The 72,089-nt window shown below is 49.3% G+C and overlaps 2 protein-coding genes across 2 annotated transcripts; both read right to left on the minus strand.

The window, feature by feature from the left end:
* Positions 1-14,381: 14,381 nt before the first annotated feature.
* On the minus strand, positions 14,382-15,402 carry LOC141022821 (uncharacterized). The gene is made up of 3 exons (XM_073499092.1): positions 15,103-15,402; positions 14,789-14,991; positions 14,382-14,721 (listed from the first exon to the last, which is right to left on the minus strand). The coding sequence occupies exons 1-3, from the start codon at positions 15,400-15,402 to the stop codon at positions 14,382-14,384; spliced, it is 843 nt and encodes a 280-aa protein (XP_073355193.1).
* Positions 15,403-16,419: 1,017 nt separating this feature from the next.
* LOC109747114 (uncharacterized) lies at positions 16,420-16,740 on the minus strand. Its single transcript, XM_020306199.1, has one exon. The coding sequence runs from the start codon at positions 16,738-16,740 to the stop codon at positions 16,420-16,422; it is 321 nt and encodes a 106-aa protein (XP_020161788.1).
* Positions 16,741-72,089: the final 55,349 nt, after the last annotated feature.

A 72,089-nucleotide genomic window follows, 5' to 3' on the forward strand; every position in this document is an offset into this window, starting at 1 on the left:
GCCCCCACCCTCGTGCCCAGGGTGTGGGTCCCCTCTGGTATTTTCTTCGCTCAGTATTTTTTATTATTTCCAAAAATAACTTCCGTGGAGTTTCAGGACTTTTGGAGTTGTGCAGAATAGGTCTCTAATATTTTCTCCTTTTCTAGCCCAGAATTCCAGCTGCCGGCATTCTCCCTCTTGATGTAAACCTTGTAAAATAAGAGAGAATAGGCATAAGTATTGTGACATAATGTGTAATAACAGCCCATAATGCAATAAATATCAATATAAAAGCATGATGCAAAATGGACATATCCGCCGGGTCCGGCAACACCCACTGCATGCCAGATTCCGGAAGCCGGATCGTGGCATCCCGGTATGGGCGGGAAACCGAAGAGTCCGTCGAATCTTGAGGCAATCTTTTGGGCTTCACGCGGGCGCCAAGTGGTGCCTGCGAGCCGGAGGGGCCTGACAAGCCACGCGCGTGACAGGACGGAATGACGTGCTGGGGCCCGCCGCCGTGCACCCTCGGCCCACGCGCGTGGATTTATTGCGGCGCCCGCGAGTTGGTTGCCATTCTCTAGGCAGTTATTGCAGGGAAGTGGGATGGGCGAGCGCAAACGATCCCACTTCCCCATGTTCGAACCACGGGTTATAAATTGGGGGGAGGGAAGCGGTAGAAATCATTCTCGCTCGCACTCCCCTGCCTCTTCTTCCTTCCTCTGCTTCGTGCGACCGCCAAGCGCTGCGACGCCCACCGCCTCGAGCAGAGCTTCATCGCCGTTCATCTTCCTTTCTTTTCTTCATCTTCGTCGATGGCGCTGCCGTCGGGCTCGTGGATGGGCTCGACCGTCACCATGGACGACATTGCCTACCTCCGCACCACCAGGCGCTTCCGGGGGAGACGGAGGTCGCCGTGCACCTGCCGTAGGGCGAGCGGGAGCCGCGGCCCGAGGGCACGAAGCGCGTGGTTTTCTACCCACACTTCAAGCGCGGGTTCGACCTTCCCGCGAGCACCTTCTTCCGCAGCTTCCTGGAGTTCTTCGGGCTCCAGCCCCATCATCTTGGCGCAGGCGCGATTGTGCAGCTTTCGGGCTTCGCCACCCTCTGCGAGGGGTACCTGGGGGTCGAGCCCTCGATCGATATCTGGGTGCGCTTCTTCTCCTTGAAGAAGCAAGGTCCGAGGGAGGGGAGATGTCCGACTACGGGGCCGCCATCATTTCCAAGCGGTCGGGCGCTGACTGCCCCAAAATGCCACTGGAGGATTCTGCCAAGAAGTGGCAGAATTCTTTCTTCTACATCCGCAACCTCGGCGCGGACCGCATCAACCTGCCGCCCTTCGTCAATGCGCCTCTGCAGGGGAAACAGAATTGGGGTTATTACCCCAAGCGTCCGTCGCAGGAGGTGCTGAACCTGTGCGAGCGGGTGTCGGTGATCGATTCCCCCTCCGGCGGAGCGCCGGAAAAGGCCCCAAGATGGGATCTCACAGGTACAGAAGGTTGCGGCGGTGGAAAAGTGGTTTCATGGATCTCCTAGATGTTTTTAGGGTACAAGGGTATATATAGGCAAAAGAAGTACGTCGGTGGAGCTGCGAGGGGCCCACGAGGGTGGGGGCGCGCCTACCCCCGGGGTGCGCCCTCCTGCCTCATGGCTGCCTTGTTGCGTCTCTGACTTCCACTCCAAGTCTCCTGGATTGTGTTTGTTCCAAGAAAGATCCTCGCGAAGGTTTCGTTCCGTTTGGATTCCGTTTGATATTCCTTTTCTGCGAAACACTGAAATAGGCAAAAAACAGAAACTGGCACTAGGCCTCCGGTTAATAGGTTAGTCCCAAAAATAATATTAAAGAGCATATTAAAGCCCATTAAACATCCAAAACAGATAGTATAATAGCATGGAACAATAAAAAATTATAGATATGTTGGAGACGTATCAGGCGGCCGCGGGGACGCGATGGACCTCGACCAGGAGGTCGTGGTAGTTGGGGATGACACCCCGCCGTGGACCGACGTGGTCGAGCGAGCGGGGACCGGCGGAGGCGGCGATGACGCCATTTTGGAGGAGGTGCCACAGACGGCGCCGGAGGGGACGCCCCAGGCGTCGACGAGCATGGCGCCGCCGGTGGTGACGCCATAGGTCACTTCGGCCACCGTGCCGGTGACGGCGCAGGAAGGAACGCCGGAGAAGGCGCCGGAGAGGTCGCCGGCCGCAGAAGAAGTGGTCAGCAGAGAGCACGCCCTTGTGCTTAGGCCAGTGGGGCGCGGGTCCACCGGGTCGCAGCCGGCCCGGGGCAGGTCCAGCAAGGTCTTCTTTGGGCCCCTGACCCAGGAGGAGGCGGCGATGCCCGCCGTGAGCCGTCGCTAGCGGGGGCGGATGGACCGGATCCAGGCCTTCGCCCAGGCCGAGGTGGAGCAGACGTGGGAGCTGGAGCATGCCGTGTTCGTAAGTTTTCCCTTGCCTTCTGTTTTTCTCTTTCATTGCTTCTTCTGTGTGGGGGCGCGCCAGCGCACGCACTGGGTGTAGCCCCCGAGATTCGGGCCAACTGCATAGCAGTTGGGTCGAATCTTAAACTGTTGTCTTGTGTTGATCGTTGCTCCTTGCAGCAACTGGACTCCTACCGGGTCAGCGTCTTCAACCGGCTTCTGGAGAAGCACCAGCAGCTCAAGGAGCAGCTCCGTGTCGCTGCAGGTATTTTTCTTGCGTGCTCTTTTTCAGTGGGGGCGCGCTAGTGCACCCACTGGGAGTAGCCCCCGAGATTCGGGCCAACTGCGTAGCAGTTGGGTCGAATCTTAAAGTGGTGCCTGGTTTCTGAATCTTTTTTCTGTAGCCGAGGTGCTGTCTTGGAGGACACAGCTGATTCGAACCGGCTTCCACTACAACCGGATCGTTGCCGACGCCGGCCGGCTCGAGGCCGAGGTGGCGAAGGCGAGGGCGGAGGCGACGGGAGCCTGACGGGCGCTTGATGACGCCGGCCGGCTGCAGGAGCAGCTCTCGGACGACAAGCGCCGTCTTAAGGCCGAGGTAGAGCGCCTCAAGGCGGAAGCCGCCAAAGTCGTGGAGGCACAGCGGGCCCTTGCCGAGTCAGACCAGCAACGCGGCAAGCTGGCCGACGACAAGGGCCAGCTCCAGGCCGAGGTGGAGCGCCTGAAGGGGCTGGTGGCCGCGGCGGAGGAGACCCGTCAGGGGGAAACCTGTCGCCGTGAGAAGGCCGAGAAGACGGCCGAGGCCAAGGACGTCGAGCTGAAGGCGGCCCTCGCCATGGTCGCCGACTTGGAGAAAACGCTCCAGGAGCGTGACCGCACCATCGCCCGGGAGCGGCGCGGTACGTTGCTCGAAGCGCAGCACCTGGAAGAATCCTTCTCCAGTAAGTGCTTTCCTTGGGTTCTGCCGGGCTGGGATCCCTTCTTTTTGCCCTTGGTGATTTTTTCTAACTTGCCCTGCTTCTTGACAGGGGCCTTCCCGGAGACGCGCCCGCTGGCGGAGGAAACCGTCCGCTTTCAGCGTGACCCGCAGGGAGTCGTCGGCTCTGGGACAGACCCGCAGGTGGCTTGGACCTTCCCGGAGATCGTGACCGCCGCCGAGGCTCGTCTGCGAGTCTTGAGCGAGCAGATGGGGCGGCTCTCCGAGGCCGGCGCGGCGATGACGGCGACCCTATGGCCGGGCTCCGTTGCCCCGAGCAGCTTCTCGCGTCCGGTGCGGTGGTTGGAGGCGGGACCGGACCGGCTCCACGAGTGGTACGTTTCTGCCGCTCGTGCCGGTGCCGAGATGGCGCTCCTGTTTGCGATGTCTTGGCATCCGGACCTATCGCTGGAGGCGTTGATGGGCCAGCGAGCTGGCTCGAAGAACCAGCTGCGGGGGGAGGCTGGACGGATCGCTGCCCGGGCCAGCTACATTACCGGGTTCGCCTTTCACGACGAGTTCCAACCGGAGCGGGTGGAAGATGGCGGAGTCGTGCCCGCTAACGACTACGGCCTACTTCTGCACGACCCGAAGGGCAGCTCCGAGGAGATGGGAATCTACGATGATGACGATGCCGAGGAGGAAGGCACTGATAACCCACAAGTATAGGGATCAATTGTAGCCTCTTTCGATAAGTAAGAGTGTCGAACCCAACGAGGAGCTAAAGGTAGAACAAATATTCCCTCAAGTTCTATCGACCACCGATACAACTCTACGCACGCTTGACGTTCGCTTTACCTAAAACAAGTATGAAACTAGAAGTACTTTGTAGGTTTTTGTTGGATAGGTTTGCAAGAAAGTAAAGAGCACGTAAAGAAAAACTAGGGGCTGCTTTAAGTAAAGAAGCAATAAAGTAGATATAGCGAGTGTGGAAAAGTGGTGGTAGGAGTTGCGAAATTGTCCCTAAGCAATTGACTACTTTACTAGACCGATAGCAAGTATTATGTGGGAGAGGCCACTGCTAGCATGTCATCCCTTACTTGGAATTCTATGCACTTATGATTGGAACTATTAGCAAGCATCCGCAACTACTAACATTCATTAAGGTAAAACCCAACCATAGCATTAAGATATATTGGTCCCCCTTCAATCCCGTATGCATCAATTTCTATGCTAGGCTGAAGCTTCTGTCACCCTTGCCCTCCGATACATAGTCCTATCAACATACAACTAACCCTATGGTGTGATCCACGCGCGCGCTCATATGATGGGCACCAAAGTAACATAACCACAAGCAAATTAAATCAATCATAGCAATTCATCAACCACCGATAGGACAACGAAAATCTACTCAGACATCATAGGATGGCAACACATCATTGGATAATAATATGAAGCATAAAGCACCATGTTCAAGTACAGGGTACAGCGGGTTGCGGGAGAGTGGACCGCTTTAGATAGAGGGGGGAAGGTGATGGAGATGTTGGTGAAGATGGCAGAGGTGTTGGTGAAGATGGCGGTGATGATGATGGCCCCCGGCGGCGTTCCGGCGCCACCGGAAGCGAGGGGGAAAGAGCCCCCCTCCTTCTTCTTCTTCTTCTTCTTCTTCCTTGACCTTCTCCCTAGATGAGAAGGGTTTCCCCTCTGGTCCATGGTCTCCATGGCGTGGGAGGGGCGAGAGCCCCTCCGAGATTGGATCTGTCTCTCTCTGTTTCTGCGTTCCCCTATTCTGCCCTGGCGCCGTTTCTTTTATATCTGGAGATCCGTAACTCCGATTGGATTGAAACCTTCGCCCAGATCTTTTTCCAAAAATTAGCTTTCTTGCGGCCAAAGTAGAGCATCAAGCGCCTTTATGAGGGGCCCATGAGGGTGGGGGCGCGCCCACCTTGAGTGGGCGTGGGCCCCACCCTTGTGGCCACCTCGGGCACCGTATCGCGTTGATTTTACTTACCAAAAATCACAAATATTCCAAAATAATTCTCCGTCCGTTTTTACCCCGTTTGGACTCCGTTTGATATGGGGTTTCTGCGAAACATAAAACATGCAACAAACAGGAACTGACACTGGGCACTGGATCAATATGTTAGTCCCAAAAATAGTATAAAAAGTTGCCAAAAGTATATGAAAGTTGAATAATATTGGCATGGAACAATAAAAAATTATAGATACGACGGAGACGTATCTGGCACCGGCACCTCGGCGGACCTGGAGGCCACCGAGGGGGGCCGACAGTTGCGCGTCCCGGCGCTGGAGACGCCTGAGCTGCCCTGCTTGACTTAGTAAAAATCTCTATTAGGTAGCAGGTCCACCCACCCACTGGGGGTGCTTGGGTGTAATGAATTCTGGCCTTGGGCCTATTTAAATTTGAACTCCTGATGTATATATTTCGTGGATGTTTGCGCTTTTTTGCCTTTTGTTTCTTGAGCCGCGTTCTCGCGACCTTCCCCTCTTGGGCCTCCCCCCCGCGAGTCTGACGGCCGAGGCTCCAGTCCATGACAAGCAGTTCGGCTTTTGAGAGGAGCACGTAGTACTTAGGCCTTCCAAACGTTGAGCGCGAGCGAAACACCCACTTGGTATCTCGAAAAACCGGTCCTGACAGACTTGGTATCAGAGCCAGGCTGACCATTGGCTAATCCTATCTTAGCCAGGTCAATAAACCTAGGTTAACCAACCCACCAGACCTTAACCCAACCCCGACCAAACTCCTCGCGTAAGTTAGCCACACAGTGACCCCGACGCTTTTGGCAGTCGGTGCCCAACCTATCAGCCTAGCCTGTCGATCACGCGCCAGTGACCGACACCTAACATGTCTCATTCGCAAGCGTGCGAAGGAAGACTCCGTCCCCTCTTTCTATAAAAAGGGCACGCTAGCCTCAACACAGCACGACACAACCTCTACCCCAAACCAAGCCACGATGCCTGGCCCCATTGTTCACAATGAGACCACAGCCACCAACCTTGGAGGTTTTGTGACCGTGCTCGCAAACCTCACCCGCCGTGCGTATGCATTAGAAGAGCCCCCAGAATATGTTGTGTACCAAGGACTCATGAGCGGTGAGAGCCGTCAGTTCTGGGCCACTGTACACATCTATGATAGGGGTCTATCACCAGAACGCCCCTACAGGTTCACAGGAAGGACAACTTCCTTTGAGCCACAAGCCATCCAGCTGGCAGCTCGAGAAGCTATAGTTCAACTCCGGCACTTGTCGGCCAGAGTTAACTGTCGCTCGTTCTACTACTACCCTAGCCGTGACAGGTATGGTAGACCACCCCGAGTTGCCAACGGAGATCACGAGACAGATCCTGCATTGTTGCATCTGGTACGCTATGTAAGTGCACTAGAGGAACTGTTCGATCAAATCACCCTTGATCTGATCGCAGCTCGTGGAGAATTGGTTCGCCGAGCCCCGGCGAGAGGAGAAGTGGAGCCCGACGCCGACAACCCAGTCGTGCTGTTCGGACACCCGATCGAGCCCTTGAGGTCTGCCCCAGCCATCGACCAAAATACCTTGGTCTCCCCAGAAGTGCTTCGACGCCTTTTGGGAACACACTCCAACGGGGTTGTGGCCAACTACCCCCGCGACGGTCATCATCGCTACCCCGACCCTGCAGCCCCTCAACCTCGTCCGGCTGATCCCGACGGTGAAACCCGTGGAGAAGCTTCGACGTCCACTAGACAAGCCCGCTTAGATATTAACGTAGTAGACTAAGTCGCTCGAGTAGTAACGAGCCTTAATATTTCTACGCCTTGTAATTGTGTGATCCTGTATCACCATTATTAAATGATGTCTGCTTGTGCGCCCCTATTTTGGAATAGTAGCCATGCATATGTACGTTAGCGTACAGTTGCATTTTAAATTCCGGGCGCAGCCACCAAAACCAACCCCGACGTCACCCACAGTATACGTCACATTTGTGAGATATGAGTATCTGTGACTTTAACCCCGACCCATAGAACAGAACCAGTTACCCTTCGCCTCGGTATATAACCCAGCCCCAGTGCTATATAAAAGGGCCACCTCGTGACCTTGCCGAGTACCCCTCACCTTGTGAACAACACTCACAGCCATTTCCTTGCCATGCCAACCCCCAGTATTTATCTGAGAACTCCAGACGCAACCCCGGGTAGTTTTGTTAAATTATTGTGGGACTTTACCTGCAGTACCATGAGTACCATCCATCCACCCTAGTACGAATTGCTCAAATCGAGGATCACCCCTTCCACCTCGAAATATTGGGCAGTGGTGCACATCCCTCCCGCAAGCCCAAACCAAGACCCAACGGAAGTTTCCTTCGTGGGGAAATCCATGCCGACTCCGCATATGGCCATAGAAGCTGCTGCGTACGAAGCGCTTGCTCGTCTTCGATTCGCGGTACCCTATGCCAGCGAACGAGGATATTATTATTTTCCGAGTCGTGCAACACCCGGAGAAGTAGCATCTTTTCCCGGTGGACGAATTGAGAGAGATCCAGTACTGGCCAACCTTGTCCAGTATGTTATCGCTCAGGAGCGTTTGACTCAGCGGGTAATGGGTTATCTCCAGAGCCTCGCTGATTTAAATCCTCAGATCGCCATCGGCAGACCACTGAGGCCCGACCAGGAGAGACGCATTCATCGGCTAGTCAATCCGCTTCCCCCGATAGAAGAGGAGTGTGCCCCTGTACCAGAGACGTTTTCTCAGGACCCTGTCCTTTTGCCGTTTTCATTGTAAACGTCATAGCTATGTTTATTTGTGTGTTGCAGTTTATGATCGTACCCTAAGTTTGTGCTATGAGCAAGCTCTTGGTTTCAACTAATGGGAGTATTATTTTTTTAAAACAACCCTTAGCAAATCTCGAGGACGAGATTTTTCTTAAGGGGGGTAGTGTTGTAACACCCCAAATATTTGACCTTGTTTTATTAATTAAAATTTTGCCAGGAAATCAAAATTTTATTTTTCTGGATTTCTCTTTTGATTTCAGAACCCCTCTTCTCTTTAATATTGTGGAGTTTTACCTCAAGTGGAACTTTCCAAAATATTGTGGGACTTGTATACTCTCCCAATAAAACAATTCTTCATCAGTGGATTAAATTGCATAATTGTTTTTCCTGAGTTTTATTCTTTTAAAATGATCTTTCAAAAATTTGGAGCCTCTTTTGCACTGCAACCATTTGATTAATGCATCTAAAATTTTCACCAAAATTTGGGGATGTCATGTGATGTTTCCACATCACTTTTATGCAAAAACATCCTTTGGTCATTGGAGATTTTGAGCTCTACATCAATTTTTCAAATCTGGTCCAGTAGGTATTTTTGCACTACAACCTATTTAAATCTTTCCCTAAAGATTCTTCCAAGTGTTTGGAGATGTCAGTAGATGCTTATAATTCAGCTTCATGCAATAACCCAGTGATGTTCTTTGAATAATTTGAGTGAATCAACCTCTTTTTCATTCTGGCCCAGTTTGGTGATTTGTATTGCAACCCTAATTTATTTTGCTCTGGTGCCCATGAGCTTTTTCCTACTTATAGACCTCCCTGCAAAACCCTTAAGTCCAGGAGAGTGGACCCATTGGAGGATTTTTAGTACATGCATTGATAGCCTTTAGTTTCTGCCCAAAACTGGTTTTCTTAAAAACTTGCACTAACAAATTTCTGTTTTTGCCAAACTAACATTACCACCTTCTTTAGCTCCTAAAGAGACTAGGATCTGGAGATTTTGGCCACCCCAAGAGTTGCCTAGATGCCCATGGCATTCTGTCGAACACCCTGTGTGCAGGAACAGTTTTGGCATGTTTTCTAGTTTGCATTACGGACTTGAGCCCCTGACCCATCCAGCATGTCCACTAACCTCCTAGCTATCCCTAACCCTGGCCTGTTAACTACCAGCATCACCCTAGCCCTCTAGCACGCGCTGGCTTTTCGTCGAGCACCTGGCGTGCGTGCTCTGGGCGCGGCCAGAGCACGCGTTTTGCACGTGCGTGCGCACGGGTCGCCGCGTCCCGCCCCTGGCCCTTGCTCGCCTGCAGAGCCACGCCCTGCCCTCGCCCACTCACCAGAACCCTCCAAGTCTCCCTGGCGCCCTACAGCGCCACCGTCAGGGCTCCCTTGGCGGCACGCCGGCGTCGGCAGCGGGCTCTGCCGTGGACGTTGCCGCCCAAGCCACCCGCGTGCGCCAGCTGCCCCCTGGAACAGCCCGAGCCTATCCTCAAGCCCATCGACTAGTGCTCGTCGCCGCCACGTCGCCCTGGCCACTACAGAACGGCGACTCGCCGTCGTTCTTATCCACCACCGCGGGAGCCAGCCTCGTTGCGCTATAAAAGGAGGCCCCGAGCCCCTCCGAGCACTCAGGCGACCTCAGGCCTTCCCCCTAGTGCTCCCCTAGCCTCGGATTGACCGGAAGAGGCCATCTTCCCCACCTCCGGCAGGTTCGGCCGCCGCCGAGCTCCGGTGCCATGCGTCGCAACCAGACCCTCCCCCGTCCATCCAACACCACCACCCGTCTCCCCATGGTCTTGCGGAGCTGCCCAGCACCTCAGCCTCGACCAAGGACCACCATAGCCCGAAGCCACCATTTGCTCCCGAACCACCGTCCGCCGCGGAGCTCGCCGCCGGTGACTTCCTTCGTCCCCACCTACCTAGCGCCCACCGGGAGGACCGCCCCAGACTGGCGGATCCATCCCTGCCCTCGGGGCCCCGTGGGGAGCTGCCGTTCGTCGACGGCGATCGCCGGAGTCCCGCCACCGTTCGGGCAGAGAGAGAGGAGTGAGAGGGGGACTAGTCAAACCTGACCAGTGGGCCCCCTAGACCCACTGTCAGTGACCCACGCTGGCTTTAGTGGAAGCGCAAAGTCCCCAGTACGTCTCCTCTGCTTCGAAACCGTATTTTTTCCCCGAAACGTTTTCTTTTCTGGTTTTATTAAAAACAGAACTTTGACTAATCTTTGACTGGCTATATCTTTTAAAATAAAACTCCAAATGAGTTGATTCTTTTTCCTACCTCTTTCAAATTTCATCTAGCTTATTTTGAGATTTATTTCAAAAATATTTGGGACAAATTTTTGTACTGTTTTTGAAATATGTGTTATTTGAATATTTCTCAAAATAGGATTTTGGAGAAAAAGGCAACCTTCAAAAAGTGCACCCCCACATGCATACACTTGAAGGCAAGCATTCTGAACCCTGGCATAATATTTTTGGTTGTTGTTGATACGGTTACAACATCACCTTGACTTGGAGCATACGCTATTTTATGTGACGATAAAATCATACGCATGAGTGCACAATGGAGATTTCTTAGCTGTTATAAATGGATATGCTGGTGATAGTGATCATCCTCGTAAGCTTCTCATGCATACCGGAAGGAAGCCGGGAAAGTCGCGGTCTTGGGTAGACACGAGCTTGTCCCTAGTTCCTCGTTGAGACGAGTATGTCCGGTATGGCATGGTGAGGCTTGATGAGTGTTAAGCTTATCTGTCATTGGAAATATATTTGTTATGACAATCACACAGGGAATACTCTAACCTCCTGAGTCGGCCGTAGATCGAGTCTTGTTCCAGTAACCCCCATACTTGCTTCGTACTACCACTTGTCCTTGCCATAGGTAGGGTACGGTTCAGTAAGTTGTCAACCCCTTTCTAGCACACACCGTACAGAGAGGCCGTGATGAGGGTCCCACGGCCATGGATTAAAGCCAGTCATCCGGTCCGGGGGCATGGGTGTTTCGGTTGTAGCCGAAGGGGTAGCTCCCCTAGTTTGCGCGCGGTATAAATTTTGTGATCCCATGCTACGTCGAGGTTGTAGCCTCCCCACTTAGAGTTTCGCTTGACAGGTGTCGTGGGTGATCCCAGACACCGGTAAGTTAAGCTGGTGTGTGCAGGTCAGGCGTGTTTTCAATTAAAAGACCGTAGACGGAATTAGTCCCGATGGACTAAAGAAATCCGTTACCCGTGGGTAAAGAGTACACCCTCTGCAGAGATTATACATCTATTCGAATAGCCGTGTCCATGGTTAAGGACTACAGTCTGGGAAGGGTCAAGTGTCGGTCTTAGTGTCGGTCTTCGGAGGAAAAACTGCTAAACCCGAACATTGATTATGACCTGTGACTTGTGATGATTATGATTATTGTTATTATGGACTAACCATTTACATTATCTGAAGTATTGAGTATCCCTGGGACGGTCCTACCTCCTGGATATTCACTGTGATTATTCTATTATATAAGCCCTTTATGTGGTGTCGCTCAGACGCCCGACTGCGGCATGCTTGTTATTTATTTTATCCTTTATAAGCCCTTTATGTGGTGTTGCTCAGACGCCCGACTGCGGCATGCTTGTTATTTATTTTATCCTTTATAAGCCCTTTATGTGGTGTCGCTCAGATGCCCGACTGCAGCATGCTTGTTATTTATTTTATCCTTTATAAGCCCTTTATGTGGTGTCGCTCAGACGCCCGACTGCGGCATGCTTGTTATTTATTTTATCCTTTATAAGCCCTTTATGTGGTGTCGCTCAGACGCCCGACTGCGGCATGCTTGTTATTTATTTAATTCTTTATAAGCCCTTTTGTGGTGTCGCTCAGACGCCCGACTGAGGCATGTTTTATTTTTCCTTTCGAGGCGTCACTTCAGACACTCGATCGGAGCATTCTATTCCTACTCCCGTAATGCATTTTACAGGAATAACCTGCATGCGTGCATCATGAATTTTGTTCATTTTGTGACTGACGTTATGATCATAGAATACTTCGAAGCATGATTACCCCTTGTTATATTATACCCGTGTTCGTAATGTTTGCGAGTACATTCAAACGTACTCACTGGCTTGTCCCTGGCTATTGTCTTGGCCAGATTTCTTGCGTGGAGAAGAGCGTTACGACGACAGCCCCGGAACCCATGTAAAGGTGATAGCAGCCTCGCGAAGATAGGAGTTATCATGGTCAGCTGTTCTTGTGGGAAATGGAGTCCCATAGACGCAGATGAACCACAACCGCTTCTGCCATCAACCACTAGAAACCAAGTGTTGTACTCATAGGCCACAATGGTCTTGTACTACATATTTTGTACTATGCTTGGAATTTCTGTATCGAGTTGGTGCCTCATCAGCTAACAGTAATCCTGGGGCTGGTGAGCACAAGGGCCATTTTCTGGAAAATTAATATCCCGAAAATCCGGTCCTGACAGTAGGGGGGCGCAGCAACCTTAACGTGTCAGGAACCGCTAAGGAAGGCGGCGGGTAGTGACCACGCCGGCCAGCCCCCGAGCCCCCGGGTCGAGCAAGTCGAACCGGTGGCTGGGTTGGTCCAAGAGGACGGTAATGCACAAATGCAGGGGACACAATAGCTTGGTCGAAAAGGGGCAGCCCCCGAGCGTCGTTCGGGGACTCCATAATTTTCATACAATTACAAAAGGCAGTGATACATACGTGCGCACAGCTAACTGTAAAACGGGCGGAGGAGTTCCGCGTTCCATGGCCGGGTTTTTCTTCGCCAGCAGTGTCCCTCTCGCGCTTGTTTGACTTGCGGGCGTCGATGAGGTAGTAGGAATTGCGGTCACACAAGGCCTTGCTGATGATGAAGGGGCCTTCCCACGGGGAGGACATCTTGTGCTGGCCGGCTTGCTGCTGGACGAGTCGGAGGATGAGGTCTCGCTCTCGGAACGCGAGGGGTTTGATCTTCTTGCTGTGGTAGTGCCTCAGGCCTTGCTGATAAATGGCTGACCGGCTGAGCGCCAAGAGGCGTGCTTCTTCGAGTAGGTCAATGCCGTCTTCGCGGGCTTCTTTGGCTTCAGCTTCAGTGTACATCGCAACGCGCGGCAAGTCGAACTCGACGTCGGTCGGGATGACGGCTTCAGCTCCGTAGACGAGGAAGAATGGGGTGAACCCGATCGACCGGTTTGGCGTGGTGTGGAGGCTCTAGAGGACGGCTGGCAACTCGTCGAGCCAGCTGCCGGGTGAGCAGACAAGTGGCTCGATGAGTCATGGCTTGATGCCGGATAGGATGAGGCCGTTGGCCCTCTCGACCTGGCTGTTGGACCGCGGGTGTGCAACGGACGCCAGGTCGAGGCGGATGCCGGAGACGGAGCAGTATTGCGCGAGCGCGCCCTTGGCGAAATTGGTGCCGTTGTCCGTGATGATGCTGTTTGGCATGCCGTAGCGTACCGCGATGTCTTTGACGAACTGGACCGCCGTCGATCCGTCCAGATTCTTGATTGGCCTTGCTTCGATCCATTTGGTGAACTTGTCCACCGCCACCAGAAAATGCGTCATGCCGCCTCGAGCGGTCTTGAAGGGCCCCACCATGGCGAGTCCCCAAACTGCGAAGGGCCAGGCGATCAGGATGGTTCGAAGTGCTAAGGCCGGCTGGTGGCTACGCTTGCTGAAGCGCTGGCATCCCTCGCACTTGAGGACGAGCGACTCGGTGTCTTGGAGGGTCGTGGGCTAGTAGAAACCATGGCGGAAAGCCTTGGCCACCAGGGACCGTGAGGCGGCGTGGTGCCCGCACTCGCCCTGGTGTATATCGAGGAGGATCTCAATGCCCTGGTCCTGCTCGATGCAGCGCTGGAATACGCCGGTGGAGCTGCGCTTGACGTGCTCGTTGTTGATAATGCTGTAGGCGGACGCCCGACGTTGCACTTGCTGGGCCTCGGTCTCGTCCATGGGGAGAACCCCGTTCTCCAGGAACTCTGATATGGGGAGGGCCCATGAGGAAGCCGTCCCTACAGCGAAGACGGCCACCATGGCGGGTTCCGGGGCGGCAGCCCCTGAGCCGGGGATGGCGGCGTCCGGGTTAGGGACGACGGCGGTCGGGTTGGCGGCTGGAGCCCCCGGGCCGGGTTCAACAGTCCCCGGGCCGGGTTTGGAAGCCCCCGGGCCGGGACCGGCAGTCCCCAGACCGGGATCGGCAGTCCCTAGGCCGGGTTGAGGTGCGGCTGGGTCGTCTGGGACGTAGATGGACTCGGAGTCCGGAGACGACTTGACGTATGGCTTGTGCAGGTGCTCGAGGGAGACGCCGGACGGGATGGACTGCCGTCATGAGGCGATCTTGGCGAGTGTGTTGGCGGCCTCATTTTCCGCGCGTGGGACGTGGAGGAACTCGCAGCCCGCGAAGAACCCGGATAGCTTCTGGACGAGGAAGCGGTAGCTCGCCATGTTGGGGTCTCGGGCGTCCCACTCGCCGGAACACTGCTGCACCACCAAATCCGAGTCGCCGTAGCACACGATGCATCGGATGCTGAGTTCCTTGGCGAGCCGGAGGCCGTGCACAAGGGCTTCGTACTCGGCGACGTTGTTGGAGGCGGTGAAGTGGATCTCGAGCGCGTACTGAAGCCAGTCGCCCTTCGGGGAGGATAGTACAATGCCGGCCCGCAGGCTGAGTCACATCTTGGAGCCGTCTAAGTGCATGCTAGTGCGTCGAGTCCGGCAGCGGCGACGGGTACTGGGTCTCGGTCCAGTCGACGAGGAAGTCGGCCAAAGCCTGGGACTTGATCGTAGTGCGGGGCTCGTAGAGGATGGTGTGGCCGGCTAGCTCGAGCGCCCACTTGGCGACCCGGCCAGAGGCGTCCCGGCACCCGATGATCTCGCCAAGGTGGGCCGTGCTGACCACGGTAACAACGTGCTCTTGGAAGTATTGCTTCAATTTCTTGATGGTGAAGTACACGCCGTAACACATCTTCTGGTAGTGCGGGTAATTCTGCTTGGAGGCGGAGAGCACCTCGCTCAGGTAGTAGACAAGGCGTTGGACGGCTTGGACCTTGCCCTCCTCTGGTCGCTCGACCACCATCACCATGCTGACCGGCCGCAAGGTGGCGGCAACGTAGAGCAGCAGCGGCTCCTCCTCGGCTGGTGCGGCCAGGACTGTTGTGGTGGAGAGCATGCGCTTGAGGTCCCGGAAAGCCTTGTCTGCCTGATTGTTCCATTCGAACGGCGTCGTCTTCTTCATCAGCTGATACAGGGGCAAGGCCCTCTCGCCCAGCCAGCTGAGAAGCTGGCTAACCGAGGCCAAGTAGCCGGTGAACTTTTGGACATCGCGCAGCCGAGACGGCTTGCGCATGCGCTCGATGGCCTTGATCTTCTCCGGGTTTGCCTCAATGCCATGCTCCGAGACGAGGAAGCCGAGTAGCTTTTCAGCCGGGACGCTGAAAACGCACTTCTCCGGGTTGAGCTTGACTTTGTACTCGCGCAGGTTGGCGAAGGTTTCCTTCAGGTCGTCGAGGAGCGTGAGGTGCTGCTTGGTCTTCACCACGATGTCGTCCACATAGACGTGGATGTTGTGGCCGAGTTGCGGCAGCAAGCATTTCTACATGCAGCGTTGGAAGGTGGCACCGGCGTTCTTCAGGCCGAATGACATGGTGATGTAGCAATATGCCCTGATGGGCATGATGAAGGATGTCTTCAGGGCGCCGGCCGGGTCCAACTTTATCTGATGATAGCCGGAGTAAGCATCCAGGAAGGACAGGAGCTCACAGTTGGCGGTGGAGTCGATGACTTGATCGATCCGCGGGAGAGCGAATGGATCCTTGGGACAGGCCTTGTTCAGGCTGGTGTAGTCTATACACATGTGCCAGGTCTTGTTCTTCTTCAGGACGAGGACTGGGTTGGCCAGCCACTCGGGGTGAAACACTTCCATGATGAAGCCGGCCGCCAAAAGCTTGGCGACCTCTTCACCAATGGTTCTTCTCTTCTCTTCGGAGAAACATCACAGGGGTTGATGGACAGGCTTGGCGTCCTTGCGGACGTGGAGTTTGTGCTCGGCGTACTTCCTCGGGATACCCGGCTTGTCCTTTGGGGTCCATGCAAAAATATCCCGATTCTCACGGAGGAAGCCAACGAGCTCGCCTTCCTATTTGCTGTCGAGGCGGGTGCCCACGACAACGTACTTGCTGCAGCTGGGGTCTTCCGGGTTCAGATTCACTTTCTTGGTCTCCTTGTAGGGCCTGAATGAGGCCTTGTCGGCTGGCTCCTTGGCTGGAACCGGTGCGGCCGACGTCTCGTTGGCCAGGGCGACGATCCGGTCGAGCTGGCGCCGCTCCTCGGCTATGACCAGCGACTCAGCCAGCTTGGCGCCATCTCAGGCGCACTCCAGGGACTTGCGGTAGTCACCGGTGATGGTGATGAGGCCCTTCGGACCCGACAGCTTCATTTTCAGGTAAGCGTAGTGGGGGACCGCCATGAACTTGGCGAGCGCGGGCCGGCCCAGCAGCGCGTGGTACGCGCTGGTCAGGTCCACCACCTCAAACCAGAGCAGCTCACGCCGGAAGTGGTCGCTGTCGCCGAATAGGACGCTGAGTGGGACCCGGCCTATCGGAGAGCAGGAGAGGCCGGGAACGATGCCGTGGAAGATCGTCCGGGTCGGCTCCAGGTTTTTGGCCTCGAGGCCGAGCTTGGTCATGGTGTCGCGGTAGAGGATGTTGATGTTGCTGCCACCGTCGATGAGGACTCGGGAGAACTTGCACGTGCGCTGGGGTGCGATGATGGTGGGGTTGAGGACGAGGGCGTAGCCACCCAGGTTCGGCATGACAGCCGGGTGGTCTTCCCGGGTCCACGTGACCAGGCGCTCCGACCAGTGCATGTACTCCGGCTTGGCCGGGATGACGGTGTTCACCTCCTGCTGAAGCAGGCGCTCGTTACGCTTGTTGTCGCCGAGGCTGGTGAAGACAACATAGGTCTCGTTCTGGGCCAGGTAGACGTCATCGCGCATTACGCCGCCCGCGGGGGGCGGTGGAGGAGGCGGAGGCGGCTGCCCCGCTCCCGGAGCCGGGGCCGGAGGAGGCGGGATGTCGCCCCTCATGATGCGCTTGGTGATGGCGCACTGTCGAAGCATGTGCGTGGACAACCTCGCGTCGCTGTGATGCTTGTAGGGAGTGTCGAGCATCTCCTCGAAACTCATGGCGGGCTGCCATGCCGTCTTGCCGGTCTGCCGGCGTTTGGTGGCCGGGTCGGACGCGAAGGCTCTGCATCGTGGCGCACAGCGGGTTGGGTGAGCCGGCCCGCTCCATTGCGGCCCTGGCTTCGGCGGCCTTCCGCACCGCGCTGGATGAGGAAGAGGCGCCGGTGTCGGTGACGAAGACCTCCATGCAGAGGTCCGTTCCTCCGGCAGGAGTGCTGTCGCCGAGGGAGAGGGGAGAGTCGGAGATGTCAAGTACCTCCCTGGGGTACTCGTCGGCCGCGGGCGCGTCGGAGATGCGTAGCGCGGCGAAGGAGGCGGCGAGCGTGTCGATGATGTCGTCCTCCAGCGTGACGGGCTCGTCGGAGTCGGAGGAGAGCCCCGTCTGGAACATGCTTCCGGCCAAGACCTCGAGTTGCCCCACGGTGGGCCCCAACTGTCGTGGTGGGTGCACGACAGATGCCAAGGGATGGCTAAAGAGAGGAGGAGGCTCGAGGGCACTGGTGGGCTCCAGAGGCGAGGTCGGCATGAGCGAGCGCGGGATGCAAGACATACCCAGTTTCGGGGCTCTCCGGAGAGATAACACCCCTAGTCCTGCTGAGTGTGGTTTATATGTAACAGTACAGAGTTGCTCCTAGTGCTGTATCGAGGAAGAAGGAAGGCAGACCAAGGCTCAGGCTGTTCCCTTTCCCGGTGTTGCTTGCTTGAGTGTGGCTAGCTAGTTCCTGTGATCGCGAGTTGCTTGCCTGCTTGACTGCTTGCCCGTATGCATGAGGGCTCCTGGGGGTTTTATAGGCCAACCCCCCAGGGGTACAATGGTAATGTTACAAGGCCGCGGGGCCGGGTTGTCATTGTCCGAGAAGCCGGTGCTGGGACCCGCCGAGTGTCAGGGCTCGCCGGGTTCTCCGGGCATGGGACCCGCCGGGCGTAGGGGCACTGTTTGCCGTCTTGTCGATCGTCAGGGAGTGGCCGAGTTGAGTCCGCTATAGTGTTGCTCCGTCAGGTCGCCGTTTGCTGGCATCAGCAGTGATGATGGGTGCACTGTAGCCACGCTAGCCCTGGTCAACGGGTAGGTGGGGCACTGTTGCCATGCCCCGGATTTTGTGAGCAAACAACTTATGGGAGCAATAATCAACTAGCATAGGAAGGCAAAACAAGCATAACTTCAGAACTTTTAACACATAGAGAGGAAACTTGATATTATTGCAATTCCTACAAGCATATGTTCCTCCCTCATAATAATTTTCAGTAGCATCATGAATGAATTCAACCATATAACCAGCACATAAAGCATTCTTTTCATGATCTACTTGCATAGAAATTTTATTACTCTCCACATAAGCAAATTTGTTCTTATGTATAGTAGTGGGAGCAAACTCAACAAAATAACTATCATGTGAAGCATAATCCAATTGAAAATTAAAATCATGATGACATTTTTCATGGTTATCTTTATTCTTTATAGCATACGTGTCATCACAATAATCGTCATAAATAGGAGGCATGCTTTCATCATAATAAATTTGCTCATCAAAACTTGGGGGACTAAACATATCATCTTCATCAAACATAGCATCCCCAAGCTTGTGGCTTTGCATATCATTAGCATCATGGGTATTCAAAGAATTCATACTAACAACATTGCAATCATGCTCATCATTTATGCCAAGCATTCTATGTAATTCTTCTTCTAGCACTTGAGCACAATTTTCCTTTCCATCATTTTCACGAAAGACGTTAAAAAGATGAAACAAATGAGGCAACCTTAGTTCCATTTTTTGTAGTTTCTTTTATAGACTAAACTAGTGATAAAACAAGAAACTAAAAGATTCGATTGCAAGATCTAAAGATATACCTTCAAGCACTCACCTCCCCGGCAACAGCGCCAGAAACTGCTTGATGTCTACTACGCAACCTTCTTCTTGTAGACGTTGTTGGGCCTCCAAGTGCAGAGGTTTGTAGGACAGTAGCAAATTTCCCTCAAGTGGATGACCTAAGGTTTATCAATCCGTGGGAGGCGTAGGATGAAGATGGTCTCTCTCAAGCAACCCTGCAACCAAATACCAAGAGTCTCTTGTGTCCCCAACACACCCAATACAATGGTAAATTGTATAGGTGCACTAGTTCGGTGAAGAGATGGTGATACAAGTGCAATATGGATGGTAGATATAGGTTTTTGTAATCTGAAAATATAAAAACAGCAAGGTAGCAAGCGATAAAAGTGAGCGTAAACGGTATTGCAATGCTAGGAAACAAGGCCTAGGGTTCATACTTTCACTAGTGCAAGTTCTCTCAACAATAATAACATAATTGGATCATATAACTATCCCTCAACATGCAACAAAGAGTCACTAATAGCGGAGAACAAACGAAGAGATTATTGCAGGGTATGAAACCACCTCAAAGTTATTCTTTCTGATCGATCTATTCAAGAGTCCATAGTAAAATAACACGAAGCTATTCTTTCCGTTCGATCTATCCTAGAGTTCGTACTAGAATAACACCTTAAGACACATATCAACCAAAACCCTAATGTCACCTAGATACTCCAATGTCACCTCAAGTATCCGTGGGTATGATTATACTATATGCATCACACAATCTCAGATTCATCTATTCAAACCAACACAAAGTACTTCAAAGAGTGCCCCAAAGTTTCTACCGGAGAGTCAAGACGAAAACGTGTGCCAACCCCTATGCATAAGTTCACAAGGTCACAGAACCCGCAAGTTGATCACCGAAACATACATCAAGTAGATCATGTGAATATCCCATTGTCACCACAGATAAGCACATGCAAGACATACATCAAGTGTTCTCAAATCCTTAAAGAATCAATCTGATAAGATAACTTCAAAGGGAAAACTCAATCCATTACAAGAGAGTAGAGGGGGAGAAACATCATAAGATCCAACTATAATAGCAAAGCTCGCGATACATCAAGATCGTGCCAAATCAAGAACACGAGAGAGAGAGAGATCAAACACATAGCTACTGGTACATACCCTCAGCCCCGAGGGTGAACTACTCCCTCCTCGTCATGGAGAGCGCCGGGATGATGAAGATGGCCACCGGTGAGGGATCCCTCCTCCGGCAGGGTGCCGAAACAGGGTCCCGATTGGCTTTTGGTGGCTACAGAGGCTTGCGGCGGCGGAACTCCCGATCTAGGTTCTTTTCTGCAGGTTTCTGTATTTATAGGAATTTTTGGCATAGGTCTCACGTCAGGGGGGTCTCCGAGTCGTTAACGAGTTAGGGGCCCACGCCCAGGGGGTGGGCGCGCCCCCCACCCTCGTGGACAGCCCGGGACTCTTCCGGCCCAACTCTTTTACTCCGGGGGCTTCTTTTGGTCCATAAAAAATCATCAAAAATCGGCACGTCAATTGGACTCCGTTTGGTATTCCTTTTCTGCGATACTCAAAAACAAGGAAAAAACAGAAACTGGCACTGGGCTCTAGGTTAATAGGTTAGTCCCAAAAATCATATAAAATAGCATATAAATGCATATAAAACATCCTATATGGATAATATAATAGCATGGAACAATCAAAAATTATAGATACGTTGGAGACGTATCAAGCATCCCCAAGCTTAATTCCTGCTCGTCCTCGAGTAGGTAAATGATAAAAACAGAATTTTTTATGTGGAATGCTACCTAACACATTTATCAATGCAATTTTCTTTATTGTGGCATGAATGTTCAGATCCGAAAGATTCAAGACAAATGTTTAATATTGACATAAAAATAATAATACTTCAAGCATACTAACCAAGCAATTATGTCTTCTCAAAATTTCATAGCCAAAGAAATCTCATCCCTACAAAATCATATAGTTTGGCCATGCTTCATTTTCGTCACCCAAAATGCTCCCATCATGCACAAGCCCGATGACAAGCCAAGCAATTGTTTCATACTTTAGTATTCTCAAACTTCTTCAACTTTCACGCAATACATGAGCGTGAGCCATGGACATAGCACTATGGGTGGAATAGAATATGATAATGGGGGTTGTGTGGAGAAGACAAAAAAAAGAGAAAGTCTCACATTGACGCGGCTAATCAACGGGCTATGGAGATGCCCATCAATTGATGTCAATGCAAGGAGTAGGGATTGCCATGCAACGGATGCACTAGAGCTATAAATATATGAAAGCTCAACAAAAGAAACTAAGTGGGTGTGCATCCAACTTGCTTGCTCACGAAGACCTAGGGCATTGACGAAGCCCATCGTTGGAATATACAAGCCAAGATCTATAATGAAAAATTCCCACTAGTATATGAAAGTGACAAAATAAGAGACTCTCTATAATGAAGATCATGGTGCTACTTTGAAGCATAAGTGTGGAAAAAGGATAGTACCATCGTCCCTTCTTTTATATATATTTTTTACTTTTTTGGGCCTTCCTTTTTTGGCCTTTTTCTTGTTTTTTAATTTGGCCTTTCTCTTTTTTTGGCCTTTCTTTTTTTCCGGGACAATGCTCTATAATGATGATCATCACACATCTATTTTATTACAACTCCATACTAGAACAAAATATGACTCTATATGAGTGCCTCCGGCGGTGTACCGGGATGGGCAATGAATCAATAGTGACATGTATGAAAAATTATGCATGGTGGCTTTGCCACAAATACGATGTCAACTACATGATCATGCAAGGCAATATGACAATGATGAAGCGTGTCATAATAAATGAAACGGGGGAAAGCTGCATGGAAATATATCTCGGAATGGCTATGGAAATGCCATAATAGGTAGGTATGGTGGCTGTTTTGAGGAAGATATAAGGAGGTTTATGTGTGATAGAACGTATCATATCACGGGGTTTGGATGCACCGGCGAAGTTTGCACCAACTCTCAAGGTGAGAAAGGGCAATGCACGGTACCGAAGAGGCTAGCAATGATGGAAGGGTGAGAGTGCGTATAATCCATGGACTCAACATTAGTCATAAAGAACTCACATACTTATTGCAAAAATCTACAAGTCATCAAAACCAAGCACTACGCGCATGCTCCTAGGGGGATAGATTGGTAGGAAAAGACCATCGCTCGTCCTCGACCGCCACTCATAAGGAGGGCAATCAAAGAAACACCTCATGCTTCAAATTTATTACACAACGGTTACCATATGTGCATGCTATGGGACTTGCAAACTTCAACACAAGCATTTCTCAAATTCACAAATACTCAACTAGCATGACTCTAATATCACCATCTTCATATCTCAAAACAATCATCAAGTATCAAACTTCTCATAGTATTCAATGCACTCTATATGAAAGTTTTTATTATACCCATCTTGGATGCCATCATATTAGGACTAATTTCATAACCAAAGCAAATTACCATGCTGTTTAAGACTCTCAAAATAATATAAGTGAAGCATGAGAGTTGATCTATTTCTTCAAAATAAAACCACCGTCGTGCTCTAAAAGATATAAGTGAAGCACTAGAGCAAACGACAAACTACTCCGAAAGATATAAGTGAAGATCAGTGAGTAGTTGAATAATTATGTAACTATGTGAAGACTCTCTAACATTTAAGAATTTCAGATCTTGGTATTTTATTCAAACAGCAAGCAAAACAAAATAAAATAAAATTACGCTCCAAGCAAAACACATATCATGTGGTGAATAAAAATATAGCTCCAAATAAAGTTACCGATGAACGAAGACGAAAGAGGGGATGCCATCCGGGGCATCCCCAAGCTTAGGCTCTTGGTTGTCCTTGAATATTACCTTGGGGTGCCTTGGGCATACCCAAGCTTAGGCTCTTGCCACTCCTTATTCCATAGTTCATTGAATCTTTACCCAAAACTTGAAAACTTCACAACACAAAACTCAACAGAAAACTCGTAAGCTCCCTTAGTATAAGAAAATAAATCACCACCTAGGTACTGTTGTGAACTCATTCTAAATTCATATTGGTGTAATATATACTGTATTCCAACTTCTCTATGGTTCATACCCTCCGATACTACTCTTAGATTCATCAAAATAAGCAAACAACACATAGAAAACAGAACAGTCTTTAGTAATCTTTAACATTTGAATACTTCTGTAACTCCAAAAATTCTGAAAAACTAAGAAAACCTGTATAATTTGTATATTAATCTTCTGCAAAAAGAATCAGTATTTTATCATGTTCTGGTGAATATTAACATTTTTTTTCGTGAGCACAAAGTTTCTGTCTTTCTCAGCAAGATCAAACAACTATCACCCAAGAAGATCCTATTGGTTCTACTTGGCAAAAACACTAATTAAAACATAAAACCACATCTAACCAGAGGCTAGATAGATTATTTATTACTAAACAGGAGCTAAAGGCAAAGAACAAAAATAAAATTGGGTTGCCTCCCAACAAGCGCTATCGTTTAACGCCCCTAGCTAGGCATCATGATTTCAATCATGCTCACATAAAAGATAAGAATTGAAACATAAAGAGAGCATCATGAAGAATATGACAAGCACATTTAAGCCTAACCCACTTCCTATGCATAGGGATTTTGTGAGCAAACAACTTATGGGAACAATAATCAACTAGCATAGGAAGGCAAAACAAGCATAACTTCAGAACTTTTAACACATAGAGAGGAAACTTGATATTATTGCAATTCCTACAAGCATATGTTCCTCCCTCATAATAATTTTCAGTAGCATCATGAATGAATTCAACCATATAACCAGCACATAAAGCATTCTTTTCATGATCTACTTGCATAGAAATTTTATTACTCTCCACATAAGCAGATTTGTTCTTATGTATAGTAGTGGGAGCAAACTCAACAAAATAACTATCATGTGAAGCATAATCCAATTGAAAATTAAAATCATGATGACATTTTTCATGGTTATCTTTATTCTTTATAGCATACGTGTCATCACAATAATCGTCATAAATAGGAGGCATGCTTTCATCATAATAAATTTGCTCATCAAAACTTGGGGGACTAAACATATCATCTTCATCAAACATAGCATCCCCAAGCTTGTGGCTTTGCATATCATTAGCATCATGGGTATTCAAAGAATTCATACTAACAACATTGCAATCATGCTCATCATTTATGCCAATCATTCTATGTAATTCTTCTTCTAGCACTTGAGCACAATTTTCCTTTCCATCATTTTCACGAAAGACATTAAAAAGATGAAACAAATGAGGCAACCTTAATTCCATTTTTTGTAGTTTCTTTTATAGACTAAACTAGTGATAAAACAAGAAACTAAAAGATTCGATTGCAAGATCTAAAGATATACCTTCAAGCACTCACCTCCCCGGCAACAGCGCCAGAAACTGCTTGATGTCTACTACGCAACCTTCTTCTTGTAGACGTTGTTGGGCCTCCAAGTGCAGAGGTTTGTAGGACAGTAGCAAATTTCCCTCAAGTGGATGACCTAAGGTTTATCAATCCATGGGAGGCGTAGGATGAAGATGGTCTCTCTCAAGCAACCCTGCAACCAAATAACAAAGAGTCTCTTGTGTCCCCAACACACCTAACACAATGGTAAATTGTATAGGTGCACTAGTTCGGTGAAGAGATGGTGATACAAGTGCAATATGGATGGTAGATATAGGTTTTTGTAATCTGAAAATATAAAAACAGCAAGGTAGCAAGCGATAAAAGTGAGCGTAAACGGTATTGCAATGCTAGGAAACAAGGCCTAGGGTTCATACTTTCACTAGTGCAAGTTCTCTCAACAATAATAACATAATTGGATCATATAACTATCCCTCAACATGCAACAAAGAGTCACTCCAAAGTCACTAATAGCGGAGAACAAACGAAGAGATTATTGTAGGGTACGAAACCACCTCAAAGTTATTCTTTCCGATCGATCTATTCAAGAGTCCATAGTAAAATAACACGATGCTATTCTTTTCATTCGATCTATCCTAGAGTTTGTTCTAGAATAACACCTTCAGCACATATCAACCAAAACCCTAATGTCACCTAGATTCTCCAATGTCACCTCAAGTATGTGTGGGTATGATTATACAATATACATCACACAATCTCATATTCATCTATTCAAACCAACACAAAGTACTTCAAAGAGTGCCCCAAAGTTTCTATCGGAGAGTCAAGACGAAAACGTGTGCCAACCCCTATGCATAAGTTCACAAGGTCACTGAAATGGGATATCGCGTGATCCACTTGATGTATGTTTTGGTGATCCTTATCACCACAAAAATGGGATATCCCATTGTCACCACAGAACAAGTGGATCACGTGATATCACAAGTTCACGCTGGTGACAATGGGATATCACGTGATCCACTTGATGTATGTTTTGGTGATCAACTTGCGGGTTCCGCCCATGAACCTATGCATAGGGGTTGGCACACGTTTTCGTCTTGACTCTCCGGTAGAAACTTTGGGTCACTCTTTGAAGTTCTTTGTGTTGGTTGAATAGATGAATCTAAGATTGCGTGATGCATATCGTATAATCATACCCACGGATACTTGAGGTGACATTGGAGTATCTAGGTGACATTAGGGTTTTGGTTGATTTGTATCTTAAGGTGTTATTCTAGTACGAACTCTATGATAGATTGAACAGAAAGAATAGCTTCATGTTATTTTACTACGGACTCTTGAATAGATCGACCCGAAATAATAACTTTGAGGTTGTTTCGTACCCTACAATAATCTTTTCGTTTGTTCTCCGCTATTAGTGACTTTGGAGTGACTCTTTGTTGCATGTTGAGGGATACTTATATGATCCAATTATGTTATTATTGTTGAGAGAACTTGCACTAGTGAAAGTATGAACCCTAGGCCTTGTTTCCTTGCATTGCAATACCGTTCACGCTCACTTTTATCGCTTGCTACCTTGCTGTTTTTATATTTTTAGATTACAAAAACCTATATCTACCATCCATATTGCACTTGTATCACCATCTCTTCGCCGAACTAGTGCACCTATACAATTTACCATTGTATTGGGTGTGTTGGGGACACAAGAGACTCTTCGTTATTTGGTTGCAGGGTTGTTTGAGAGAGACCATCTTCAACCTACGCCTCCCACGGATTGATAAACCTTAGGTCATCCACTCGAGGGAAATTTGCTACTGTCCTACAAACCTCCACACTTGGAGGCCCAACAACGTCTACAAGAAGAAGGTTGCATAGTAGACATCACCGGAACAGGGTCCCGATTGGTTTTTGGTGGCTACAGAGGCTTGCGGCGGCGGAACTCCCGATCTAGGTTATTTTCTGGAGGTTTCTGTATTTATGGGAATTTTTGGCGTGGGTCTCACGTCAGGGGGGTCTCCGAGTCGTCCAGGAGATAGGGGCCCACGCCCATGGGGGGTGGGCGCGCCCCCCACCCTTGTGGACAGCCCGGGACTCTTCTGGTCCAACTCTTTTACTCCGGGGGCTTCTTTTGGTCCATAAAAAATCATCAAAAATTGGCACGTCAATTGGACTCCGTTTGGTATTCCTTTTCTGCGATACTCAAAAACAAGGAAAAACAGAAAGTGGCACTGGGCTCTAGGTTAATAGGTTAGTCCCAAAAATCATATAAAATAGCATATAAATGCATATAAGACATCCTAGATGGATAATATAATAGCATGGAACAATCAAAAATTATAGATACATTGGAGACGTATCAGATCATGCAAGATCTATCTAGGAGAAGCATAGCAACGACCGGGGAGAGTGTGTCCACGTACCCTCGTGGACCGAAAGCGGAAGCGTTTAGTAACGCGGTTGATGTAGTTGAACGTCTTCGCGATCCAACCGTTCCAAGTACCGAACGCACGGCATCTCCGCGATCTCGATGGCCCCGTCAATCATCTACAACAATGCTGTCCAGGGGGAGGTTTTTCTCCCCGGACAGATCTTCATATTCGGTGCCTTCGTGCTGCGGGCCAACTCGCGTGGCCATCTAGAGCAGATTGACAGCTACGCCCCTGGCCATCAGGTCAGGTTTGGAAGCTTGAACTACGTTGCTGATACCCGCGGAGACTTGATCTTCGACGGATTCGAGCCCACGGCAGCCGCTCCCTGCCACCGCGATGAGCATGACCTAAATCTATCACCGGACCATACCCGGGAGATAGCACCTGTAAGTGCTCCGGCCCTAGATCTGGAGCAGATTGCGCCATCCGAGGACGGTAAGCTCAACCCCGCCACGGGAGTCGCAGACTCAGCGGCGCTGGAGCCGCACACAGACCCAACCTCGAGCATGACCTATGTCATCGGAACCTCAGATTCGTCTCCGGCCACAGGTTCCGAACCACGAGCGTCCGCGCCCGTCGAGCCCGATCGGGCCCGGTCGTCGAATTCAGCATCACGAACATCTTCCGGCACTCACCTTTAGGCGATGTGCTGAACTCATTAAAAACCCTCTCCTTAGCAGGGGACTCATAGCCGAATTATATCCGGTTTGAATTGGGGGTTGATGACCGGGAATTTCGCTTCCCACCACCTCCCACTTCATAGCCACTGTCGAGGACTTAACCGACATGCTCGATTACGGCTCTGAAGACATCGACGGTATGGACGACGATGCCGGAGAAGAGGAGGCCCAAAACCCGCCGATTACCGGATGTTGGATGGCCACTTCCTCGTATGACGCGTACATGGTAGATACACCCAAAGAGAATAGCAGCGACAACAAGGAAGACCCAGTCGAGGATAAACCCCCTGAGATACAGCCAAAGCGCCGACGTCAGCGGCGCCGCTCCAAGTCACGCCGTGGAAAAGACAGCAATACCGGCACAGGAGAAAACAATACTCCGGACGATGCCGAAGACAATGAAGACCCCATTGAGCCAATTTCCGAACAGGACGAACGGGAAGACGGGCAAGTTAGCCCTGATGAACAGGCCATAAACGAAGACTCGGAGGACAGTAATTATCTTCCGCTCTCCGAGGATGAGGTGAGCCTCGACAATGAGGATTTTATCATGCTTGCGGAACCTCTCGAGCAGGAGCGCTTCAAGCGCCGGCTAATAGCCACTACAAGGAGCCTGAAAAAGATGCAGCAGCAGCTTCAAGCTGATCAAGATCTACTCAACGATAGATGGACTAATGTCCTGGCAGCCGAGGAATACGACCTCAAGCGCCCAGCCAAAAGTTATCTGAAGTGCAAATTGCTACCTCAGTTCGATGACGAGGCGCTGGAGCCCATACCATCATCGCGCAATGCGGCTGACTGACCACCACGTGGCCGGGACAAAGCGGCAACTCAAGCCGAACACCAGCCCGTACTACCTCACCGTAAAGGCAGAGATAAAATAGCTCGGGGACATACATATGACCTACGATAGAACTTGGACAATAGAGCAGGTCAGAAAAGATCGATCTATGGATTGCGGGGGCGTGCCCCGACACACGACAACGGCTACCTAGCCGGAGGCAACAATCATAATCATGCCCGGGCCGACAACCGCATACGGACTCCATCCGAGCTACGTCACGACGTGGCCCGATATAGAGGTGCCGCACACCCCCTTTGCTTCACTGACGAGGTAATGGAGCACAAATTCCCAGAAGGGTTTAAACCCGTAAACATCGAATCATATGATGGGACAACAGACCCCGCGGTATGGATCGAGTATTTTCTTCTCCATATTCATATGGCCCGTGGCGATGATCTCCATGCCATCAAATACCTCCCACTAAAACTCAAAGGACCGGCTCGGCACTGGTTGAACAGTCTGCCTGAAAACTCCATTGGCAGCTGGGAAAACTTGGAAGAACCTTTCCTTGACAACTTCCAAGGTACGTATGTTCGACCTCCGGATGCCGACGACTTAAGTCACATAATTCAACAACCCGGAGAGTCAGCCAGGAAATTCTGGACTAGGTTCTTAACCAAAAAGAACCAGATCGTCGACTGCTCGGATGCCGAAGCCCTAGCGGCCTTTAAACATAGCATCTGGGACGAATGGCTCGCCCGACACCTCGGCCAAGAAAAGCCAAAGTCCATGGCAGCCCTCACGACGCTTATGACCCGCTTTTGCGCGGGCGAAGATAGTTGGCTAGCCCGTAGCAGTAACAATTCAAGCGAACCTGGCACTTCGGAAGCCAGAAATAGCAACGGCAAGCCCCGACACAACAGACACAAGCGTCGAAGCAACGGTGATAATACCGACGATGCGGCGGTCAACGCCTGATTCAGTGGCTCCAAGTCCGGCCAGCCGAAGAAGCCGTTCCAAAGGAACAATTCGGGCTCATCCAGCTTTGATCACATACTCGATCGCCCATGCCAGATACACGCCACCCCCGATAAACCAGCCAATCACACCAACAGAAGTTGCTGGGTTTTTAAACAGGCCAGCAAGATAAATGTCAGGAACAAGGAGAAGGGGTCGCAAAGCAAGGACGATGACAAGGAGGCCCGTCCACCGAATACAGGGAAACAGAAGAAGTTTCCCCCTCAGGTCAAAACGGTGAACATGATATACGCTACCCATATCCCCAAGAGGGAGCGCAAGCGCGCGCTCAGGGACGTCTATGCGATAGAGCGAGTCGCCCCAAAATTTAATCCATGGTCGTCATGCCCGATCACCTTCGATCGCAGGGATCATCCGACTAGTATTTGTCATGGCGGTTCAGCCGCACTGGTCCTTGACCCAATAATTGATGGATTCCACCTGACGCGAGTCCTCATGGACGGTGGCAGCAACCTCAACCTGCTTTATCAGGATACAGTGCACAAAATGGGCATCGATCCATCAAGGATCAAGCCCACCAAAACTACCTTTAAAGGAGTTATATCAGGTGTAGAGGCTCGTTGTACGGGCTCAATCACACTGGAAGTTGTCTTCGGGTCACCGGACAACTTCAGAAGCGAAGAGTTGATCTTCGATATCGTCCCCTTCTGCAATGGCTATCACGCACTGCTCGGGCGAACCGCATTCGCTCGATTTAATGCGGTGCCACACTACGCTTATCTCAAGCTCAAGATGCCCGGACCACGCGGGGTCATAACAGTCAATGGAAACACGGAGCGTTCCCTCCGTACTGAAGAACACACCGCGGCCCTGGCAGTGGAAGTACAGAGCAACCTTTTAAGGCAGAATTTTAATTCAGTGGCCAAGCTCCCGGACACTGTCAAACGAGTTCAGACTACTCTGCAGCTTGACAGTCCGGCTCGTTAGGAGTCAGACTAGCAATTCGGCCTCCATCTCAGTCCCGACCAAATGGCGGCATACGTACCGCGCGCACATAACTACGCTCTCAAAATACCATGGGCAGAGACGGAGGGATAACCAGACTGTGGTCCACAATACGGCTTGACCTTCCCTGGACACACATACTTTCACTTTTCCTTTTATATCCTTTTCAGGTTTCTTTTTCAGACCCCTAGTGGTGGCCTGTTCCTCGGACCTTTCGAGGGACAGATACACCAAGGTGGCAGGCAGCACAGACGTGTGGGGGAATCTCTAGACTTTCTCTTCGATGATCGTCCTACCCATTTTCAGGACCCACACGCAGCCCCCCTTGGTCTTGGCATGTTAAATAGCCAGGTTGCTTATCGCACTATTTGTACAAATACGTTTTGACGTATCAATCAAATTACAGCGAGAACTATTTGAGGCCCAACTTACGTGGCACTAGCTTACAATCTCATTTCATTTCGTTATTCTTATCGATTGCACACGTACACTTTGGTACGCTTTAATTGGACAGGGGCTTTACTATGCTCCATACTATGGCAACAAAGTCCAAACACTTTTATAGTACAGTTCGGCGCCCCGAATTTCAGCATTATATGCATTGGCTTCGAATCATGTCTTTGGTCAATAGTTGGGTTGCCCGGCTCCTGTGCTTACTACCTTACGTTCCGCTCTATCGGCTAGGGTAGTAAAGGGAGAACTACTGCGATTGTGTCCTGGTTTATCCAGATGAGCACCTCAGTAGAGAAAGCCGAAAACTGACTGTCATGGTGCGGCGTGAGCCGGACAGCTGTTCGGAGGTTACAAATCTTTTGCGATTTTTTCCGCATTATGCGACGAATCGGCCTTAGTCCGATCAGGTGTTTATAGCAACCCTAGTCCAGATTAAATGCTAACTAGGGGCTGCGCCTATATTTTTGTTGTCAAACTCCTATGGCTAAGTGAGCGTGATAAAGCCACATAGTTCGATTGCCTGGTTCATTGCGCTAAACACCTCCTTCAAGGACCAAGTTTTTGGATCAAGAGTGTTTAGATTCCATCCTGAACACCCCCGTACTACCTACGTGGGGGCTGAAGCCGACGACTGGCCAACCCTCAGATTTAATAAAAACGGCCGCACAGGAGGTAAAATTTCAATACTAACAAACGTTATATTACATAACAGCTTCGTTTTACCATACAGGACAGGATAACATGAAAGCATTTCATTTAAAATAATGTCCTTAGAACATTGCTCCGCTACAATGCGGGATCCCTCCAGGACATCTTCAAAATACCGCCCGGGCGTGCGGTGCTCCTTGCCAGCGGGCGGCCCCTCAGTCGCGAGCTTGACGACGTTCATCTTCGCCCACTGCACCTTGACGCAGGCGAAGGCCATCCGCGCACCCTCAATGAAGACCGACCGCTTGATGACATCAAGCCGGGGGCAGGCATTGACCAGCCGCTTCACGAGCCCGAAGTAGCTGCTAGGTATAGCTTCCGCAGGCCACAGCCGGATTATTAATTCCTTCATGGCTAGTTCGGCCACCCTATGCAGTTCGACCAGCTGTTTTAGCAGGTCGCTAAAGGGCACCGGATGTTCTGGCGCAAGGTATTGCGACCAGAACAGCTTTTCCGTCGAGTTCCCCTCTTCGGCTCGGAAGAACTCTGCAGCATCGGCTACACTGCACGGCAAATCCGCAAACGCTCCTGGAGAAATCCAAATCCGGGTTAGTAAGAGATCCCTCTTCTTCACATATTTGCTCTACATAATGAAGGCCTTACCCGCCACAATCTTCTTGGCCTCTTGAATCTCCTGGAGAGCGCCCTGGGCTTCAACCCGGGCATCTTGTGCGCTTTGGCGAGCCTTGGCGAGTTCGATCTCTTGAGCCGTAATATTGCGCTCCAAGGACTCGCATTTCTTCACAGCGTCCTGGAGCTCTTGCTGGACCTCACCGACCTTGGCCTCGTGCTTTTCGTGGGCGGCTTGTTCCTTGGCAGCCCTCTCCTCGGCCTCGGCCAGCGCCTTCTTGAGGGTTTCCACCTCAGTCGCCGCTCCTACAAATACCATGGCACTATAGTAAACATAAATCATCAATCCTTTATTATATACAGCAGGTCATCACATACCTTGCCTATCCTCCAGGTGTTTCCTTGCTTAGCTGAGCTCCTCCTCAGCTCGCTCCAGCCTTTGCTTCAGTCCGGAGACTTCGGCAGCATGAGAAGTCGCGGCCAGCAGCGACGCCTGCTTATTCACATAGACATATATGGTTAGTCTCCTGCGAAAACTATTTGATCCTCTGTTCGGCTCTTCTTTTCGAACACCGGACAGAGTCTCAGGGGCTACTGTCTATACTGTGACTATTTTTTTACATAATTGCGTCGCCTACCTTAAAGCCTGTTAGAAGGTGGGTGCAGGCCTCGGTCAGCCCGCTCTTAACAGACTAAACCCTCTCAATCACCGTACCCATGAGGGTGCGGTGTTCTTCCACGATGGAAGCGCCTCGCAGCGCTTCCATTAAAGTATCCGGTGCCTCTAGATGGACACAGGGCACCGGTGGGATAGGTGCACCTCCTTCTTTCAAAGGAGGCTGCCTGCTTGATTCCAGAGCCGTACGGGTCTTCGGAATAGCATTTGGCTGGGGGCCGTACTGGACATGGCCCCCATCGCCAGCCTCCAGGGGGACTTGCTCCCCTGGTGTCCGGCAGCCGTGGTTTCGCCCTCCGGCGCCATCCTAATGGCCCTCTGCGTCTCTCCCTGGCCCGTGAAGATCCTTCGGGACACTGCCTCGGCGTCGTCCGTGGCCTTGGGAGAGGTGGCTGTCAGCAGCGAATCACTGTCCATAGCCTTTGGATCCAGCGAACCCCTCGATGAGGATCGCTGGGAGCTGTCGTGGGCTGGACTGCAGCACGTGATTCAACGCATTAGAATTGCGAAATAAAGGAGTCGGACATATAAGTGCGTTAGAGCCTCCGAATACTTATGATCCGGCCGGGGGCTTATCCCTGGGGCGCCACTCTGAGCTGCTGTCGGTGTCCGGCACGGTATCGTCCGCAGGGGAGGCTCTCCCCCTCTTGGACGCTTCGGCCTCCAGATGCGTGGGGGCCGCCCTTTTCTTCCTTCCCCCCTCAGGGGGGAGTTGCTTTCTTCCTCCTCCTCCTCGTCGTTGGTGGTGGGTGAGGACTGGGTCTCGGCGTCTTCGGACGTCACGTCCGAAGTGCCCTTGTGGCGGAGGCCACCTCTGGTCCCCTTGGCCTTCTTCTCTGGTGCCTGGTAGGGCGCCGGAACCAGCATCTTCGTCAGAAGTGGGATTGCTGGGTCTTCGGGCAGTGGAGCCGGACTCTTGATCAACTCCGCCTTCTTCGTCCAACCCTGAAAAAGAAAAGACGGGGAAGCTTAGACATGCGCCTTGAGTATGTAAGTAAAGGATACACCTCGAAAACACGGAAAAACTTACCGGACTGGCGGGGTGGGTCAGGTTGTACCCACGGTCTTCGGTCTCCTTTGGCCATGTCTCGTTGGCCTTAAAGAGCACCTTCCAAATACCTTCATGCGTAACGCCGAAGAAGTGTTGCAGGGTCTGGTGCTGTGGCACCCCGATCCGCATGGAGCAGGGGGCCTTCGCACGTCAGCCCAGGATAACACCTGACGCACGACAGGTCCATAATACAGCATTCCAGGTACAAGAATATTCATCAAATACATGTATATAAGATTACATCATTGATGAATACAATTATCTGGCATAGCCCTAAGGCTATTAAATGACAGCGGAAGTCTGATTGAATTGCGGCGGAAGTCTTGGTTTGGTAGTATAACAACTCTGGCTGGGCTCCACAACTCACATGACTGGCAAGGTTACGGCCTAGCACGACGGATCAAGCGAACAATTCGGGTATGACCTACAAAACTGGCATGACACGCCAGGTCAGTACATTGAATGTACTTGCAAGACAACCAAATACATAGCATCCAAACAAGCAGAAGACAGAGCGAGAACCACGCGTATGCAACAACCTATCTCATATCAATTACTAAACATGGCATGATAAAAATTTAACTAAGCATGACCAAAATCATAACATCTACTAACATGGCAATGGCATGGCATATCAGGTCATGCTTCTAACATGGCAATGGCAAAACATAGCATCAATCATGACATATTTTAACATGAATCAATCATAGCATGGCATGGCATCATGAAACTATGCTGAAAATAAACTACCGATAATATCCAATGCAGACATAGCATGTTAACTTTATGCAATCATCTTCTATTCTGCCTTGGTTTTTAAATGCAACATATTACTCATGCAATGCAATCAAACTTGTGCACCGAGTCCCTCGGACTCTCTTACCAACGGGTTGCCTCGCAACCGAATGGTGATCTTTCCGGCGATCACAACCACGACCACACTTGGTCTAACTCTCATCGAGACCTTGTGTCATGACTATCTCATAGTCCAAGTCACCATATTCTCGTTATCACATATTTATTTACCAACTTAATTACTTCAGGTTTATCCTCCATTTCGATCAAGACCTGATAGTGGGACCTACTACGAACGTGTTGCTATCGATAGACTTTATATACACTCTGCAGAGGTAGCACACTGTACCCACACCACGGAACCCATGGCCTCGTCCTCCCATTCGGGTGGACCAACGGCATTCCGACGAAACCGACATACTGCCATGACACTCTCCCGGCCACTCCGACCCACTCCCAACTGGGTTAGTCCTGGGTGGCCCCGTGTCTACCAAAGACACAATGACAACTGTCGTGGCCAAAACGTCCCTCACGGGGACCGGTACCAAAAATTCTAACAACAGGCACACAAGATTATGTCCGCCTACCTGATCAGGGTAAGCATGCCCATAACCTTCCCTAGTTGGAGGCACCGACGAGAGGCACGATAATAGATCGCATTAAGGCCTTCCCAAAAAGGCAAATGTGGCTGCACTGAAAAAGTTCGATTTGGTGGCACTATGACTCGACCCCATCGATGACGGAGGAGGTTTGTTATTATTAAGTCACTTTAATTCCTTCTCCATCATCATGAACATGAATGCAATAATGAGCATGCAGCATACAAATGCATGAAATTATTGAACTTCTCAAGTGCACAACTATAGCATAAAGAACATGACAATACCAAGTAATAGCATATCAACGGTGCATTACAATCCTCATAACATTTTATAACGATGACATGCAAATAAAGTAGAGTAGTGACATAGCATTATCAATAACAACATTCTAATTAGCATGGCAAACGATATCGTGAAAACACAAGCATGCATAACAGGCAACTGCAACTACACACACACAAGGTGCAAGCAAAGTCAACATGCAAGTTCGGGGCTCATGATAAGAGGTTGGCTTGCCTGGGGGTCGACAAATACTTCGGGAAGAAGTGGGAAACGATCGCGGAAAGATTTGCCAAAAACAGTTCTCTCTCGAAGGGGGCTGTTTACGGGCAAGGGCAGAATGGTCATTTTCACTATGTGAAAACATTATGAAAATGATATCAATGGAACGGGCTCGACGAAACGAAGACGTGGGCTTTGGAATCACCTGATTCGGAGCTACGGGTAAAAAGATATGACTGTTTAACTACCAGGGACCTATCTGTAAAGAAAATCCTTACAAACTGGCCCCTGACAGAAAACAGATCGCATCTTTCTCAGAAATACGCTTTCCAGAGAGGAAAGCGCATTCTGGCCCGAAGAAGAGGAGGAATACGCCTTCGGCTTAGGGAAAGCGCACACTCCGGAATACGCCTTCGGGGTTCCGAAAACAGAAAATGGCCCGAGGCGCCGCCACTTAACTGATGTGGCGAAGCGGGGTCAATGCGGGGTCACTAACGAGGGGGACCCGCGAGGGGGTGGGGCCCGCCTGGCTGTCTTCTTCCTCCTCCCGCTCGGGATCGAGCGAGGCCGAGGGAGGCGCCAGCCCCGACGGCGCTTGCCGACGCGTCCGGCCACGACAGGCAACGGGCGGCCTACCCACGGGTTCAGGAGGAGGAGGCGCACCCCGGGGTAGTCTCCATTTCCGGCGATGAGCACTGGAGAGGGAGCCACCCGGCCCGCGGCGGAGAGGGGCTTCGGCCTCCGGTGGACACGGTGCTCCGGTGGAGGAAACGGAAGGGCGGCGAGCTAGGGAGGGTCGCTGGGATGTGGCGCATCCATCCATGATGCGCACGGGGCTCGGGGAAGCTCGGGTGTGGTATAGGGCGGCGGAGCAGAGTGGCGGGCTCACCGGAAATCCGAGCGCTCCGGCGAGGGATTCGGTCGGGCTCGGGCACTGGAGTGCTCTGGAGGGAGGGGGAAGGGGTTTGAGAGAGCTGGCTTGCACGGGGAGGGTCGCGGACGGGCTATATATAGCCGAGGCGGGGAGCACCGAGCCTCTCACCGCCGAGCGAGTCCGGCCACGGCTCTGCCGGCCGCAGCAGTCACGGGGGCACATGGGAAGGCGACGAGGAGGGTGAGGACGAGCGCCAGAGACTCACGGAATCGAGCAACGCTCGCGGACGAACGGAGGAAGAGGACACCGGGGAGGATGGCAACGATGCACAGCAGCGCACTATTTCGATCGTTGGCACGGCTCGCCGGAGAAGAAAGTGAAGGGGGCCAGAGGTCCAGAGGGAAGAGGACGGCGAGGGGGAACTGTTGGGCATTAATGGCGAGGCCAGAGACGGTCGGAGCAGCGCTGCCGACGACAACAGTGGCTCGACCACCGTTTTGGCTGGCTGCCCTCATAGTCACCACTGGCATGGCGCGCTCTAGGGTTTTTACTGATGTAAGTTCATGTCTACCGCGTGGTCCTTCCAGAGTGGAGTGTTACTACGGTAAAGAAACGGGCAGAGACAAATCAAGCTGAACCAAGCTCCACAAATTTACTGCTGCAATCTTGGCAACATTCTAGAGATAAAACCAGAGAGGTTCAATGGTAAAATGGTTGTCTGGGAGGCTTAGGGTAGAAAGGACTACAGTCCTGGGATTTTTGAGGTAATTTGGACAACTATTTACCATAGTTGTTGTACAACTACCAAATTTGACCCAGAAACTGAATCATGATGAAGCACTCACGAGGAGTGATGGATGGAGCTAAAACTTGGCAAATCTTGATAATTTGGGCATACAATGATGCTGTAAAAAGTTCATACCAAATGGACTTACCAAAATGGTACTTCCTTCACAGCTATCATTTCGTCCAAAAACTTCAGAAAAATCCTCAGGGCAATTGGCTAGATGAAATGAGCCGAACTCTTGTGGAGATAGGTTATATGGATATGAGAAGCACTGGGAATATTTTCAGCCATAATGGAGCAAGATAAAATGCACTTGCTTCACAAACTGAAAAATTGGACAGAAAACAAGAATTGCTCCTGTGCTCACATAGTTCAATGAAATGACCTGAATTTTGGTGGAGGCTAATGATTTGAGATATAGGAGAGGATGGCAAAGTTTCATCCCATTTTGAAACCCTATGAAGGTACTTCCTTCACAAAGTTGTATTCTGGTCAAAAACTTTGAAAACTTGCACAGGGAGCTAGGATAAATGGATTGAGCTTATCTTCGGTATCCATGGGTGATTTACCAATGTTAATCACCCTGCAAATTGCAGCTCAATTGGATTTAGGAATAAAGCACTTCCTTTGCAAAATTTCAGAGAAGGCAGAAACTTGCATTGGATCATGTGCCAAATTTTTGAACTGAGGAACATGAGATGAGGATTGAACTAGTGATTATATAGCTAGTGATTATATAGCAAGGACAAGCTCCACAATTTATGTGGGAATTTTCTCTGCTATAAAAATAGTAGTTCCTTTGGAAAATGGCAGAAATGCAATATTGACATTAAATAGGAAAAGGCAATTTTCCTTATTTAATTATGGCCAATATACTTGCCAGAGCTTGGATTAGGCATAAGTATCAACTCCACCAATTCTCATGAATTTAGGAGATGGCTAGCTTTGCCTTTGGATTTTATTCCTCAGAAAGGCAAGAAAAGGAATAAATCATAATTCAAAAATATTGCATTGGACTTAGCAATATTTTTGCATATCCAAGGTTCAGAAAGATATGAGGATCTGAGGGAACAATTGGGAGGATCAACAGAGCAAGAAAAAGGATGGCTCCCTTGTTAGCACAAAGGACCTATCCAAATTCCAAAAATTTGGAATTAGGGTTTGAGAGGATTTGAGCTGATGCAAATGAGGTCTTGCCCACTGAAAAAGACATGGGCAAGGTTTTGAAAGGTTGGAAATGGCAAAATTTCTCAGTCATCCAGCAAACTCAGGAGAAAGATTTTGAAAATGAGTGCCAGGAAGGAATAACAACACAAAAATTGATAACCCAATTTTGGGGCTGTTACAGGTGCTTGGCCGAATCGAACTCCCACAAATTGCAGGTCCGGCTTTGGCATGGAAGAATCCGGCGAAAGAGCATCACCTGGATCACATTGACAATCTTGATGTTCTTGTCAACCATGCTCTTGATGCGTGTGTGCGGCGTTGTCAGCTCGTCCGACGAGGCCCAGTCTAGGCCCTTCTCTAGCCAGGAGGTGAGCCGCATCGGGGGCCCGGACCTGAACTCGGGAGCCTCGGCCCAGGTGGTGTCGCGGGGCTCTGTGACATAGAACCACTGTTTTTGCCACCCTTTGACAGTCTCCACGAAAGTGCCTTTGGGCCATACGACGTTGGGCATCTTGCTCACCATGGCACCTCCGCACTCTGCGTGTTGGCCGTCCACCACCTTCGGCTTCACATTGAATATCTTTAGCCACAATCCGAAGTGGGGTGGGATGCAGAGGAAGGCCTCGCACACGAAAATAAATGCCGAGATGTTGAGGAAGGAGTTGGGAGCCAGATCGTGGAAATCCACCCCATAATATATAGAACATGAGTCCGCGGATGAATGGGTGGAGAGGAAATCCCAACCCGCGGATGAAGTGAGGGATGAACACTACTCTCTCATGGGGCTTCGGGGTGGGGACGATCTGCCCCTTGGCCGGAAGCCGGTGGGCGACTTCCCTGGCCAAATACCCGGCCTCCCGGAGCTTGGTGATGTCTTTTTCCTTGACGGAGGAGACCATCCACTTGCCCTGCGCTCCGGATCCGGACATGATCGAGTGCTTTCTTGAGGCGGAAAAGATGATGACTTGGGCGCTGGAGCTCGAGAATGGGTGGGCAGAGAGAGAGAAGGCATGGGTGAAAGGGGGTGAATCCTTATCCCTTTATAAAGGCGGCGAATATCAAGCGCCTCCCCACTCGCCTTAAAACTCGCCTGTTTCTCAAGGGCCGCGCAGACAGCATAGTTGGATTACCTACGCCCGTATTGATGAGAATCCCGTAATAAGGGGACACGATCTCTGCTTTGACAAGACGTGCCAATGGAACCGCATCTCAAAACATGGAGCGGCAGGCCGAAAAACGGTTCGAAATAATGACCGGGTGGTGACGTGGCACCACACTACAAAAAGTTGTCAATAGATTGGACTCGTGAAATATTATACTCTGTGCGGTTGTGTGTGGTACTTGTTTTGCAGAGCCGGACATGTTCTTTGTGTTCGAAGGTTGTTTTGGAGTATTCAGAGGAGGAACCCGCCTTGCAATGCCGAAGACAATCTGCGCGCCGGACACCTCGTCATTGAAGCCTAGTTCAGAGGCTACTGAGGGAGTCCTGGACTAAGGGGTCCTCGGGCGTCCGGCCTGTTGGACATGGGCCGGACTGATGGGCTGTGAAGATACAAGACCGAAGACTCTCATCCGTGTCCGGATGGGAATCTCCTTGGCGTGGAAGGAGAGCTTCGCGTCTAGATATGAAGATTCCTTTCTGTGTAACCGACTTTGTACAACCCTAGTCCCCTCCAGTGTCTATATAAACCGGAGGGTTTAGTCCATAGACACGATCATAATCATACAGGCTAGACTTCTAGGGTTTTAGCCATTACGATCTCGTGGTAGATCAACTCTTGTAATACTCATATTCATCAAAATCAATCAAGCAGGAAGTAGGGTATTACCTCCATAGAGAGGGCTTGAACCTGGGTAAACATCGTGTCCCTGTCTCCTGTTACCATCGACCTTAGACGCACAGTTCGGGACCCACTACCCGAGATCCGCCGGCTTTGACACCGACAGTATGTTACTTGCCTGAGATTTGATCGTTGGTATCATCATACCTAGTTCAATCTCGTTACCGACAAGTCTCTTTACTCGTTCCGTAGTACTTCATCCCGCAACTAACTCATTAGTCACATTGCTTGCAAGGCTTATAGTGATGAGCATTACCGAGAGGGCCCAGAGATACCTCTCCGAAACACAGAGTGGCAAATCCTAATCTCGATCTATGCCAACCCAACAAATACCTTCGGAGACACCTGTGATGTTTGATAGCACACAAAGTGTTCCTCCGGTATTCGGGAGTTGCATAATCTCATAGTCTGAGGAACATGTATAAGTCATGAAGAAAGCAGTAGCAATGAAACTGTAACGATCTTAATGCTAAGCTAACGAATGGGTCTTGTCCATCACATCATTCTCCTAAAGATGTGATCCCGTTCATCAAATGACAACACATGTCTATGGTTAGGAAACATAACCATCTTTGGTAAACGAGCTAGTCAAGTAGAGGCATACTAGGGACACTTATGTTTTGTCTATGTATTCACACATGTACTAAGTTTCCGGTTAATACAATTCTACCATGAATAATAAACATTTATCATGAAATAAGGAAATAAATAATAACTTTATTATTGCCTCTAGGGCATATTTCCTTCAGTCTCCCACTTGCACTAGAGTCAATAATCTAGTTCATATCGCCATGTGATTTAACACCAATAGTTCACATCTTTATGTGATTAACACCCATAGTTCACATCGCCATGTGACCAACACTCAAAAGTTTTACTAGAGTCAATAATCTAGTTCACATTGCTATGTGATTAACACCCAAGAGTAATAAGATATGATCATGTTTTGCCTGTGAGAGAAATTTTAGTCTACGGGTCTGCAACATTCAGATCCGTATGTATTTTGCAAATTTCTATGTCTACAATACTCTGCATGGAGCTACTCTAGCTAATTGCTCCCACTTTCAATATGTATCTAGATCGAGACTTAGAGTCATCCAGATCGGTGTCAAAGCTTGCATTGACGTAACTCTTTACGACGAACTCTTTGTCACCTCCATAACCGAGAAACATTTCCTTATTCCATTAAGAATAATTTTGACCGCTGTCCAATGATCCACTCATAGATCACTATTGTACCCTCTTGCCAAACTCATGGTGAGGTACACAATAGGTCTGGTACACAGCATAGCATACTTTATAGAACCTATGACTGAGGCATAGGGAATGACTTTTCATTCTCTTTCTATTTTCTGCCGTGGTCGGGTTTTGAGTCTTTATTCAACTTCACACCATGCAACACATGCAAGAACTCCTTCTTTGACTGTTCCATTTTGAACAACTTCAAAATCTTGTCAAGGTATATACTCATTGAAAAATCTTATCAAGCGTCTTGATCTATCTCTATAGATCTTGATGCTCAATATGTAAGCAGCTTCACCGAGGTCTTTGTTTGAAAAAACTCCTTTCAAACACTCCTTTATGCTTCCAGAAAATTCTACATCATTTTCGATCAACATATACTTATCAGAAAGGCTGTAGTGCTCCCACTCACTTTCTTGTAAATACAGGCTTTTCCAAAAGTCTGTATAAAACTATATGCTTTGATCAACTCATCAAAGCGTATATTCCAACTCTGAGATGCTTGCACCAGTCCATAGATGGATCGCTGGAGCTTGCACACTTTGTTAGCATCTTTAGGATTGACAAAACCATCTGGTTGCATCATATACAACTCTTCTTTAATAAATCCATTTTGGAAGGTAGTTTTGACATCCATTTGTCAGATTTCATAAAATGCGGCAATTGCTAACATGATTCGGATAGACTTAAGCATCGATACGAGTGAGAAGATCTCATCGTATTCAACACCTTGAACTTGTCGAAAACCTTTTGTGACAATTCGAGCTTTGTAGATAGTAACACTACTAACAGCGTCCGTCTTCCTCTTGAAGATCCATTTAATCTCAATGGCTCACCGATCATCGGGCAAGTCAATCAAAGTCCATACCTTGTTCTCATACATGGATCCCATCTCAGATGTTATGGCCTCAAGCCATTTCGCGAAATCTGGGCTTATAATCGCTTCCTCATAGTTCATAGGTTCATCATGGTCTATTAACATGACTTCCAGAACAGGATTACCGTACCACTCTGGTGCGGATCGTACTCTGGTTGACCAATGAGGTTCGGTAGTAACTTGATAAGAAGTTTCCTGATGATCATCATTAATTTCCTCACTAATTGGTGTAGGCATCACTGGAACTGATTTCAGTGATGAGCTATGATGACCCACAAGTATAGGGGATCTATCTGTCACGACCGGTTTTTTAATAAAAATATTTATTGAGAGACCAATCCCTTTTACGGACCAGTAGAGAAGAATTCCTTCTCACTGGTAGACATTATCTTGGTCACAGAAGAAAAATACCAGGAGTACTGAATATAATACAAGGCTGAGCGGGGACTGCTCAACAATTTATTACATGCACGCCGAATAGACATAACGGCGGGTAGGGTGGCATAACTACTAACTCACGATAACAACGGTGGTGGAAATATCACAGCGGAGCGGGTGATATGACTCCTGCAAACTACAGCTCTTCGAGCGTCGGGGTGAAGCTCGAGGAGGTTTATTGCGGGTGGCGGAAGCGTTTATAATACAAGTGACCAATATCCAGGATCGCACAGGACTGACTGGGATTTCTCTAGGCGTCGGACCCACTATCAAATTCTTCATCCAAGAGATCGCCTACGTCAACATCTGGCCAAATCAACAAGCCAGGTAAGTACTATGAAAGTACTCACAAGACAGTTCGGACATAAGATATAACAAATGTAAACATGAAGCATAAGAACAGAATAACAAGTGCGTTCAGACATAGAGACAATAATGCATGGGAAAATAACAGAGAAGTCGGGCGGTAGTCCTCCCGAAATCCCAAAATAAAATACTGGGTGCCAAACGAGGGTCTGAATGACTCCTCGAGAGGAAACTGCAAGAATAATAATGCCGCAGTCGGGCGTCCTCCCGAAATCGGGCGGTAGTCCTCATAAAGGGCTTATAACAAAAAAACAAAATAAGGCAGTGCGTGCCACAGTCGGACGTCTGAGCGACATCACATAAAGGGCTTATATTGAAAGTAAGGGACAAACATGCCACAGTCGGACGTCTGAGCGACATCACATAAAGGGCTTATATTGAAAGTAAGAGACAAACATGCCACAGTCGGACGTCTGAGCGACATCACATAAAGGGCTTATATTCATAACTTAGTAGCTCATGAATTTTAAATCATATCAAGAGAGTAATCAGGCATGAGACAAACAACAGGGTTAGTCCATCCACAGGAATAACGTTCAGCCAATATTACTACTCTAACTCACTTACCGGGAAGAAGAATATATCACGAGGTTATGACATAGACATGGATACGCTGACCACGATACTTGACCTTGGATACGATGACTCGGAAGGATTTGACTCTGCAGAGTTTGTACTTTAACCACAGCCAACGGATTTCAGTAGTCACGGGGACTAGTTCCGTTTACGGTGTTTTGGAAGAAACACATCTAACCAGTACACACCCATTCAACAATCCGAAGCCAGGAATCACCCTCGGCAACGTTCAAGAAAAACCTTGAGACGGGCAGGCTACAACCTCACGTAGCATGGGATCAAATTTCTATACGCGCGCTCTAAGGGGTGCCCCCCTCTCGGTCCCAACCGGAAACACCCATGCCCCTGACCGGATGACTGGCTTTAATCCAGGGCCATGGAACCATCATCCCGGCCTCTCTGTTTGGTGTGTACACGGAAAGAGGTTACCAACTTACTAAACCGCATTCTGGCAGAAAACAAGTGGTAGCACGGAAGGGGGAAGAACGATAACGTGACTCCGTCCACGTTAGCGTCGGAAATTGTCGGATGACGCAAGGCTGGCATGCTACAACAGTACCACCTTGCTGCCCTTCATGTCACCACATGACTAGGCCATCTCTCATCAGAGATCACAGTGACTTTGGAACACACGGGTAGTTGCCTCGCAAGCAACGAGGTACTCACCGATACTCATATGCCACGCACAGCCTCTTACGCAAACATGCAAAACACCTATCATATCAAAGGTTCAAACATGCTTGCCTGGTTCAGAGAAGTCGGAGTCTAGCTCGGCGAAGTTCGCAGCTCCGTCACCTCTTCCGGAACCTACGGTATAGCGAAAAAGTATACTAACGTGAAAACCAACGCGTGCATAAAAGTTGTTCCAAATTTTTTCCAAATAAATCCCATAAAAAACTAGACAAAATTATAAGATTGTCAGAAAAAGAATCACTCAAGAATCACTTTTTATTAAAAAGTTATAAGGGTTTCTGTCCAGGGACTCATCTGTAATGAAACAGAGAAGTTCCAGGGGCTTAACTGAGAAAACAGAAAACGGTTCGAATAGAAACGCGCCAGCCCACAGAGAAAACGTACTCTGCCCGAAGGCGCCAACAGAAAACGCTTCGGGGTGAAATAAGAGAGGCTGACGTGGGGGGTCCACATGTCAGGTTTGAAAACCTCGCCGGCGCCCGAAGGCTGCGGAGGTCGCCGGCGTCGAACCACGGCGAGTCAGGGAGATCGGAGTGTACCAAGAGTATCATCGTGCCCTTCCGCGTCGGTGGGTGGTGGACTTGGGCGTCGGGGAGCACCGCGTCGACGGCGACACTTTCTCCGACGGACGGCGGCTCGGGCGATGGTGGGGAACTCCGATGGTGTGCTGCAAACTTCGAATTGAAGTGCGGGTCAGAAGGAGGGATGTACTAGAGAGCTACTGGCAAGAGATGGGAGGCAGTGGTGCACGCACGGGAGCGAATCGAGCTGGATCCCGTGGCGGGTCGCGGCGGCCGGAGTCGAGGAAGGAGACTCCCTCGGGGCTCTTCCAGTGGCTAGGCATGGTCTTGGTGGAGTGCAGAGGCGGTGTGGGTACTAGCTGGAGCTCGGGGCCTCTATTTATAGGCGGCTCGAGGGGGTGGCCGTGAACGGGGTTGCTCCGGCGAGCAATTACGGCGAGGCGGTGGCTTGGCAGGGAGTTTAGGTGGCCAGGCAGCATCAGTGAGGTGTACTGGTGCCGTTCCCCCGCTAATCCCGGTCGGTCTTGGCGTAATGGCGCCGGTCCACGGTGGGGTGGCCGCACGGGCACGATGGCGGCAGAGAGCGCGCTCCGCGCCCAGCGGTTCACGACGAGGGTGGCAGCGCGCACTGGGGAGTGGAAGACCACGCGGCGATCTCCGGTGGCTTGGGCGGCGCTGGGTGGCGCCGTCTGCGCTGCGCCTCTCCCTGGTGGCCGCAAAGCCGCCGCTGGCGTCGTTCACGGGGCGGCGCACCTCCTCCAGCTCGTCGCCGACGCCCGCAAGCATCCAGGCGCTCGTGCGGTGCAGAGGACAAGGGGGAGGAGACAGGAAACACGGCGACGCCGAGGCACTGGCGAGATCGACTACGGACGCTGAAGAAACGACAGCAACACTGAACTGTTCTCTGAATTTGACTGAACCTGATTTTGACAATGCTCTGCAGGTGTTCGACAGAATGATTTGGCAAGGAGAAAAATTTTCCTGGGGCTGGGACTTGGTGAGGTGACCTCTCAATGCACCCAGGGGCTGCCTGATTTTTCTCAGAATTTTTGGAGAGGGATTTGAATGAATTTCATCAAATTTGGCAAAACTGGTCCAAACTTGCAGCAAGTATAGTTTGAAAAATTTGAACTGAAGACCAGTGGATCTTCATGGATCTTGGTTGAGGGTTCAAAGGACTAGGAAGGGAAATTGGCTTGGGGGCAAAAATCAAAACAGAAAGGGTAGCTCCTTTGTAAATCTCCAAGAGCTAGAACAGAAGGCAGAAATTGTTTTGATAAGATTTAAATGGAAAAATAAATATATGGGGAGGTTCAACTTGCTGGATTTGATGCAAATCATGATCCAAAGATGAGGAAAGGTTTATGAGGGTGGATTTGCACTAAGGTCATGGCAAGAGAGAATTGTTGAAAGGGGCAAGGAATCATTCCAAAAGCCATAGGGCATTTTCAAAGGAGTTTTCAAAAGGCATTTTTCCCAAGTGAAAAGCATTTTGGTTTGAGTCCAAAATAAAAAGAAAGAACCTCCAAGACCAATCATCAAGTCTTGGGTGATTCCAAATAAAACCCTTGCCATAAAAAATATATTTTGAAAGGGAGGGTTCTTTTGAAGAAAAATTTAAAACACCTCCCTCAAGTCAAATAAATTTTTTGAAAAGGCCAAATAAAATTTTGGGTGTCACAACACCTACCCCCTTAGGAATAATCTTGTCCTCGAGATTTAAGCTGATCCTCGAATAGATATGGATATTCTGCCTGAAGAAAATCTTCCCTTTCCCATGTAGCTTCATCCTCAGTGTGATTGCTCCACTGCACTCTGAAAATTTTTGTCGTTTTCTGACGGGTCCTCCGTTCAGACACTTCCAATATCTTTACTGGCCTCTCTCTGTAGGTGAGGTCTGGTTGTACATCAATGCTCTCATGAGATACATGCTTCTCCGGGTTACTTACACATTTTCTCAATTGTGAGACGTGGAATACGTCATGGACGTCTGACAGCTCCTTGGGTAGGTCTAGTTGGTAGGCTACCGTGCCTCTTCATGCAATTATACAGAATGGTCCAATAAATCTCGGGGCTAGCTTCCCCTTAATTTTGAACCGTTGCAGGCCCCTCATAGGAGACACTCGTAGGTATACGGAATCACCGGGTTCAAAGCTGACCTCCCGATGTTTTTGATCGTAGTAGCTCTTTTGTCGGCTCTGTGCTGTCTTGAGTCTGTCCCTGATCTGTTTAACTTTCTCCTCGGCCTCCTTGAGCATGTCCGGGCCGAAGATACGACTGTCACCTGTTTCTGACCAATTCAGTGGGGTACGACACCTCCGTCCGTACAATGCTTCAAAGGGTGCCATTTGCAAGCTGGCTTGGTAACTGTTGTTGTAAGCAAACTCGGCATACGGCAAACTCTCTTCCCAACTGGATCCATAGGTGAGCACACAGGCTCTCAGCATATCCTCTAGGATTTGGTTCACACGTTCCGTTTGTCCATCAGTCTGAGGGTGGTACGCTGTACTGAAAGCTAGCTGCGTGCCCAGAGCTTGTTGCAGGTGATCCCAAAATTTGGAGACAAATTGGGTGCCTCGGTCGGATATTATAGTCTTTGGGACTCCATGCAAACAAACTATATGAGAGAGATAAAGCTTGGCCAGCCTTTGTGTGGAGTAGGTAGTCTTCACGGGAATGAAATGAGCAACTTTGGTTAGCCGGTCTGTGATGACCCATATGGCGTCATTTCCGCGTTGAGATCGAGGTAGTCCGACAATGAAGTCCATTCCTATTTCATCCCATTTCCACTCCGGTATCCTGTTTGGCTGGAGTAGCCCTGCTGGTTTTTGATGCTCGGCCTTGATGCGCTGACATGAATCGCAACAAGCAATAAATGTGGCTATATCCCTTTTCATACCGTGCCACCAAAATCTTTCCTGAATGTCCTTGTACATTTTGGTTCCTCCAGGGTGGATCAAGTATGGAGCGGTGTGGCTTTCGGTTAAGATTTGTTGCTTGAGTTCCTCAATGTTAGGTACGCAAAGTCTGTCTCCGTACCATAATATTCCTTCGCTGTCTGTGACGAACTCTGAAGCCTTACCAAGGTTCATTTTCTTTCTTATACCTTCGATGCTTGGATGTCCCTGTTGAGCCTTCTTAATTTGTTCCACTAGGGTGGGTCGTATCTCCAGATTTGATATGGTGCCCTCAGAGACTAACACCATGTTGAGCCTAGCGAACTCTTGCTGAAACTCAGGCCTCAAGTTTTGTGGACCGTCGTTGTCCGGGCTGGGGTTTCGACTAAGGGCATCGGCCACTACATTTGCTTTCCCTAGATGGTAGTGAATACCGACATCATAGTCCTTGACCAATTCCAACCAGTGTCGTTGGCGTAAGTTTAGCTCTGGTTGAGTGAAAATATATTTAAGGCTCCTATGGTCCGTATATATTTCACAGCGATTTCCCAACAGAAAGTGCCTCCACTCCTTGAGTGCATGTATGACTGCTGCTAGCTCCAAGTCATGTGTTGGGTAATTTTCCTCATGTTTTCGCAGCTGCCTGGAGGCATACGCGACAACTTTGCCATCCTGCATTAGTACACACCCGAGACCCTTTAGGGATGCGTCACAATACACTTCAAAACTCTTGTGTATGTCTGGCACAGTTAAGACCGGTGCGGTTGTTAGTTTCTTCTTGAGTTCTTGGAAGCTTTTCTCGCATGCTTCCGTCCATACAAATTTCTTGTCTTTCTTGAGCAACTGTGTTATTGGTTTTGCCACAGTGGAGAATCCTTCAATAAATCTTCTGTAATATCCGGCCATTCCCAGGAAACTCCGCACATCTATCACGTTGGCGGGCGGCTTCCAGTCAAGTATGGCTTTGACCTTCTCTGGGTCTACGGCCACGCCTTCTTGGTTTAATATGTGGCCTAGGAAACCAACTTGTCTTAGCCAAAATTCACACTTGCTAAATTTGGCATACAACTGATGTTTCCTCAATTCTCCCAAAACAATTCTGAGATGCTCAGCATGCTCTTCCGGTGTCCTTGAGTAAACCAGAATATCGTCAATGAACACCACAACAACTTTGTCCATGAATTTCATGAACACTTTGTTCATGAGGTGGACGAAATATGCGGGGGCGTTCGTTAGACCAAAAGGCATCACTGTGAATTCATACAATCCGTATCTGGAGGTGAATGCTGTTTTAGGGATATCTTCTGTCCGTACTTTCAGTTGATGATATCCCGATCTCAAATCAATTTTTGAGAACACCTTGGCTTGTGCGAGCTGGTCAAACAAATCATTTATCCGTGGCATCGGGTATTTGTTTTTGATGGTGACCATATTGAGGGCTCGATAGTCTATACACAGTCTCAGTGTCCCATCCTTTTTCTTGGCGAATAATACTGGCGAACCCCATGGGGAGGAGCTGGCTCGAATAAATCCTTTGTCCAATAATTCCTTTATCTGCTTCTTCAACTCCACCAATTCTGAGGGTGCCATTCTATAAGGTTTCTTATAGATGGGAGCGGTGCCAGGTGCTAGTTCGATGCTGAACTCTATCTCTCGGTCTGGTGGCATGCCTGGTAGTTCTTCAGGAAATACGTCAGGGAACTCGCATACCACTGGAACTTTTCTCAGTTCTGAAATGTCCACTTTGTTCAGCTTTGGTTGCCGTGACCGTGGCCTTTCTTGAGCTGTAGCCTTAATTGTCCTGCCGTGATGGTGGGTGAGAATCACGGTCCGATTGAAACAGTCAATGAATCCTTTGTTGGTGGTCAACCAGTCCATCCCTAAAATGACATCCAGTCCTTTATTTTCCAACACGATGAGATTTGCTTGGAACTGTAGCCCTTCGAATTCAATGATCACTCCTTGGCAGTAACTTTGAGCGATCTGCTCATTTCCGGGGGACTTGATGATCATAGATTTTTCCAAGGGAAGTATCGGAAAACCATGTTGCAAAACAAAACTCTTCGAAACGAACGAATGGGAAGCTCCAGAATCAAACAAAACCGTGGCAGGTACTGTGTTGACAGGGAACGTACCGAGCACGATGTCTGGGGCATTCTGCGCTTCTTCCCTGGTCACATGGTTCAGGTGACCCTTCCTGTGGTTGTTGTTGGGATTGAAATTGTTGCGCTTGGGGGCTGGATTGTTTCCACCATTGTTCGGCTTGGGGGCCGAGTTCCTCGGTTTTGGGCACTGTTTAGGATAGTGCCCTTCTTCTCCACAAGCATAGCATGTGACCCCTGGATGGTACGTGAACTCCTTGTCCCTGGCATGAAACTGTCTGACGGGCCTTAGATCCGTAGTCGTGGATTTCCTTGCTCCTGTCCTTGGAACCTCAGTCTTGCTTCGGTTGTTGCGAGCGAGTGTCGTCTTGTCCCTTTTCCGCTTACGGACATCTTCCAGGCTGCGGCGCTCATTCTCCAAGGTGATGGCCTTGTCGACCAGAGTTTTAAAATCCGGGAAAGTGTGTACCACCAGTTGGCATCTTAGGGCTGGTGCCAGGCCGTCCAGGAATTTTTCCATCTTCTTGTTCTCTGTCATGTGCTCGTCGTAGGCATAACGAGATAGCTGGGTAAACTGACCGTTGTATTCTGTCACTGACATGCCTCTTTGCTTGAGATCGTCAAATTCTCTCTTCTTGATTTTTATGATGCTCCGGGGGATGTGTGCCCCACGAAAGCCTTCCTTGAATTCTTCCCAGGTGATGTTGTGTTCACTGGGGTGCATGTGTAGGAAGTTTTCCCACCATGCTGCAGCTGCTCCAGTAAGGTAGTGTGGTGCATAAAGCACCTTCTCATGATCTGAACACTGAGCAATAATCAGCTTCCTTTCAATGTCACGAAGCCAATCGTCGGCTTCTAGTGGCCTATCGGTTGGAGCAAACGTTGAAGGGCGAGTCTTCTGTAACTCAGATAACTTGGAATGAGGTTAATAGGGTTCACGGTGGTTTCCCATATTGATGACGTGATTCATCATCTCTTGGTGCTGTTGCTGGCTTTGTTCGAAGAGACGGCATACTTGAGACAGGGCTGCTTCGCTGTCCTGTTGACTGGACTGACCCTGAGTGAAGTTGTTGCTAGTATGTGTCCCATAAACTTCTTCTGGCTGATTGGGCATGGAACGAGTCCACGGACGAGACATTTTTCCAGTCTGGGGTATTATTTTGCAAAACTCATGAGAAGAACTGTGTGGCACAAGGAAAATCTTGCAAAGGCAAAAACCAAAAAAAAAACCCCCAGATTTTTCAAGAAAGCATAAGCGATTTTGCATGGAGACGAACTGCTTAACCCAAATCTTACACGCGAAAAGAAAACACACGATACGGCACTCAGGATGTGCGTACACAATCCTGACATGTTATTTAGACTAGCATACTCCTCCGAAAAGCGGCGAACACACTAATACAGACTAGCGTACAGATAAAACACATCATACAAGCAGACATAACGCGCGGCTACTCGGCGTTCTCAGTCGGAGATGGTGACGATGTCCTTTCCCTTGCCGAGGGCAAGACTCAGCGGTGCAGGGGATTCAACCTCCACCTCCTCTCTAGCAGGTTCCTGGCGCGTAGCACTGCGCTGTGGTGATGGTGCGGGGGCAACAGGCGACAGAGCGGGTGCGGCAGGCGGTGCAGCTCTGACTGGGGTAGGAGCGATGACTCAGTCGAACTCCTCAGTGGTAGGCAGACGGCGAGCAGTGGCCAAAACGGCCGGTGCATAAGAGGCTGAAGACGAGACGAATGTCAGAGGCGGTGCTGTGAGGAGAAGCTCCTTCCTGCTGGCAGGACCGCCCCGGACTAAGTCCATGCGGGCAGCCACAAGATCGTCCACGAGGTTGTCGAAAGACTCCTCCAGAGCCTTGAGATACTCCACAACCATCTCGATGGCTTCATCTCGCTCTCCCCGATGGCAGACGAATGCATAGTGGCAAGTGTAAGGCACATGGCATGGGAGGTAGCGGTAGCGACGAGTCTTCATCATAGGAAGGATATCCCGAAGGCGAGCTATCGCCTCACGGGCAGCCAACTGCATGGCATGCCTCTCCGTAGGCATGGCCCTTCCCACAAAACGGAAGTGGCGAGACGCAGAACGTCCTCCCTTGAATTGCACCACGGCTTGGTGCATAGACACGTCGTCGCTGAGCTTGTGCTGGTAAAGCGTGAACTCCGGGCGAGTCGCTGGCCCGATCGCGAGCTTGGTGATGGAGACGAGGAGTTTGACAAACCCCTCGGGCACGTTCGTGAACACTCGAGTCTCGCAGTTGCTGCCAGCCATCTACAAAAGTAGGCAAAAGTTCTGAGTAGTCATGTCATAAATTTATGATGACCAACAGAAAATAGCTACAATTGCAAAATGCTGAAAAGCACAAAAGACGCTAATAACCGATTAGCGGTCGCACCTAGTGGCTTCCTACAGTCAGCCTGGCTCTGGTACCAAGCTTGTCACGACCGGTTTTTTCAATAAAAATATTTATTGAGAGACCAATCCCTTTTACGGACCAGTAGAGAAGAATTCCTTCTCACTGGTAGACATTATCTTGGTCACAGAAGAAAAATACCAGGAGTACTGAATATAATACAAGGCTGAGCGGGGACTGCTCAACAATTTATTACATGCACGCCGAATAGACATAACGGCGGGTAGGGTGGCATAACTACTAACTCACGATAACAACGGTGGTGGAAATATCACAGCGGAGCGGGTGATATGACTCCTGCAAACTACAGCTCTTCGAGCGTCGGGGTGAAGCTCGAGGAGGTTTATTGCGGGTGGCGGAAGCGTTTATAATACAAGTGACCAATATCCAGGATCGCACAGGACTGACTGGGATTTCTCTAGGCGTCGGACCCACTATCAAATTCTTCATCCAAGAGATCGCCTACGTCAACATCTGGCCAAATCAACAAGCCAGGTGAGTACTATGAAAGTACTCACAAGACAGTTCGGACATAAGATATAACAAATGTAAACATGAAGCATAAGAACAGAATAACAAGTGCGTTCAGACATAGAGACAATAATGCATGGGAAAATAACAGAGAAGTCGGGCGGTAGTCCTCCCGAAATCCCAAAATAAAATACTGGGTGCCAAACGAGGGTCTGAATGACTCCTCGAGAGGAAACTGCAAGAATAATAATGCCGCAGTCGGGCGTCCTCCCGAAATCGGGCGGTAGTCCTCATAAAGGGCTTATAACAAAAAAACAAAATAAGGCAGTGCGTGCCACAGTCGGACGTCTGAGCGACATCACATAAAGGGCTTATATTGAAAGTAAGGGACAAACATGCCACAGTCGGACGTCTGAGCGACATCACATAAAGGGCTTATATTGAAAGTAAGAGACAAACATGCCACAGTCGGACGTCTGAGCGACATCACATAAAGGGCTTATATTCATAACTTAGTAGCTCATGAATTTTAAATCATATCAAGAGAGTAATCAGGCATGAGACAAACAACAGGGTTAGTCCATCCACAGGAATAACGTTCAGCCAATATTACTACTCTAACTCACTTACCGGGAAGAAGAATATATCACGAGGTTATGACATAGACATGGATACGCTGACCACGATACTTGACCTTGGATACGATGACTCGGAAGGATTTGACTCTGCAGAGTTTGTACTTTAACCACAGCCAACGGATTTCAGTAGTCACGGGGACTAGTTCCGTTTACGGTGTTTTGGAAGAAACACATCTAACCAGTACACACCCATTCAACAATCCGAAGCCAGGAATCACCCTCGGCAACGTTCAAGAAAAACCTTGAGACGGGCAGGCTACAACCTCACGTAGCATGGGATCAAATTTCTATACGCGCGCTCTAAGGGGTGCCCCCCTCTCGGTCCCAACCGGAAACACCCATGCCCCCTGACCGGATGACTGGCTTTAATCCAGGGCCATGGAACCATCATCCCGGCCTCTCTGTTTGGTGTGTACACGGAAAGAGGTTACCAACTTACTAAACCGCATTCTGGCAGAAAACAAGTGGTAGCACGGAAGGGGGAAGAACGATAACGTGACTCCGTCCACGTTAGCGTCGGAAATTGTCGGATGACGCAAGGCTGGCATGCTACAACAGTACCACCTTGCTGCCCTTCATGTCACCACATGACTAGGCCATCTCTCATCAGAGATCACAGTGACTTTGGAACACACGGGTAGTTGCCTCGCAAGCAACGAGGTACTCACCGATACTCATATGCCACGCACAGCCTCTTACGCAAACATGCAAAACACCTATCATATCAAAGGTTCAAACATGCTTGCCTGGTTCGGAGAAGTCGGAGTCTAGCTCGGCGAAGTTCGCAGCTCCGTCACCTCTTCCGGAACCTACGGTATAGCGAAAAAGTATACTAACGTGAAAACCAACGCGTGCATAAAAGTTGTTCCAAAAAATTTCCAAATAAATCCCATAAAAAACTAGACAAAATTATAAGATTGTCAGAAAAAGAATCACTCAAGAATCACTTTTTATTAAAAAGTTATAAGGGTTTCTGTCCAGGGACTCATCTGTAATGAAACAGAGAAGTTCCAGGGGCTTAACTGAGAAAACAGAAAACGGTTCGAATAGAAACGCGCCAGCCCACAGAGAAAACGTACTCTGCCCGAAGGCGCCAACAGAAAACGCTTCGGGGTGAAATAAGAGAGGCTGACGTGGGGGGTCCACATGCCAGGTTTGAAAACCTCGCCGGCGCCCGAAGGCTGCGGAGGTCGCCGGCGTCGAACCACGGCGAGTCAGGGAGATCGGAGTGTACCAAGAGTATCAGCGTGCCCTTCCGCATCGGTGGGTGGTGGACTTGGGCGTCGGGGAGCACCGCGTCGACGGCGACACTTTCTCCGGCGGACGGCGGCTCCGGCGATGGTGGGGAACTCCGATGGTGTGCTGCAAACTTCGAATTGAAGTGCGGGTCAGAAGGAGGGATGTACTAGAGAGCTACTGGCAAGAGATGGGAGGCAGTGGTGCACGCACGGGAGCGAATCGAGCTGGATCCCGTGGCGGGTCGCGGCGGCCGGAGTCGAGGAAGGAGACTCCCTCGGGGCTCTTCCAGTGGCTAGGCATGGTCTTGGTGGAGTGCAGAGGCGGTGTGGGTACTAGCTGGAGCTCGGGGCCTCTATTTATAGGCGGCTCGAGGGGGTGGCCGTGAACGGGGTTGCTCCGGCGAGCAATTACGGCGAGGCGGTGGCTTGGCAGGGAGTTTAGGTGGCCAGGCAGCATCAGTGAGGTGTACTGGTGCCGTTCCCCCGCTAATCCCGGTCGGTCTTGGCGTAATGGCGCCGGTCCACGGTGGGGTGGCCGCACGGGCACGACGGCGGCAGAGAGCGCGCTCCGCGCCCAGCGGTTCACGACGAGGGTGGCAGCGCGCACTGGGGAGTGGAAGACCACGCGGCGATCTCCGGTGGCTTGGGCGGCGCTGGGTGGCGCCGTCTGCGCTGCGCCTCTCCCTGGTGGCCGCAAAGCCGCCGCTGGCGTCGGTCACGGGGCGGCGCACCTCCTCCAGCTCGTTGCCGACGCCCGCAAGCATCCAGGCGCTCGTGCGGTGCAGAGGACAAGGGGGAGGAGACAGGAAACACGGCGACGCCGAGGCACTGGCGAGATCGACTACGGACGCTGAAGAAACGACAGCAACACTGAACTGTTCTCTGAATTTGACTGAACCTGATTTTGACAATGCTCTGCAGGTGTTCGACAGAATGATTTGGCAAGGAGAAAAAATTTCCTGGGGCTGGGACTTGGTGAGGTGACCTCTCAATGCACCCAGGGGCTGCCTGATTTTTCTTAGAATTTTTGGAGAGGGATTTGAATGAATTTCATCAAATTTGGCAAAACTGGTCCAAACTTGCAGCAAGTATAGTTTGAAAAAATTGAACTGAAGACCAGTGGATCTTCATGGATCTTGGTTGAGGGTTCAAAGGACTAGGAAGGGAAATTGGCTTGGGGGCAAAAATCAAAACAGAAAGGGTAGCTCCTTTGTAAATCTCCAAGAGCTAGAACAGAAGGCAGAAATTGTTTTGATAAGATTTAAATGGAAAAATAAATATATGGGGAGGTTCAACTTGCTAGATTTGATGCAAATCATGATCCAAAGATGAGGAAAGGTTTATGAGGGTGGATTTGCACTAAGGTCATGGCAAGAGAGAATTGTTGAAAGGGGCAAGGAATCATTCCAAAAGCCATAGGGCATTTTCAAAGGAGTTTTCAAAAGGCATTTTTCCCAAGTGAAAAGCATTTTGGTTTGAGTCCAAAATAAAAAGAAAGAACCTCCAAGACCAATCATCAAGTCTTGGGTGAATCCAAATAAAACCCTTGCCATAAAAAAATATATTTTGAAAGGGAGGGTTCTTTTGAAGAAAAATTTAAAACACCTCCCTCAAGTCAAATAAATTTTTTGAAAAGGCCAAATAAATTTTGGGTGTCACAACACCTACCCCCTTAGGAATAATCTCGTCCTCGAGATTTCAGCTGATCCTCGAATAGATATGGATATTCTGCCTGAAGAAAATCTTCCCTTTCCCATGTAGCTTCATCCTCAGTGTGGTTGCTCCACTGCACTCTGAAAATTTTTGTCATTTTCTGACGGGTCCTCCGTTCAGACACTTCCAATATCTTTACTGGCCTCTCTCTGTAGGTGAGGTCTGGTTGTACATCAATGCTCTCATGAGATACATGCTTCTCCGGGTTACTTACACATTTTCTCAATTGTGAGACGTGGAATACGTCATGGACGTTTGACAGCTCCTTGGGTAGGTCTAGTTGGTAGGCCACCGTTCCTCTTCGTGCAATTATACAGAATGGTCCAATAAATCTCGGGGCTAGCTTCCCCTTAATTTTGAACCGGTGCAGTCCCCTCATAGGAGACACTCGTAGGTATACGGAATCACCGGGTTCAAAGCTAACCTCCCGATGTTTTTGATCGTAGTAGCTCTTTTGTCGGCTCTGTGCTGTCTTGGATCTGAACATATGATCTTCCACCGAATAAACCAACTAGCACCAACTACAAGGAGTAATCAACACTACTAGCAACCTACAGGTACCAATCCCCGACTTAGAGACAAGAATTGAATACAAGAGATGAACTAGGGTTTGAGAGGAGATGGTGCTGGTGAAGGTGTTGATGGAGATTGGCCCCCTCCCGATGAGAGGAGCGTTGGTGATGACGATGGCGATGATTTCCCCCTCCCGAAGGGAAGTGTCCCCGGCAGAACAGCTCCGCAGGAGCCCTAGATTGGTTCCGCCAAGGTTCCGCCTCGTGGCGGCGGAGTCTCGTCCCGAAACACTTCATATAGCAGAAGATGGGCACCGGAGGGCCACCAGGGGGCCCACGAGGCAGGGGGCGCGCCCCCCACCCTCGTGGCCAGGGTGTGGGCCCCCTCTGGTATTTTCTTGGCTCAGTATTTTTTATTATTTCCAAAAATAACTTCCGTGGAGTTTCAGGACTTTTGGAGTTGTGCAGAATAGGTCTGTAATATTTGCTCCTTTTCCAGCCCAGAATTCCAGCTGCCGGCATTCTCCCTCTTTATGTAAGCCTTGTAAAATAAGAGAGAATAGGCATAAGTATTGAGGCATAATGTGTAATAACAGCCCATAATGTAATAAATATCAATATGAAAGCATGATGCAAAATGGACGTATCAAGCTACTTTCCAATTCGAGAGAAGGTACAATTACCACATCAAGTTCTACTTTCCTCCCACTCACTTCTTTCGAGAGAAACTTCTTCTCTAGAATGGATCCACTCTTAGCAACAAAGATCTTGCCTTCGGATCTGTGATAGAAGGTTTACCCAACAGTTTCTTTTGGGTATCCTATGAAGACGCACTTCTCTGATTTGGGTTTGAGCTTATCAGGCTGAAACTTTTGTTGGGGAACGCAGTAATTTCGAAAAAAATCCTATGATCACGCAAGATCTATCTAGGTGATGCATAGCAACGAGAGGGGAGAGTGTTGTCCACGTACCCTCGTAGACCGAAAGCAGAAGCGTTATGACAATGCGGTTCATGTAGTCGTATGTCTTCATGATTCGACCGATGCTAGCACCGAAGGTACGGCACCTCCGCGATCTGCACACGTTTAGCTCCGTGACGTCCCGTGAACTCTAGATCCAGCTGAGGTCGAGGGAGAGTTTCATCGACACGACGGCGTGATGACAGTGATGATGAAGATACTAACATAGGGCTTCGCTTAAGCACTACAACGATATGACCGAGGTGGAAATCTATGGAGGGGGCACCGCACACGGCTAAACAATCAACTTGTGTGTCTATGGGGTGCCCCCCTCCCCCGTATATAAAGGAGGGGAGGAGCAGGCCAGCCGGCCCTCATGGTGCGCCCCAAGGGGGATTCCTACTCCTACTAGGAGTAGGTTTTCCCCCCTTTCCTAGTCCTAATAGGAGGGGAAAGGAAGGGGAAGAGGAGAGGAAGGAAAGGGGGCCGGCCCCCCTCCCAACTCATAATACCGATCGTCATCGACCGTTAAGCGTGCGGACCCTACAGGTTCGAGAACTATGTAGACATGACCGAGACTCATCTTCGGTCAATAACCAATAGCGGAACCTGGATGCTCATATTGGTTCCTACATATTCTACGAAGATCTTTATCGGTCAAACCACATAACGACATACGTTGTTCCCTTTGTCATCGGTATGTTACTTACCCGAGATTCGATCGTCGGTATCATCATACATAGTTCAATCTCGTTACCGGCAAGTCTCTTTACTCGTTCCGTAATGCATCATCCCGTAACTAACTCATTAGTCACATTGCTTGCAAGGCTTATAGTGATGTGCTTTACCGAGAGGGCCCAGAGATACCTCTCCGACAATCGGAGTGACAAATCCTAATCTCGATCTATGCCAACTCAACAAACACCATCGGAGACACCTGTAGAGCATCTTTATAATCACCCAGTTACGTTGTGACGTTTGATAGCACACTAAGTGTTCCTCCGGTATTCGGGAGTTGCATAATATCATAGTCATAGGAACATGTATAAGTTATGAAGAAAGCAATAGCAATAAACTAAACGATCATAATGCTAAGCTAACGGATGGGTCAAGTCAATCACATCATTCTCTAATGATGTGATCCCGTTCATCAAATGACAACTCATGTCTATGGTTAGGAAACTTAACCATCTTTGATTAACGAGCTAATCAAGTAGAGGCATACTAGTGACACTTTATTTTTTCTATGTATTCACACATGTACTAAGTTTCCGGTTAATACAATTCTAGCATGAATAATAAACATTTATCATGATATAAGGAAATATAAATAAAAACTTTATTATTGCCTCTAGGGCATATTTCCTTCAGTCTCCGACTTGCACTAGAGTCAATAATCTAGATTACACAGTAATGATTCTAACACCCATGGAGTCTTGGTGCCGATCATGTTTTGCTCGTGAGAGAGGCTTAGTCAACGGGTCTGCAACATTCAGATCCGTATGGATCTTGCAAATCTCTATGTCTCCCTCCTTGACTTGATTGCGGATGGAATTGAAGCGTCTCTTGATGTGCTTGGTTCTCTTGTGAAATCTGGATTCCTTTGCCAAGGCAATTGCACCAGTATTGTCACAAAAGATTTTCATTGGACCCGATGCACTAGGTATGACACATAGATCGGATATGAACTCCTTCATCCAGACTCCTTCATTTGCTGCTTCCGAAGCAGCTATGTACTCCGCTTCACTTGTAGATCCCGCCACGATGCTTTACTTGGAACTGCACCAACTGACTGCTCCACCATTCAATAAAAATACGTATCCGGTTTGTCACTTAGAGTCATCCGGATCAGTGTCAAAGCTTGCGTCGACGTAACCGTTTACGACGAGCTCTTTGTCACCTCCATAAACGAGAAACATATCCTTAGTCCTTTTTAGGTATTTCAGGATGTTCTTGACCGCTGTCCATGATCCACTCCTGGATTACTTTGGTGCCTCCTAGCTAAACTAATAGCAAGGCACACATCAGGTCTGGTACACAGCATTGCATACATGATAGAACCTATGGCTGAAGCATAGGGAATGACTTTCATTTTCTCTCTATCTTCTGCAGTGGTCGGGCATTGAGTCTGACTCAACTTCACACCTTGTAACACAGGCAAGAACCCTTTCTTTGCTTGATCCATTTTGAACTTCTTCAAAACTTTATCAAGGTATGTGCTTTGTGAAAGTCCAATTAAGCATCTTGATCTATCTCTATAGATCTTGATGCCTAATATATAAGCAGCTTCACCGAGGTCTTTCAATGAAAAATTCTTATTCAAGTATCCTTTTATGCTATTCAGAAATTCAGTATCATTTCTAATCAACAATATGTCATCCACATATAATATCAGAAATGCTACAGAGCTCCCACTCACTTTCTTGTAAATACAGGCTTCTCCAAAAGTCTGTATAAAACCATATGCTTTGATCACACTATCAAAGCGTATATTCCAACTCCGAGATGCTTGCACCAGTCCATAAATGGATCGCTGGAGCTTACACACTTTGTTAGCACCTTTTGTATCGACAAAACCTTCTGGTTGCATCATATACAACTCTTTTCTTTAATATATCCATTAAGGAATGCAATTTTGACATCCATTTGCCAAATTTCATAATCATAAAATGCGGCAATTGCTAACATGATAGACGGACTTAAGCATCGCTACGGGTGAGAAGGTCGCATCATAGTCAACTCCTTGAACTTGTCGAAAACCTTTCGCAACAAGTCGAGCTTTGTAGACAGTAACATTACCGTCAGCGTCAGTCTTATTCTTGAAGATCCATTTATTCTCTATGGCTTGCCGATCATCGGGCAAGTCAACCAAAGTCCACACATTGTTCTCATGCATGGATCCCATCTCAGATTTCATGTCCTCAAGCCATTTTATGGAATCTGGGCTCATCATCGCTTCCTCATAGTTCGTAAGTTCGTCATGGTCAAGTAACATGTCCTCCAGAACAGGATTACCGTACCACTTTGCTGCAGATCTTACTCTGGTTGACCTACGAGGTTCTGTAGTAACTTGATCAGAAGTTTCATGATCATCATCATTAGCTTCCTCACTAGTTGGTGTAGGAATCACTGGAACTGACTTCTATGATGTACTACTTTCCAACTCGGGAGAAGGTACAATTACCTCATCAAGTTCTACTTTCCTCTCACTCACTTCTTTCGAGAGAAACTCCTAGAAAGGATCCATTCTTAGCAATGAATATCTTGCCTTCGGATCTGTGATAGAAGGTGTACCCAATAGTCTCCTTTTGGTATCCTATGAAGACACATTTCTCCGATTTGGGTTCGAGCTTATCAGGTTGAAGCTTTTTCACATAAGCATCGCAGCCCCAAATTTAAGAAACGACAACTTGGGTTTCTTGCCAAACCACAGTTCATAAGGTGTCATCTCGACGGATTTAGATGGTGCCCTATTTAACGTGAATGCAGCCGTCTCTAAAGCATAACCCCAAAATGATAGCGGTAAATCAGTAAGAGACATCATAGATCGCACCATATCTAATAAAGTACGATTACGACGTTCGGACACACCACTACGTTGTGGTGTTCTGGGTGGCGTGAGTTGCGAAACTATTCCGCATTGTTTCAAATGAAGACCAAACTCGTAACTCAAATATTCTCCTCCATGATCAGATCGTAGAAACTTTATTTTCTTGTTATGATGATTTTCCACTTCACTCTGAAATTCTTTGAACTTTTCAAATGTTTCAGACTTATGTTTCTTCAAGTAGCACTACTACAGGATGGTCCAAACGCGACACTACGATCAGAGACCCTTCGACGAAACTATGTGCGATGCCATAATCACAAACGGTGGTGTAAAAAATCGTCAAAAAGGTGCAAAACATTTGCGATGACAGATGCATCAAACACGGCTCAGAATTTAGTTGCGTGTGCGATGCAGGGCATATGGTTCAGCTCAATGAACTGTTTGTGATGAGGAGGCACAAAAGAAATGGGCAGCCAGATGAAGGCGTGTGCGATATACAGCATACGGTTCACTGGGATGAACTGTCTGTGATTAGGCAACACAATGGAAACGGTTCAACTGAACAAGATGTGTGAGATACGCGGTAAACAGGTCCGTAATCTGAAATGTGTGCAAAGACCAATAATAACATAGACGAATGCTGCTAATAAGCCGTGTGAATTGCTCTGTCTAAAGTAGAATAACATGTATATATATAACTGAAATAAAAATCGAATTACATAAGTGACTATACAGATCATTCGCACACACCTCAATAAACAATTGCATGCATTCTAAAGTAGGAGAAATGATCGTCTAGTCATCTACTTCTTGTGACGCTCCTGCCACTGCTATGTGGCTCAATCCCTCGTCTGGGTCAGGAAGAAGACAGTTCCTCATGTCAACGATCCGCCTGTACATCTCATAGCTTGTGTACGCGTCCATGGCCGCGTACTTGACATGTTGTTCATCCAGTCTCTTATGCCACACACTGTGACAGGCGTTCTTGTCCTTATTGCTCTCTTGCTTCATCTTCGCGTAGTAGGGGCCGATGATGGCCGAGGCGAGGTCAACCAGGGAGTTCAGTTTGCTTTTGTTGGTGCCCCAGACCTTGTAGTGGTGCTGGATGTTGACAAGATTCGGGCATTTCAAGTACGAAACCTTGAGCGCTTTTAGATCGTTGGTGGTGTCCACCATAGCGAAACTGTAGTCGGAGCTCTTGATAAACCTGGAGAAACGCTCACAAGGCCTTTTGGCAAGGTGGAAGTGGTAGATGAGGACGTCATGTCGCACGCACAACTGGTCGACGGCAACCTTCTGATTGTGCCCGGCACGACCGATGGTGTACTCGAGGTCAAAGCCGACCACTCGGTACTTGTCCTCGGCAAGGAACTGCTCCATAGTTTGGATGGAGCTCTCCACCGAGACCGGATCGTTCATGTACACCACCGAGAGGGCCTTCCCCCTCACGTGGGTGTCCACTACGTGATGCGTGGTGAACTGCCCGCCGTTGTCGTCGTCGGCCGCTGGGAGCGCCATTGGAGCCACGGGGAGCGCCATTGGAACCACTAGATGTCCTCTCTGTATGTGTCCTCGTGGGTGTGCTTATTGTGACATGTCAGACGAGAGATGAAGGTAAATGGCCGCAGGAATAAAAGGGGGCCGGGCGGCGTGGATTCTCGGCGCGTCCGCATGGCAGTTTTTGCAGCGGGTAACTGCATCGTCGCGCCGCGCCCGGCGCAACCGCTTGCACACGAACGTGCGTGATCGTGCACCGGCCCAAAACATTGGCAGCACGCATGGAGGGATGAGGGCAGAGCACCCGGAGGGACGCGAGAGCAGAGCGCGCACGGCTGGACACGAGCAGAGCACGCCGCGGCCGCCTGAACCACAAGCAACCACACGCATAGAGCAGTTGAACACGCAGCAAATGGTCGCCTACAAGCCGGCCGACAGTTGCGTAACTGCGTAGAGAGCGGCCGTGTGGTACCACCTCCGTCTAGTCTATAGTCTCCTTTATATTACGTGCCATACTTTGCCCTCAAATTTAACCAACAAAATGTTAATGCACGTTTTAAAAATTATATAATTGGAAACTATGTTCAAATACAAATCCAACTATATAATCTTTGGCGACATGCATTCGTCTTTTATTAGTTAAATCATACTTATAAACCAGGACGGTGGTATAGTAGGTAATTAAATCGCAAACGTTTTTTATTAACCGTATGTGTACGTGGGCTTTCGTCCTCCTCTCGCACGTCTTGTCACCCCGCTGCCGCAGACGGCTTACATTGCAAGCTTGCGCAGCGCGCGTGGGCGTTCTTTTTGCTAAACGGTGGCGCCAATGAATCGTCGGTGAGACCGTTCCCGCACAACCTCGCAGGTTCCCGCGCAACTTTCCCGCCCGACTCGGTGAAATCCCCCAAAATCCCAATGCTTACCAGCCTGCTATTAAAACCCTCATGGCCGGCGAGTCCTGAGTCGCATTTTACCCTCCAACCCTATAGCTTATCTCGTCTGCTTCTCCCACATTCGCCAATGGCACCGGTCCGTCGTCGTCGCTCAGCCACTCAGCCGTCGTCAGAGGACAGCTCCGGCTGGGAGGCTACACCGCGGCGGCGGCGCAGTCCCAGGTGTACTGTAGTGCGCGTGGCGTCCTGTTGGGTGTGCGCAGTACACCCACCACACGCTCCGCCACCGGTGCCCGTCGGCAGCTGTTGCCGGTCGCCGTTGCCGCCACACCACCGTCGAAAGCCAGGGCCATCGCCCGCTCCGCCGCCGCGGCCCAAAGGCGGGAGATGGCCGTCGTGGCCACCACCCCACTGCCGGCCACTGTGGCCATCACCCGCTCCGCCACCGCGGCCCGAAGGCGGGAGGTGGTGGTCGTGGCCGCCACCCCGTCGTCGGCCATCGTGGCTGCCAGCCCACCGTTGACCGCCGGGGTCATCACCTGCTCCGCCACCGCCGCCCGAAGGCGGGAGGCGGAGGTGGATGCCCGCACGTGCGACAGTGACCTTGCGCGCTACACCGAGTTCCTGCGGGAGGAGGAGGAGCGCCTCGTCGAGCACGCAAAGAGCCTTACCGCCATAGTGGCAGCGGCACACGCCGCCTCAGAGGCGAGGAATCGGGAGATCTACGAGGAGAACCACCGCTTCGAGAGGGTTCGTCTGGAGTGGCAGATGGTGTTCGAGGCGAGCGTCGCTAAAGCTGCATTAGCGGCAGGCACCGTATTTCGGTTGCCCAGCTCGTCGGTAGGCTCCTCCTCCTCCGCCTCTTACTGAGCGCGCTCGGCAGAGGAGAGGCAGCCGGAAGTAGTACAAAGCCCCTCCGAAGTAGTAGTAGTATTTAGGGGCTATTTTGTTCAGTTCATCTAACTATAGATGTGGTGGAACTGTACAACATACTTAAAATTAGCTAGTATATATAGTTGAACTAGCTATTTCAGTACGTGGTTGGCAACAATTGGGGAAAAGTTTGGTCGGTTCAACTGTCGACTGCTTAATCTATGAATGAAATCTATGCTTAATTACTGAATTTTATTTGCAAAAATTAAATACTGCTAGTGATTTTTAGCTTCATATTTTGACAAATCGCAGTGTTACAAGGATTGACAAATCTTACCAAATTGTTTGTATGTGGTTCCACATGGGTCATCCAAAACAACCATTTGCGTTGAAGGGATAAACAAATCTTGCGCTGCTCTCACTTTGCATACAAGTGTTCTATCTAAAACGTTTGCGATCAAGAGCTGCAGAAATCCTGCTCGGCACATTTTCTCTTGGCTTCCTGGGGAAACTGTCGGTTTGCATACGGGTGTTCTAACTAAAACGTTTGCGATGAGTGTTTCATATTTAAAAAGTGAATTAAACTGCGGCTTGGGCGCCATTAATGGAGAGGATGCGAGCAAGGCGGGCGGCCATGGAAGTCAAAGGGCTCGCTTCCCAGTGCGCCTGTGCAGTGTACAGCTCGCATGCTTCCCGGTGAGCCTGCACACTCAAGGACGGCTTGCACACCTCTCGGTTAGCCTGCGCACCGGACGGCGCTCGCACGCCTCCCGTTCAGTCAAGGTCAAGCAGCTGTCCGCACGGCACCTCCTATAGCCATTAAAACCAAGACACGTGGCATCACGTGAATGGTTAACAGAATTTTGGATTTACTAGAATTTATAAACCAGGCATCTCAATGTTTTGCCGGCAATCAACGGTGCCCTGGTGTTTGAAATTCATTCCCATTTCTTGCATGGGACCTAAGCATGCACCCAAGGACACATATTTGATTTTTCAACCAATTTATATGCACTCGAGCATGTGCATGTAGTTCAAATTTGAATTATGCACATAAATGCATTGAAAACTCAGTTAATGCATAAAAATGTCCAAACGATCCCCGAAAAATCACAAAAATTCACACAACACTCCTGTTGTTCTATGTTGACACGGGAAAAAAATTGAAAGCAATAAGAGGCAATGGATATTGTTTCGTCCACAAAGGTGGGACGTTCCCTACCGAAAACTATCATGCTTGTTGTGAGAAGCTCCGGTTTATGAGAAGCATATACCCAAACCTGCCCCAAATGGGACAAAATTTGTACCACGGCATGTTGATGCCGCTCCATGATAGCATGCCAAGTTTCATGAATTTCAGACGAGTTTTGGATTTACTAGAATTTAAAAACCAGGCATCTCAATGTTTTGCCGACAATCAACGGTGCCCCAGTGTTTGAAATTCATTCCCATTACTTGCATTGGACCTAAGCATGCACCCAAGGACACATATTTGATTTTTCAACCAATTTATATGCACTGCAGCATGTGCATGTAGTTAAAATTTGAATTATGCACATAAAATGCATTGGAAACTCAGTTACTGCATAAAAATGTCCAAACGAACCACAAAAAATCACACAACACTCCCGTTGCTCTATGTTGACACGAGAAAAAAAATTGAAAGCAATAAGAGGCAATGGATATCGTTTCGTCCACAAAGGTGGGATGTTCCCTACCAAAAACCATCATGCTTGTTGTGAGAAGCTCCGGTTTGTGAGAAGCATATGCCCAAACCTGCCCCAAATGGGACAAAATTTGTACCACGGCATGTTGATGCCGCTCCATGATAGCATGCCAAGTTTCATGAATTTCAGACGAGTTTTGGATTTACTAGAATTTAAAAACCAGGCATCTCAATGTTTTGCCGGCAATCAACGGTGCCCCGGTGTTCGAAATCCATTCCCATTTCTTGCATGGGACCTAAGCATGCACCCAAGGACACATATTTGATTTTTCAACCAATTTATATGCACTGGAGCATGTGCATGTAGTTCAAATTTTAATTATGCACATAAAATGCATTGAAAACTCAGTTAATGCATAAAAATGTCCAAATGAACCCCGAAAAATCACACAACACTCCTTTTGTTCTATGTTGACACGATAAAAAAATTGAAAGCAATAAGAGGAAATGGATATCGTTTCGTCCCCAAAGGTGGGACGTTCCCTATCGAAAACCATCATGCTTGTTGTGAGAAGCTCCGGTTTGTGAGAAGCATATACCCAAACCTGCCCCAAATGGGACAAAATTTGTACCAGGACATGTTGATGCCGCTCCATGATAGCATGCCAAGTTTCATGAATTTCAGACGAGTTTTGGATTTACTAGAATCTAAAAACCAGGCATCTCAATGTTTTGCCGGCAATCAACGGTGCCCTGGTGTTTGAAATTCATTCCCGTTTCTTGCATGGGACCTAAGCATGCACCCAAGGACACAGATTTGATTTTTCAACCAATTTATATGCACCGGAGCATGTGCATGTAGTTCAAATTTAATTGTTCACCTGAAATGGCTAGAAAACCAATTTAATGTATAAAATGTTCAAACGAACCCTGAATAATTCCAATTCTTTTACGACACACATATAGTTGCATGTTCACTCCAGATAAAAGGTCTAGCAATTCAAACACCGTCCATTGCCGCTGTGACCCCATTATGTAATTCAAATCAAGATGAAAAATCAAGTAGATCGCACACAGTTTATTATCATCAACCGTGTGAGATGTAGTACAAAATATCTTGGAGCACCGTCGGTGTATAGTACGCCTATGGCTTACGCGAGAAGGTGCGTTGGCTACACTCCACAGCCGGCGTCTCAAGCACACTAGCTCGCTCCCCAAATATCATTTCACCGTTCAATCGTTGTTGGTGAAAGATGGGCACGTGGACCCGTGTCGTGAGGGCAACTTCGTTGGCCCACTCCGGCGAGAGCGCGGCCGCAGCCGCCATGCGCGTGCTAACAAGGTGCATGAGCGCAACCGCAATTTGCGACCGGGCGGCAAAGGCAGCCCAAACGGCCGCTGTTGCTTCTCAGGTGGTGGAAGCAACATCTGCCTCGGGGATAGCAACTGGCGAGAGCGGCACAGCAGCTGTCCGTTCCACAGCGGCGGCCTTAGCCCTGATGGAGGCCGCCCACGACCATGTCGAGGCCGCCCACGCCCAGCTCCTGGCGGTTGAGGGAGTCCTGGACTAAGGGGTCCTCGGGCGTCCGGCCTGTTGGACATCGGCCGAACTGATGGGCTGTGAAGATACAAGACCCAAGACTCTCACCCGTGTCCAGATGGGACTCTCCTTGGCGTGGAAGGCAAGCTTGGCATCCAGATATGAAGATTCCTTTCTCTGTAACTGACTTTGTACAACCCTAGTCCCCTCCGGTGTCTATATAAACCGGAGGGTTTAGTCCATAGACACGATCATAATCATACAGGCTAGACTTCTAGGGTTTTAGCCATTACGATCTCGTGGTAGATCAACTCTTGTAATACTCATATTCATCAAGATCAATCAAGCAGGAAGTAGGTGCTCATCGTTACTATGAGACTTGTGCAATAGATTTTTTGTACTCATGAGTTCCGTTGTGTGCCGACCATGATTGAAAACAATAAGAGCGCTAGCTTTCGGCTTCACCCAGTCTGAGGTCCGAGCTCGGTTGACCCGATCATGACAATCGCAGAGGTGCTCCCTTTACTCCCTAGCCGAACAATCGGGAACGTAGGGGTAAACACAGGAGCAAGGCAACCCAGCTTGCGGAACACTTAAGTCAACATGGTGCATATTGTGGCGTAATACACGAACAAGGAACGAAGCCACACAAGTATAATCGTATGCAAGAGGAAAGGCTTCATAAAGGAAGCCCCCAAGTAAACGGGGTATTTGAATTTGTTTGTCACAAACAAAGTTTTGACAAGGAAGTTTTTCACATACAACTTTTTGCCAAAAAAGTATAATGCTTGGTCGAACCGAACAAAATTTAAAACTGAAAGTTCTTCAGCATGAAAGCGACTTAGCTGGTTAATGTGCTCGGTGTTGATGCGTGGCCCGAGCTTGCGGCGGGACAATGTCCCAGCCCCCAAGCTGGTCCCGAGGTGGTGGAGCGAAGAGCTCGGCACTCCGAAGTGGCGACATAGCACGGCCAATGCAGGCCGACAGTGTGACGCCGAAGTCCCCGACGTGGGTTAATGAAGTGATGACGAAGCCCCGGTCCAGCCGAGATGACGTGGTACATCGGTACGCCGAGGTGACAGCGCTGCCCGACCCGGATCATTTACCTGTGCACAGAAAATAGTGCAAGCCGGAGATAATAGGAATAATAATAAATTAAAAAAATTGTTGCATAATTAATAATTTATGCAAAGTGAGTAATAAAAGAAATATGGCCCGTGTGCCGAACACTTGATGAGGTAGAGTTCTCTCAACGATGCCGAAGTCCCCGAGGCAACCGAACATGTCGGTATGGCAATTCGACCAACAAGGTGATCACGCGAGCCGATTTATGCCGATTGGGACGACAACGTCGGCTTGCAGAAGTGACCGCGTGATGCAGTCGAAGTCGATCACCTACACACATATATATATATATAATCCTTGCATAATTGCTTTTCGCAAAAATAATTTATTTAAAGAGATGTCGCCTAGCGCCGAAGTCAATGTCGATGCAGGGCGTCAGCGTGACGCGGTGAAGGCGTGGCAAAGCCTGAATTCACAAGCCGGTCCGAGTTCCGGATGCAGTGTTCGCCAAACGGTATACGGAAACTGACCGAACCACCACGCTACCGTTGTTAATGTGGCCACCCTTTGACAGACCTGTGTATAGATGATGGAACAAACCAGAGTAATAATTCCTCAGGAAAAATAAACCTAAGCAAAAAAAACTAGGATTAATAGCACCTGGTTTATCTGTTGTAGCAATATGAAGGAAGGTTACTCCCAAAATTGGGACTTGATCCGCGCACCCATTGCATGATGGGCGATGAAGCGACGGCATGGCGATGCTGACAAAGGTTGGCTCGCCGAGGCAAAGCCCCCGGTCCAGCTAACGTGACGAAGCTGGTCGGCTGGTGACGCCGAAGTCTCCCGAGTAGGTTGATGAAGAGATGGCGAAGCCCCCGGTCTAGCCGGGATGACGGAGCGGGTCGGTAAGGAGATGTTGCAGCTGCCATGTCAGCCGAGATGTTGAAGTAGTTCGGCGTGATGGACATCGGCTTGAAGAAGCAACAGTGCGGCCATGCCGACGCTGGTCATAACTTGTGATGCGGTCAATGCCGGATTGATGAAGTGACCGAGCGGCGATGTCGGCGCGCCTGACCCGTGCAATCCGTGGGGCGATGGTGTTGGTGATAATTTAGCCTTCGCGATGCCGAACTCTTGTTCGTCTTGCTGAGCTGATGATCCGATAAGGTTAGGCTCGGCTCGATGAAGCGACGACCTGTTTAGCGCAGGTCGGCTGATGTGGAGCAATGTTACCGGACTGGTTTGACACCAGCGTGACGGTGAAGAGTATCTCCGAAAAGGAGCAAAATTTGTGAGCGTGTGTTCGGAAACAAAACACAATACCCTACGAAGGGATTCTTCCAAAAAGGTTGTCCAATATCCCGTTCATGAAGAAAGACGAACTCGGGTCGGATTCGTATTCGCGCAGAAACCAGATCCGAAAAGTGATGCACTAATCGGAATGTTCCCGGAGTTTGGACGGTCGGATCGAGGTGAAATTTTGAGGGGTGGTAGATATAGGAATTCCGCAGCCGATCAACAGTTGGATCTTCCAAAGGACGTCCAAGCTAAACGCTAGACACCACGCTCCAAACTCGTCCAGATTCCTGTCCAGATTCGACAGGGCTCTGGTATATCGGAGATCGGCGGAGATTGCTACATCGGAACGCGGCGAAATTTTACAGTGTTGTTGTAGACTCAATTCCGCACAATTCCACTGAAAGAATCATCAAAGCAATGCTCGAGGAGGTGGTGTTAGCGGATACAACTTCGCTGTTTGAAAAAACAACACGGTCGCCCGAGGGCAATGTTGACGTTGAGCCCCCGAGCTCCATGGATGATTCCTCCATGACCATGATAGAGATCGGAGTTTATGTTGACGAAGGCCCTCGTCCGAACATGACGATTAGAGGTAGGGCACAGTCCTCGGTCAAGCCACGATGACTAGTCGAGCCGGCGATGAAGACGCTGACGTCGCAGTTGATCTGTAGGTGAGCCATTGATCTTTTGCCGATCACACAGCGGAACTCTCAATGAAAGCACCATTGTCGGTGTCAAAACCGGCAGATCTCGGGTAGGGGGTCCTGAGCTGTGTGTCATGGATCGATGGGTAACAGGAGACGGGTGGCATGATGTTTACCCAGGTTCGGGCCCTCTTAATGGAGGTAATACCCTACTTCCTGCTTGATTGATCTTGATGAATATAGAGATTACAAGAGTTGATCTACCCTGAGATCATATGTTGTGGTCTAAACCCTAGGGGTATGATGATTAATGTCATAATGATATATCGACTAGCCTGGCCTTGGCTTATATAATGCACCAGAGGCCTAGGATAACAAGAGTCCTAGCCGAATACGTTGGTGGAGAGGAGTCCTTGTCTTGATCACCAAGTCTTGTGGAATACTCCTTGTATGCGGCATGGGCTGCCCGAAGTGGCCCATGAGTGAACCGCTATGGGGGTCCTCGGCCCGATCCACCTGGTCGGGAGACGATGTGGTGAGTACCCCCTAGTCTAGGACACCGTCAGTGACGTCCCATGAACTCTAGATCCAGCTGAGGTCGAGGGAGAGTTTCGTCAGCATGACGGCGTGATGACGATGATGATGAAGATACTGACGCAGGGCTTCGCCTAAGCACTACCACGATATGACCGAGGTGGAAATCTGTGGAGCGGGCACCGCACACGGCTAAATAATCAACTTGTGTGTCTATGGGGTGCCCCCCTCCCCCGTATATAAAGGAGGGGAGGAGGGGCCGACCGGACCTCATGGTGCGCCCCAAGGGGGGATTCCTACTCCTACTAGGAGTAGGTTTCCCCCCTTTCCTAGTCCTAATAGGAGGGGCAAGGAAGGGGAAGAGGAGAGGAAGGAAAGGGGGCCGGCCCCCCTCCCAATTCGGATTGGGCTTGGGGGGCGCCCCCACCTCTTGGTCGCCTCCTCTCTCTCCCACTAAAGCCCATGTGGGC

The sequence above is a fragment of the Aegilops tauschii genome, chromosome 5 (genome assembly GCF_002575655.3).
Source record: "Aegilops tauschii subsp. strangulata cultivar AL8/78 chromosome 5, Aet v6.0, whole genome shotgun sequence".
NCBI classification, from domain to species: domain Eukaryota; kingdom Viridiplantae; phylum Streptophyta; class Magnoliopsida; order Poales; family Poaceae; genus Aegilops; species Aegilops tauschii.

Excerpts from the sequence above, each read along its gene's own strand:
- LOC141022821 (XM_073499092.1), bottom strand. The coding sequence starts at position 15,402 with ATGCGCAAGCCGTCTCGGCTGCGCGATGTCCAAAAGTTCACCGGCTAC. Across the intron at positions 14,992-15,102 it reads AGCGACCAGAGGAGGGCAAG|AAATTGAAGCAATACTTCCA; the intron begins GTCCAAGCCGTC and ends TTCACCATCAAG. Across the intron at positions 14,722-14,788 it reads GTCGACTGGACCGAGACCCA|CCTGCGGGCCGGCATTGTAC; the intron begins GTACCCGTCGCC and ends GATGTGACTCAG.
- LOC109747114 (XM_020306199.1), bottom strand. The coding sequence starts at position 16,740 with ATGACCAAGCTCGGCCTCGAGGCCAAAAACCTGGAGCCGACCCGGACG.